General features: G+C 43.1%; 1 protein-coding gene across 1 annotated transcript; it reads right to left on the bottom strand.

The window, feature by feature from the left end:
• Positions 1–23,723: 23,723 nt before the first annotated feature.
• Positions 23,724–25,689, bottom strand: LOC141155339 (uncharacterized). The gene is made up of 3 exons (XM_073642221.1): positions 25,489–25,689; positions 24,214–24,695; positions 23,724–24,088 (listed from the first exon to the last, which is right to left on the bottom strand). Exons 1-3 carry the CDS (start codon positions 25,674–25,676, stop codon positions 23,724–23,726), a joined length of 1,035 nt encoding a protein of 344 aa, XP_073498322.1. The 5' UTR covers positions 25,677–25,689.
• Positions 25,690–72,089: the final 46,400 nt, after the last annotated feature.

The following is a 72,089-nucleotide window of genomic DNA, read 5'->3' as shown; positions in this document are numbered from 1 at the left end:
CTGACTTTCAAATATTATGGCCTTTATCAATTACCTCCTAAAATTGTTGGAATGTGCTAGAAAGAGCATAAGCATTATACATTGCCATCTGTACGATGTGCACGGTAAGGCTGAAGGACTTGATCGGTTAGATCGGCTCCCCCTAGTCTGGTTTAGGGATCTGTGTAGCGGTACGAGGTAGAGGTGCCGCCATTTACATGTTTTGTGGTCAAGATAAGGACTTAAAAAGCAACAGTTTGTCTATACATTGAACTCTGCAGTTGCCCAGTTAAAGACCTTGAGGGACCTCTCTAGTTCCTGCGCACAGTATCGCGCATGCTGCGTGGGCTCTGGCAGAGAGGAATTTGAAGAATGGGTCGCTGGTGTAGAAGTTATCCGCGTAGAGGTGATAGCCCTGATCCAGCAGTGGCTGCACAAATTCCCTAACAAATTTTCTCACTCCAAGGACAGAGGAGCATCAGGGGGTGATTCAATCTGTGTCCCTCTTTTCGTAAACCCTAAATCTGTGAAGTGCTCTCATAAAGTTTGTTCTTTATAATTTTGTACCTTGGCCAGTATTGCCTCAAGTTAAGCCTCCTGAAGTGGGTTCAGGTCTGAACTACTGGTATGTCTTTTGGGACAATGTACAACTCAGCAAGTTTGTTGCTGAAGTGATCAATGACCGGCCTAACTATGAAAAGCTAATGCGTTAAGGTTTTAACACAGCAATTGTTAGATTAACGATGGCGACACCTAATGAAATTGTCAGGTGTGAATATTCCCCTGACCTCTCCTCATACAGCAGTGATCCTGGCATTAGCTGCCCCTACACTACTTACATTAATATATTAAAACTCCCTCCTACATTAACAGCAATGTCATTCGCCCGTCCTGGAGAATATATTAATTTCTACTTTTGTGCGGCAGCAACTGAAGTGTTCTGCAGAGCCTAAAATCAGACTTGGTCCGTTAACGACGGTTGACACAGAAATGTGCGGCAAAAAGTCCAAAGCACAAATGCATTGCAAAGCAATCAGCTGCAGGCACAGCATTGTTGGTGGCAGCTGAGATGGTTGTGATGGTGTTGATGTCTACTGTTCTTTCATCACTATGGGGTCGTTTCTGTTCTGGGAGGAAAGCTGCCACTTCTCCAAACACTTGAACACTGCCATTAGGTTGTTGGGTGGTGTGGAGGCATTCATAATTTAAATTGTGTCCCTGCTCTGCAGCTTTATGGATAACTGGATCACCAACCTCCGAACTAAAATACATTTCCCGCTGTCTTATGTTGGATTCCAAAGTGCAATTATTCGTATTACCAAAAAATGAAATACAATACATTCCTCCATAAAGTATTCACTTTTGTACGCCGATCCAGAAAGGGAGCTAATTATCTAATTACAACAAAACCTAAATGTGCCATTGAAATATGACAGGTTGGGAGACTTTTCAGATGTTATAAATAACACAATTTTACCCACTTATATATTAGATGTTTTTTAATCTATAAGCTTCTGTATGTTAGAATTAGATTAAAGACGTACTCTGAATGCCCTGTTTTTGATTCTAGGTAGAAATTCCCCCCCCCCCCCCCACCGATAGTTGTCTTGTGATTAAGTATAAACTGTGAACAATTAATAATTCTTTTATGACTTGAAAATCATTTCGTGGTGCAATTTTGAGTGGCTCGTAGGTGGGATTTTTTTCCACTTGCTGCTGCACGAGACTTGCCCTTTTAGAGAACTGTAAAAGCTTTCTTTTCTCTTTGTTCTTAGTTCTCTCCTCATCTGTTACGAGTCTGAGACAATAACGCCACAGCTCGGGATCTGGAATCTTCCCTTCCGTGTCCAGTTCAGGAGCTTGTTGCTGCATGTGGTCACTGATCTATGAAGATAATGTAACAACTGATGACCTCTTTATGGGATTATGCAGATACAAGATGTAGTAGACACCGTGGCTTCTCTGGACTGAAGTAATGAGATACTTGTAACTCGGTGGTAATGTTACTTGTTACTGTATTATACTGTGAAGATAGATAAGTTACTAGTAATCAAATTGATACCTGAAACAATGTGTCTCTCAGGCTGGAATCTCAGGTTTCATCCAATTCTTGATTTTTAGTGCATAGAGCGACTCTTCACTAATCAGTCCCTGAGGCTCCACCTTATTCCTAATGATATCTGGGGTTACAGTTGGTAAAAGATCAGACAATTCACACAGGAGAGAAGTCATTGTCCTGTTTGGAATTTTTTTAATTCAGATACAAGATCTTCTATGGAGATACAGATTTATTTTCAGCCCCAAATCAGGTGCTAGTAATGCTTTCCACACAAGTTTTATTTCACTATAGTTATGTTTAATCAAATTTTCAATTTTTTTTGCAAATCTTGTTGCTTAAATAATTCTGCAAAATCGTTCATCTGGTGAACGAGCACGGATGAAACATTTGGTGGCAGCAGCAGCAGCTCCAGCCTCCCTCACATCTCTCCTGCACAGACAAATATACAGGAATTTTAGTCTTCAAATTAATTGGTCCAATATATAGAATGGAGATTATAACCCAATTCACTTCATCAACAGTTGTACTTTCCAGCTACATACTTAAAGCTACCTAGAGATGTCAGGTTTTATCCCAATACTTTATGGGATGATTATGCAGATAGAAGATGTAGTAGACACTGTGGGTTTTCCTGACTGAAGTAATGACATACTTGTTTCTGTAGTTTACTGTGTAGAAAGATAGTTACTAGTAATTGAATTGATACCTGAAATAATGACTCTTCCAGGCCGCTCGATAAGAGATTTCCTGTGTAGTTGTATACCTTGTAATCTCAGGATTTTAGTGTATAGAGCGATTCTTCACTAATCAGTCCCGGAGGCTCCACCTTATTCTTAATCATGTCTGTGGTTACAGTTGGCAAAATATCATAGAATTCGCACAGGAGAGAAGCCATTGTCCTGTTTAGACAATTTTGAATCCAGATACAAGATCTAACATGAAGTTACAGATATATTTTCAAACCCAAATCTGGTGCTAGTAAAGCTTACCACTCAAGTTTTATTTCACAAAAATTAAAAAAAAAATAAAAATTTCTTTTGCAAGTTTTGCTACTTAAATCTTTCTGCAGAATCATTGTTCATCTGGTAGCCGACTTGGTTGTTCTAGAATTCATCCATATTCTGCAAATCAGGGTCCAAGGAGCAATTGATTCTTTGATTTAAATGAAATTGTGGAGGGTGACGGAATCTTTAATCATCGCTCCATCACCTGCTTCAGGTTTTAGCTGATTGGGGGCTACTGGATATACTGAATTTTGCAGTCAAAATGCAAATCTGCACTCTGGAGTCAGATATTTGATCGTCTGTGGTTAAATTGTCCACTGATATATGATTGTAACTATTTTCTATCCACATTAATAAGATTTTATCACCAACTACAATAAATATCATATGAAGCGCATCGGTCTGAGAAAATTCCTTTGGTACAGGCACTAAACACTCCGAACTACAATACTTCTATGTCCAAACCATCAGCTGGAGAACCTGATTAATCTGTAAACTTGTTTTTTAATATATATATATAACTTATGAATAAATTGTGCGGTTTCAAAGATCAATTTCCATTAATACCACATTGCTCCCTTATCAGAAAGTTTGATGACTTATTTCTTACCTTTCTGGAGTAAATCAAGCGACTTCTGTGGTTTTCAGGTCCTCTGATGGTTCCCTTCATTATTTAAAGCTAGAACTGCTGTGTATAATTAATGTTAATTGTTGGAGCTTCATCGGTGGGGGTGCTTCCATTTACACGTATTGTGGTCAAGATAATGACTTAAATAGCAACAGTTTGTCGGTACATCGGACTCTGCAGTTGCCCAGTTAAAAACCTTGGCGGGGTTCTCTGGTTCCTGCGCACAGTATCACATGCTGCTTTAGCTCTGGCAGGGGGATTTAAAGAATAGGACGTTGGTGTAGAAGTTACCACGTAGAGGTGATAGCCCTGATCCAGCAGTGGGTGCACAAATTAACTAATTTTCTCACTCCAAGGACAGAGGAGCATCAGGGGGTGATTCATTCTGTGTCCCTCTTTTAACCCTAAGTCTGTGGGTGTACCCTGATGTGCTCTCTCACAGTTAGTTCTTTTTAATTGTGTATCTTTCCCTCTTACTTGGCCAGTATTGCCTCAAGTTAAGCCTCTCCATGAAGTGGGTTCGGGTCTGATCTACTCAGATGTCCCTTTGGGGAATGTACACCTCAACAAATTTGTCTCAACAATTTTTTTGCTGAATTGATCAATGACCGGCTTAACTATGAAAAGTTAGTGAAAGTTGGAGTCATCTCGGGGTGGACACTGCATTGTCGTTATAATGCAAAAACATAAGAATGGCTTCAAAGTGTATCCGGATCATCACCATGCCGAAAACTGGAAGGTTCATATCAAACACACTCCAATCCTGCAAAAGTTCTGTCTTATCCACTCTCCCCATGTGAAGCAAAAAGCCCCTAATTTCTTCATATGTACATCATCTACGGGGGTCCAATTAGTAGCTGAGGGAGTGGAGCTTTTGGAAAACAATTGTTGGGCTTATAAATTAGTCTGGGTCACCGCGTGGTTTACGCAATTCTCAAGAAAAAAAGACTTGGACATAGATGAATTCTCAGAGAAAAAGACTTGGAAATAGATGATTTCTGTGAGGCCGACAGTAACTAATTGTATCACTGATCAGGCCACAAAATCCGGAATCTGTGGCTCAATGTTCAGGGGTTGGGGTCTATAAGGGGTCACTAACTGTGGGAGCCACGTCATTTTATAGTCTTGAACGTCTACTTGGGGTTTCATTCTCACTAGAGGAAATGGCTAAAAAAGAAAGAGTTAAAATACAAAAATGTGGCATCTAGTGTCGGAGTAGGAGGCAAGGAAGGTGTACATCGCCTCTGCTGAATACTCTGGGAAGAGCAGGCAGCATATGTTTTACGGCGCCATTCTCAATATTCTGGATATAATAGAATTCAGTATACAAAATGTTTTGGTCCTGACAGAGATCTGCTCAGAATGTGGATTAAAATGGATAGAAATGCAGCGCAGAGAAGATCAGCAGAAGTTTGCCTATTGCATTTGCTTAACAGAATGTCCGGGTCACCAGATCAAGAGATCACAATGATATAATTGCAAAAGAAAGCAATTCTTATAGCTTGTCCTTTTAAGAATGATCTTTTTTTTCCAAAAAAAATTTATTAACACAATTGCTTTTATTTTTAAAAAAGATAACTCACAACAGAACATGAACCTAGTTACTGTATAGAGTATTGTATGTAGACTGCAGGGAATTCTTAATTCAGTAAGGATCATCTTCATGTCTGGTTCCTATTCTTTATGAATACATCATTGGGCGTTCATACTGTATATTAATGAGCCATTGAGATATTCATAATTTTATTTTTGGAGTATATATTTTAAGTACAATATTCTGACTATGGGGTCGGTTGCTGGATCCACTGAAATTCAGAGCCAATTAAGATTTTATTTGATTATTAGTTGTATCCATTTATCAATTATAAATGAGTCATTGTATCATCCATGGGGATATCCACTATTTCAGGCTGGATATACAGTATCTATAATATATATTTATCCTATTTACCCACTTACAGTATTGCAGTCTGATGACCGCCTGTTATCAAATTTTGGTAATTCATTAAAGAAATATAAGTTAATCAACTTTTTACAATGTATGGCCTTGTCACACCTCTTATAAATATTGTTGAGTGAGCACTAAGATGCTCGGGTGCTCGACCCGAGCAACGAGCCCAATGTTAGTCTATGGGAGACCCGAGCATTTTTGTGGCGGCACCCCCGGCAGTCTGTAGAAAGCCTAAAGTGCCCAAAACGGTAGTGACAGTGCTCAAATGACATGGGGACAGCATGGGGATCGCCCAAGGAAGCATTTCTGACCCCCAGGTCACTGCTGTCAACAACGTGGTCAGAGGTGTTAAGCCACTTCTACGGGCTCACAATAAAACGTTCAAAAACTAAACAAACGGTTTTCCTGTGAAATATGCTAAGGAACATCATTTCCAGGGTAAAGACTTGTGTATAAGGTAAAATAAATAACCAAAAACAAAAATACTCCTTGGGCTATGTTCACAAGTAGCATTTTTTATGCGTTTTTGCACCTTTGTATTGCTTTCAACCGTGACAAATACATTCACCGGGAAATGTCATTTTAACATTTTACAACCTTATCTGGCCATGTGCTGTGTGACACATGCATACAGTGCTAAAAAGACATGGGAACAGCATGGGGAAGACCCCTGGAAGCATCTCTGACACCCAGGTCACTGCCTAAAAGTGTGCCCATCAGAAGTGATCCTTGCCGCATCAGAAGATGCAGACTTGCAACTATCCCCGTGCAAGTCCTTGTCCCAGGACAGTGTTCAATTGTGCCTCCCCCATTCCTTGCAATGCAAGCGCAAATATGCAGGCAACCACCCACCCACCCGCAGGCTGCAATACTATACTGCTAGCTTACACTTGAAATGGGGCCTTTCAGTTTGGAGGAGGCCGAAGCTGGCCACTACCTCATGGCTGCTTCGGCAGCGAGGTCCCCATACTCAGTCCCCAGCCGCCACTATTTGTCCCGGTAACCTTCCCAACACTTTTCTTAGCCTGGCCTGCTTTAGGGCAGCATTGGATGAGCCCACCAGACAACCAGACTCCTCCGGTAGGCCCTGGCTAATCCATCAGGGGAGTTGAGAGTGCCAACATGAGGAGCAGGGGGCGGCCGGGTGTCCGCGCTCTGTCCCCAGCCGCCAGGGGGCGGCCGGGTGTCCGCGCTCTGTCCCCAGCCGCCAGGGGGCGGCCGGGTGTCCGCGCTCTGTCCCCAGCCGCCAGGGGGCGGCCGGGTGTCCGCGCTCTGTCCCCAGCCGCCAGGGGGCGGCCGGGTGTCCGCGCTCTGTCCCCAGCCGCCAGGGGGCGGCCGAGTGTCCGCGCTCTGTCCCCAGCCGCCAGGGGGCGGCCGGGTGTCCGCGCTCTGTCCCCAGCCGCCAGGGGGCGGCCGGGTGTCCGCGCTCTGTCCCCAGCCGCCAGGCGGCCGGGTGTCCGCGCTCTGTCCCCAGCCGCCAGGGGGCGGCCGGGTGTCCGCGCTCTGTCCCCAGCCGCCAGGGGGCGGCCGGGTGTCCGCGCTCTGTCCCCAGCCGCCAGGGGGCGGCCGGGTGTCCGCGCTCTGTCCCCAGCCGCCAGGGGGCGGCCGGGTGTCCGCGCTCTGTCCCCAGCCGCCAGGGGGCGGCCGGGTGTCCGCGCTCTGTCCCCAGCCGCCGGGTGTCCGCGCTGTCCCCAGCCGCCAGGGGGCGGCCGGGTGCCCGCGCTCTGTCCCCAGCCGCCAGGGGGCGGCCGGGTGCCCGCGCTCGGTCCCCAGCCGCCAGGGGGCGGCCGGGTGCCCGCGCTCGGTCCCCAGCCGCCAGGGGGCGGCCGGGTGCCCGCGCTCGGTCCCCAGCCGCCAGGGGGCGGCCGGGTGCCCGCACTCGGTCCCCAGCCGTCCCTATTTGTACTGGTGCACCTTATGCACAAACGTGCATACCAAAACATTACCTGTGCCCTCCCCCAGTGCATTTAGTGGGAAGGACAGCCTAACCACAAACATGTTGTTAGGAGGGCGGTTGCAGACAACTTTATTAAAATGGAACGCAACCGACCCCGGGGTTCGCGATGCGGCCTGGAGGACTGCTGCCGAACACTTTCCGGGTGGAAAGTAAAGTAAAGTAACCAACTTAAATCTTAAACCCTTACGTGTTTCTCCACACAGGAACGGGTATAGCGGTACGCTCTATCACCGTTAGCTGCACGAGAGATAGGCCGAGAAAAATTATCTGTAGTTCTGTTACAGTACAGGGACTACAGTGGCGGCGCTTGGATGCGTGTGTGACTACGCCAACGGGTACACGTGCCCCCAGCCGACGTGCTACCGGACTGAAGGGTTCAACTCCACATGACGGACAGGCGTTAGCCATGCACAGGACGTCTGCAGGCTGCTCGGGGTGATAGGCGACCCCTTTGGCTGAGCCAGGCTGCTAGACTAAGCTACCTGCCTCTATGGAGCTAACCTGCCTAAGCGACCTGTGCTAATTAGCCGAGTGAACTCTGGCATCGGCAGGTCACGGAGTGAACAGCTAGGGAGCACGTGGAACAGAGTTGTCCACACAACGGCATCACTTGCTCAAATGATCAGAGCTTGTCGCCATGTTTGTGAGCGGGCCTTTTAAAGACTAAGCCCTGCCCACCGACGCGCCATTGGTGACGTTACCCGTGGACCAATCAGGCGGTGCCAGGTCACCGGGTCAGGTGGGTGCCAACCCACCAATCATGATCCACCAGGTCACGGACATGCTCAGTACGGCAAATTCTGGACTTAGATTCCTCAAGCCCTGTCTCCCTCTGCAACCCAAGCTTAATAATACTAGGCACAACTACCTGGGAGATAAACAGTGCTCGCGGAACAGCTAGGCGTTGAGGCTGATGGCGATGCTGAGCAGCATCAGCCCCGGCTGGACCGAAAGGGGAGACCACAGAAGGTCCTGGACCCATTTCGAATCCAGCTCCAGACCGACGCCTAACACATGTGGACAAGTGAATGTGGCCAGGGATGGTCCATCTCACTGACTCCTTCACACTGGGCTAATATTGTGGAAGCCAGGACACAGTTGGAAACTGGGATGCAACACGTCCTCCAGACATAGAGGATTGCGGGTCCTGGGTCAATCAGGCTTCAACACAAAGTTCAGAAGGTAGACAGCAGCAGTGGTCGGCCTCCTACACAACGAGTAAATTATTCATGATCATGAGGCCATCCATCTCCTTAGCTTTCTGTTCCTTGGAATGCAAGCACATGTATGTATTAGCGGCTAGGCCTGAGGTGGTCAGCGTTTTGGCGCATATCCTACCTCCTCCGAGGATTGCTGGATGTTTTCCTGCTACTATCCCAGTTCTATGACTCTCGTTAACCCTCCGTCACATACAATATCGGTTCTAACGAGTTCACATACAATGTGACTGTCAGGCGCAGGCTAGAAAAATACCTATAATATCTAATGTTTGCAATTTCAGTGCTCTGAAAGTGATCAGTGACCTTCATAGGGATGTAATAAAAGAGACTACACATAATCAGGTGCAAAAAAAAACCCATTTACTTAACATAAAACTAATAACTCTGAAATACAAACATTTCAAAACTCCCGCCAAATAGTCCCCAGTTCGACTCTGTCAAAAAACTCTACAAAGTAAATTTATGGAAACAAACTTAATTTTAAGGTACCTTAAGTACTATTAAACACATATTCAATCAGAATTAAATCCTGAAGTTTCCCCAGAAAAATTACACTTGCAGAGCAAAGAGCAAGAATTACACATCATTTTTGCATGTGTCAGGCAGATTGCATTATGACATTTGTGACATTCATAATTAGAAAGCCTTCTGATTCCGCTTTCCGTGGTGCAGGTGGTGCATCTCCTTCTTTTGGGAGGTGGTGCAGGTGGTGAATTTTCACTGTCATCTTCTGGGCGGAATCTTTTGAGCTGAACTTGAAGGCGAGATTGTTTTCATACTTCTCCTGCGTAGCTCTCCAAGCACTAGTTCATGGGCCAATTTTTTCAGATAGAATCGTCTATTGAGTGGTTCAAGCTTGTTTTCAAGGTAAATGACTTGTGAATTTATACCACCCAAATTCAACATAGCAAAAAATATGACCATTGGCCAGCGTTTGGTGTTTCTTCTGACGTTGAAAGTTGAGCACATCTGATCAGCTGTATCAACACCCCCTTTGGTTGCATTTTAAAATGTAATTATCTCCGGGGTTTTTTGTGCCTCAGTCCCAGGATCGATGGCATCATCATCATGAAGTGTTGATAGAAGAAGTACAATTTTTTTTGCTTGTGGTACATAGGAAACCAAAACCTTACCATTATGGAATGCAAACATACTGTTGTCTCCCTTTCACACTTACAAACTGTGTAGGCAATTCTTTTTTATTTTTTCTTACAGATCCGACATATGAAAGCTTCTGCATTTTCAGATAATCAATCAGATCACAATTTGAAAACCAATTGTCAGCTGTTATATTGCGACCCGATCCAAATAATGGCTCAGCCAGTCTTTTTACAACATCACTGGGTTTGTTGCTGACACAGTAAGGACCTTCTGGTTGTTTTCCTGCATAAACTTCCAGGTTGTAAGTGTAGGTCTTACTGGCATCAACAAGGGCATACATTTTTATTCCATATTTGTTAGGCTTTGATGGAATATATTGACGAAAGGCACATCTACCACGAAAACCAGGGAGCATTTAATCAATAGTGAGATTCTCCCCAGGGCAATAGCTTTTTTTACAGTTTTCAACAAATTTTTGGAATATATCACGAATTGGAGCAAGTCGGTCATGTGTTTTACGTTCGGTTCGGGTAGTTCTGTCGTCAAACCGAAGGCAACGAATTAGAAGCTTGAATCTGTTTATGGACATAACAAGGCCAAATTTTTCAACTCCATCCCCATCTTTACTCCAAAGTTCCTCCAAACTTTGTCTATTTGCCCTATAAGCTCCTGCAAGGTATAATAATCCAAAAAAAGCACGCAGTTCTATTTCATCTGTGGCCTTGATGGTTCTGTTGCAGATGAACTTGTCCTTTATAATGTCTATATATTGGTTGGTATATGTGACAATAGAGTCCAGAATGTCATCTGTGAATAAACTATTCCAGCATTCAACTGCAGTTTTTGCATTACCTGCAGTTCCTATAACTGCAGGAAGGTGAGTAATAATGTTTTGAGGTTCCCTACGTTTTTTCTGGAATGGCTTCTTGTTCCATTGTTTTTTTTTTATCTTTTCCCATATAATAAGATTCTACATCTTCATCCTCATCACTGTCACCATCTTGCTCTGTTTCAGAATCCACTTCACATACTTCCACCTCATCATGAGAATCAATCTCACTTTCCTCTCCTAAATCCTCATTCAGTGTGGGGTCTGCATCATCTAACAGCATGTTTGTTACTTCCTCAACATCAAGGTTTTTTGATAAATTGTACATTTTCCTCTCCATTTCAGCAGATAATCTGAAGCAAGAGAAGGAATATGTGTTAGGGAACTACTGTATATGCCTGAGCAGCACACTTTCTTTTTTAATCTGCCTTATTTCTATGAAATATCCTCACACTTTGTGCTATACATTCATAAAACAAGCTAAATAAACAATTGTGATGAATAAAAACATAAAATACCAACCTTATTGAGTGTGACGTGTTCACATACAATGAGCCTGAGAGATTAGCGCAGTTATATCTGTCCTCCTGAAGCTTGAGCGGGACCACGGGGTTCATCCTCTGACGAGAAGTGCTGGGTCCTTCAGTGCTTTAAAGGAAAACAAATACTGAGTGTTAGAATGCATTACATTCTTTTTATGTCTTTATTTTAACATGAGGGTGCCCTTACACGCAGCAACCGTTGGCAGATATGTGATACCTGTCGGCGGTGAATCAGTGTCAGGCCGTTTGAGTGGCCCAACGGACCGGGCACTGAGCGAGCACTTGGTCTGTCAGGCAGATGCTGCCGGAGCGTGACTCAGGTGTGCACGGACACTGATGGGGCCAGGACATGTTTGTTTCTGAAAACTGTAAAGCATTAAGACACTTCCCATCATTTAGAGCAGGGATCTGAAACCCCAGGCCTCGAGGGCCGCAAACAGTGCAGGTTTTCAGGATTTCCTTAGCATTGCACAGGTGACGATTAAGGAAATCCTGAAAACCTGCATTGTTTGCTCGCCCTCGAGGCCTGGGGTTAGGGATCCCTGCTCTAAATGATGGGAAGTGTCTTAATGCTTTACAGCTTTCAGAAACAAACATGCCCTGGCTATCACATTAAATGGCTGTACTTTAACACCAGTTCTCTCAATGTACATAAGCATGTTCCAGAATTACCTGGAGGAACTCCTTTTTAGTGACTGGCCGGCCCTTGACATTGTTTCAGTGCTGGGTGAAGAGCCTAAACCTGCCCTGAAATAAAACCATGAGTATTAGAGCTCTTACGGAGCGCACCCATTAGATTGGGTTCACAGTATTGAACTCATTTTAAGCCAGCTCCCCACTCATCGCTATTCTCCAATCCATATGGAGCCTGCACATCGGCCCTGCCTCCACCAGAAACACAGTTCAACAAAATAGATGACAATCTGCATCAAAACAAATGGATTTTTTTTTTCTGTTTCTTTAAAGGTGCATAACAAAGATCAATGTGACATATCAGTGTGACCCTAGTCAATGCATTTCACGTGCATGATGCCTGCTTATTCATAATCTAGACAATGTCTCATGAATAAGCATGCATGTTACATGTGAGAAGTGCTAACTGGGGGTCATGCTGATCATGGCTTAGATCTTTCTTATGCACCTTTTTAAAAAAAAATTTTTTTTTTGCCAGATTGTCATCAATTTTGTTGAATCATAGTATTGAATTAGTATACATTTAACTGTCTAATCAAAGGTTCTCTGGTGCCCTCTTCTGCAGCTCTTTAGAAGTCTAAAGGCCATGTCTCACATAGCGTCACCGTTTTGGTGACGCTAGCGATGTCGCTGTGTGTGACACAAAGCAGCGATCAGGCCCCTGTTGGGAGATTGCTGCTCGTTCAGGAGTGGCCTGGCCATTCCTGAACAAAGGCGATCTCCCGCTGGGCGGTCTGATCGCTGCGTGCGACACCTTCCAGCGACTCTGACAAAGTGGAACCCTATGGAGGTCCGCCTTGTGAGAGTCGCTGGTAAGATCGTGCTCGTTGGTGAGATAGTTATGTTTGACATCTCGCCAGCGATGCCGCTGCGGTCCAGCCTCCGTCACGTCACAGCGATCCCGCCTCCGTCACGTCACAGCGATCCCGCCTCCGTCACGTCACAGCGATCCCGTTAGCGAGATCGCTGTGTGACGGCACCTTTAGAAAACAAATCACATTCTGTTACAAAGCAGGTTTCAGTTTGCATTTTACAGTTAAATACCTTGTTGTGCTGGCTTGTTCATTCATTTCTTCATCCCACGATCGAAGCACAAGAGTGTGGCCATGACTAACGCTTTCTAGGGTGTTTTCCCTGTAGTTCCTCTCTGCTGTCTCGTTGTAGTGGCCAAGATATCTTGCAAATAGATGTTTTTCTGAGTCTTTTAATCTGGAGATGGTCCAGGATTCGATGACTTTCCGAATCATTTGGCTGGTTACAGAGGGAAGCTCAAAGCTAGAATGAAATGTAGAGAATCAAACACATAGCTCTGTACATAGGTTTTCAGAAAGATTTTCTAAATTTTACCTTGTATGATAGCGCTTTATGTCATTGGACACATTATATATGGCTCCCCCTGTGGTCGATAGGAAGAAATTATTTGGCGAGTTTTCATTGACCAGAACGGGTCGTATTTTGTCAAAATACACCTCTAGCCACTGTAAAAGCAAAAACAAATGCAAACATGGTAAGATAGAGAGGGACTCTGGGATTTTCCATGAGGAAAGGATACTTTGAGAAATCTTACTTCTTGTTCAGTTGGAGAAAGTGCAAAGCACGCCACTTGTTGGGCGGATGTCTTGTGTGCCTTCACACCGACTACTACGAAGTCTCCCCCCTGAAATGAGTAAGGCTATGTGCCCACGTTGCGGACCTGAAGCATATTTTTTACGCTTCTCCCTGTCGGGAAAATCGCATGCGGATATTACATGCGGTTTTCCCGCCAGGTAGAAGCGTTTGTGAGGCGTCTTTGCATGCATTTCCGCATGCGGGTTATCAAGCACTTCTCCAAGCATCACTTGGAAAAGTGCTTGACAACTTGTTCAGAATGGTAAAAAATAAACTTTATACTCACCTTCTGATGCATTCTCTGCCCCGTCCGGAGGCTTGAGCGGCTCACGCTGTTGTGTGCAGGACCTGCGGTGACGTCATTGAGTCATGTGGTGGGTCACATGACTCAATGACGTGGCAGGTCCTTCAGACAACAGCGCGACGGAGGGAAAACATCAGAAGATAAGTATAAACTTTATTTTATTCTTTTTTTTACAGGTTCTTTGGTACCCAGGTCTGGATGAGAGTCTCCTCTCATCCAGACTTGGGTACCATCCGCACATTGATTCCGCTGCGCTTCCGCAAAATTAATGAACATGCTGCGGATTTTTGACCGCAGCATATACGCTGCGGAAAAATCCGCAGCATGGGCATTGACATTGCGGAATGCCATTGGGGACCATGGGGTGCGGATATACATGCGTTTTTCAAGCGTTTACGCTGCAGAAATTCCGCAGCATATACGCTTGAAAAACGCTACGTGGGCACACAGCCTAAGGCAACCTTCTGTCCCACTCTGAAATCTGTGAGGGAAGACAGATGTGAAAGTTTAAGTGACAGGTGTCATTTAAGGTGATGAGGCAGAGGAGGTGGTTGCGTATTGTAAGATTTTGAATTACGCCCGGGCGCTGTCCATGTTTTAAGACCAGAAGGGTCTCCAAATAGTACAGGGCGTTGAGCTGATGACACATTTTTTTGCTACCACCTTTTATATATTGGAGTGATTTCAAAAAGGAGTTCTCGGCTACATTTAAGATCTTTAGATATTCCGCTGGCTTCAAATGCGTTGTGGTTAATGCATTAAACCTAAGATGGAGAAAACATATGGTTACATACGGCCTTGTGAAAACCCTGGGGACAAAGAGCGATCAACAAAATATACACCTTTTGAGCTTGGAAAAATTGCAAATAGATTTTTTTCTTTTCTGGTTATCCAATAAAAGGATCACTGCTAGAACACTTTTCTCATTATTATTTTTTTTGGGGGGTGGGGGGACAAAAGACTGGTTGAAACAAAATATACGCATATTCATATAAGCTTATAACTCGCCTGTTGCTGACCACCTCCTTTGAGACTCCTTTTGCCAGCGACGTTTGGATTTCCTTGGTCACGGTATCAAAAATTTTGTAGGCTTTATACAGCACTTTGTCTTCATGAGCCAGATTGGTTGCTCTTTGCTGATAACGCAGGATTCTTTTCAAGTTTTTTAAATAATTGGATGATGTCTGGCTCGAGAGCCCGACTTCCTGCAGCTTACCAAAGAACGACCGTGCCTTCTGAATGTCCAGTACAAAATCTAAATGCAAGCAGTCCTTATTCATATAGTAAAGAAACCTCGACACATTTGCCACCTCTTGCTTGATCTTCTTCATTGACGCCACGTATGTCTTTAAATATTGCGCAAAACCCATCAGAACTGGATGACTATCTGGAATACGCTTATATAAACCGGCTTTTTTCATGTGTAATTTTAGCCCAGTCCATTTTCTTTTTAGTACTCTATAATGTAGGATGCAAGAACAATAGTTCAGACTTTGTTACATAAAAAAAAAATTAACAGATGAGAAAAGAGACGGTGCAGATTTCCTCACCTGTTCAGCACCTCAGCTCCTCATCAGAACCGTCATTGGATTCCTGCTCAGAGGAGACGGCGGATTCCTGCTCACAGACATCGGATTCCTGCTCACAGACATCGTATTCCAGCTCATCAGAGGAGAGGGTGTATTCTTCACCGGACGACGCTTCGTCCTCTTCATCACTCTGGCATTCACTAGAATCCTTCTCCACTGGTAAGTCTCCTACTTCTTCATCATCCATTACCTGAGGATCCGTGCGGACTGGACTTCCCACAATCACCATTTCCCATTCCTCGTCTGTAATAACTGGTGAGTCTTTTGGTTTGGGTGTGGCTGGACCCGCTTGCTCAGTCCTAAAAAGTTAGTATGACAATCAGCAAATGCTGGAGACTGGGTGTAAATGACCAGTTATGATGTTACAGCCAGGCTCTAAAACAAATATGCCTCTATACGGGGTCCTCCACACTCGCTGAATTGTGATATCTGGGTAACCATCCAAAATACTAACAGGGTGTAACTTACAAACTGTCAGCATTTTGTAGCCTAGATACATGCACAGATTTTAGGAAAAGCCCGGACAACCCCTTTAACTGTGAATGCTGAGTGTATCCTAATGAAAAGACTAAGCAATATACTCACTGTACAGGCGATCTCTGGTAGTCTTCTTCTCTTGAAGGAGATACTTGAGTTGACTGAGCAGAGGGATGCACGGCACTGGCACTGCGAGGAGAGGAAGCATTATGTGTGAGTTAGACAGAGTGACACAGACAGACAGACTGACTGACACAGACAGACTGACACAGACAGACTGACTGACTGACACAGACAGACTGACTGACTGACAGAGACTGACTGACACAGACAGACTGACTGACTGACACAGACTGACTGACACTTACACACTATCGGACATCTCGCTCTCTTGGACCACTTCAAATTCCACCGCAGGGGCAGTGCTGCTGGCACCTGCAGTCTGCTCCTCAAGTTGGACAGTACTGTAAATTTATAAAAAGCCACCTGATTAACTGACATGCATATCAAATGGCGATGAGCCATCCTGGGTTAGATGGGGTCAAAAAGCATCGACCCAATCTGACCGACAATCGGCCCTAACCTTAAACCCATTCTGCCAAAAAAGCGCCTGATCCATCCTGAACTTGGGCCGATCAGATCGTTCAACACTAATATTTTAAACATACAAAGTCATGTGATATAGCCAAAACATTGATACGAAAAAGTGGAGCCTACCTGGCTGCAGTTGGCTTCCGGACTATGAGGAACCCTCTATCCTTAAGGAAAGGGATTACGTTGGCCAATGTTTGAAGAGACATAATGTCCTCCTCGTCTATGCTTGTCCCTTTGGATGTGATTTTTCTAACTCTGGCCCTTGCATCAGCAGTAGCGGCTTTCCTCTCCTCGGCAGAATTCTGGGTCATGCTCACTCCGTGTAGATGTTTGTCCAGTCGCTCTGATAGTTTAGAGCAAACTGGGCAGGTCAGGTATGTCCTCGTGGTATATGTTCTAAAAAAAGCAGTATAAGACTGGTGATGCACCGTGCAACTATTGTCAAAGGGAATACGGCCTTACACATTCATAAAGTGCTCAAAAAGTTACAGACATGACAAAATGGTAGACTTCACACCGTTACATGTGGTATCACTGTCACAGTGTGACTGCGTATTTGCATCAAGTAAGGTCATTTACCCATAGACACCCAGAAGGGAATAAAAAATGCTATACATATTGGCAGATGTAAGACACTGGTAGGTAATGTACATACTTGCGCCCAGCAGCCGGCGGATCCACAACACCATGGGATCTGTATTAAAAAACACACCATGTAAAAATAAAACCTAGCCTGTAAAAAAAAAAATCTCACAGCCTATTTCCCTGCAATAAAATAACAAATACTCGCTGGATGTTTTCTTCAATCTTTCTTGGGGCAGCAGTGCCTCTGTACATTGGGTGGATTTCATTCTCTAGTGGATCGTCGTTGATCAGATTGCCTTGCTGTGCACTATGCCAGCAGTTACCTGGATTCACCTGAGCCTTCTGACAATGCTCTGTGTTCAGACCACTGAATTTATACATCAATCAGATGCAGAGGGCATGCCATGAATTCACATTTAAACATAAACATTGCACTTACTCCCTCCATGGACCACAGGTGGGAATATTTTCAGTACATTTTTGCATTGTGTTTTTATTGTGTTTTTCTGTCTATGGGGGAAGTACATTGAAGCTTGATGTTATCAAAAGTCAAATGTGCATTTTTGCTCCATCTCATTGATTTCAATGAGTTCTAAAATCTGCTTTCTGCAGCAAAAATGCAAGTAAGAATTGACAGGACATTTCTTTGAAAAGCACAGTAAAAACCTGAGGTTTTGACACATTTTGTGAAGAAACAAAAATGAATGCATGTGCACAGCTTGTTCCTGAATCTTATAGGTTTTGCTCTAAACCAAAACTGCAGGTAGGGATTAGCATATATTTGTGAGGACTGGAGTTAGGGACCTCTGCACTAGAGAATGCAATTCATCCATAGCAAGGCGTCCTACAACTGCCCACTGTCTAAATCCAGCATATTGAAGAGATAGTAGCAGTTCTCCTCACCCATCCACATCAATAGCAGCAGGCTCCATTCCAAGCAGGATAGCTATACAAAACGTTTCATCACACACCTCACCTTGTGATAATGCTCTGGGTTCAGGCCACTGAATTTATACTTCATCAGTTACAGGGGGTGTGCTATCAATTTTAAACATTGTAAGCCCTCCCTCTACGGACCAAACGGGGAGAAGCATCACATTTTTTTTCTTTCAAACTAGAAACATTGTAAACTCTCCCTCTAGGAACTAAAACATTGTAAGCCCTCCCTCTAGGAACCAAAACATTGTAAGCCCTCCCGCTAGGAACCAAAACATTGTAAGCCCCCCTCTAGGGACCAAAACATTGTAAGCCCTCCCTCTAGGAACCAAAATATTGTAAGCCCCCCCTCTAGGGACCAAAACATTGTAAGCCCCCCCCCCCTCTAGGGACCAAAATATTGTAAGCCCTCTCTCTAGGGACCAAAACATTGTAAGCCCTCCCTCTAGGAACCAAAATATTGTAAGCCCCCCCTCTAGGGACCAAAACATTGTAAGCCCCCCCTTCTAGGGACCAAAATATTGTAAGCCCTCTCTCTAGGGACCAAAACATTGTAAGCCCTCCCTCTAGGGACCAAAACATTGTAAACCCCCCCCTCTAGGGACCAAAACACTGTAAGCCCTCCCTCTAGGGACCAAAACGCTGTAATCCCTCCCTCTAGGAATCAAAACATTGTAAGCCCCCCCTCTAGGGACCAAAACATTGTAAGCCCCCCCTCTAGGGACCAAAACACTGTAAGCCCTCCCTCTAGGAACCAAAACATTGCAAGCCCTCCCTCTAGGAACCAAAACATTGTAAGCCCCCCCTCTAGGGACCAAAACATTGTAAGCCCCCCCTCTAGGGACCAAAACATTGTAACCCCCCCCTCTAGGGACCAAAACACTGTAAGCCCTCCCTCTAGGAACCAAAACATTGTAAGCCCCCCTCTAGGGACCAAGACATTGTAAGCCCCCCCCCTCTAGGGACCAAAATATTGTAAGCCCTCTCTCTAGGGACCAAAACATTGTAAGCCCTCCCTCTAGGAACCAAAACATTGTAAGCCCTCCCTCTAGGAACCAAAACATTGTAAGCCCCCCCTCTAGGGACCAAAACATTGTAAGCCCCCCCCTCTAGGGACCAAAACATTGTAAACCCCCCCTCTAGGGACCAAAACACTGTAAGCCCTCCCTCTAGGAACCAAAACATTGTAAGCCCTCCCTCTAGGAACCAAAACATTGTAAGCCCCCCCTCTAGGGACCAAAACATTGTAAGCCCCCCCCTCTAGGGACAAAAATATTGTAAGCCCTCTCTCTAGGGACCAAAACATTGTAAGCCCCCCCCTCTAGGGACTAAAACACTGTAAGCCCTCCCTCTAGGGACCAAAACGCTGTAAGCCCTCCCTCTAGGGACCAAAACACTGTAAGCCCTCCCTCTAGGGACCAAAACATTGTAAGCCCCCCCTCTAGGGACTAAAACACTGTAAGCCCTCCCTCTAGGAACCAAAACATTGTAAGCCCCCCCTCTAGGAACCAAAACATTGTAAGCCCTCCCTCTAGGAACCAAAACATTGCAAGCCCCCCTCTCTAGGGACCAAAACACTGTAAGCCCTCCCTCTAGGAACCAAAACATTGTAAGCCCCCACTCTAGGGACTAAAACACTGTAAGCCCTCCCTCTAGGAACCAAAACACTGTAAGCCCTCCCTCTAGGAACCAAAACATTGCAAGCCCCCCCTCTAGGGACCAAAACACTGTAAGCCCTCCCTCTAGGAACCAAAACATTGTAAGCCCCCCCTCTAGGAACCAAAACATTGTAAGCCCCCCCTCTAGGGACCAAAACATTGTAAACCCCCCCCTCTAGGGACCAAAACACTGTAAGCCCTCCCTCTAGGAACCAAAACATTGTAAGCCCTCCCTCTAGGAACCAAAACATTGTAAGCCCCCCCCTCTAGGGACCAAAACATTGTAAGCCCCCCCCTCTATGGACCAAAATATTGTAAGCCCTCTCTCTAGGGACCAAAACATTGTAAGCCCCCCCTCTAGGGACTAAAACACTGTAAGCCCTCCCTCTAGGGACCAAAACGCTGTAAGCCCTCCCTCTAGGGACCAAAACACTGTAAGCCCTCCCTCTAGGAACCAAAACATTGTAAGCCCTCCCTCTAGGAACCAAAACATTGCAAGCCCCCCCTCTAGGGACCAAAACACTGTAAGCCCTCCCTCTAGGAACCAAAACATTGTAAGCCCCCCCTCTAGGGACTAAAACACTGTAAGCCCCCCCTCTAGGGACTAAAACACTGTAAGCCCTCCCTCTAGGAACCAAAACATTGTAAGCCCTCCCTCTAGGAACCAAAACATTGCAAGCCCCCCCTCTAGGGACCAAAACACTGTAAGCCCTCCCTCTAGGAACCAAAACACTGTAAGCCCCCCCTCTAGGAACCAAAACATTGTAAGCCCTCCCTCTAGGAACCAAAACATTGTAAGCCCTCCCTCTAGGAACCAAAACATTGTAAGCCCCCCCTCTAGGGACCAAAACATTGTAAGCCCTCCCTCTAGGAACCAAAACATTGTAAGCTCTCCCTCTAGGAACCAAAACATTGCAAGCCCCCCCTCTAGGGACCAAAACATTGTAAGCCCCCCCTCTAGGGACCAAAACATTGTAAGCCCTCCCTCTAGGAACCAAAACATTGCAAGCCCCCCCTCTAGGGACCAAAACACTGTAAGCCCTCCCTCTAGGAACCAAAACATTGCAAGCCCTCCCTCTAGGAACCAAAACATTGCAAGCCCTCCCTCTAGGAACCAAAACATTGTAAGCCCTCCCTCTAGGGACCAAAACATTGCAAGCCCTCCCTCTAGGAACCAAAACATTGTAAGCCCTCCCTCTAGGGACCAAAACATTGTAAGCCCCCCCTCTAGGGACCAAAACATTGTAAGCCCTCCCTCTAGGAACCAAAGGTGGGAAATGCTTCATATTTCTTTTTTTTTTTTTCACTGTGATTTCAGATGCAAAAATGCTCTTATACTCGCCCTCCCTGCAGGTTCTGCTGATGCCTGAATGGAAGCCATGAATGCTGCTCACTGTGCGATCATCGCCAGGGAGGGGGAAGGGGAGAGGCTGTCGCCTTATCTCATTTTTTTTTTGTTTTTTTAACACAGCTGTAATGTACACAGGGACATGTTAGTGTATAATCCTACAATAAGGTAATATATTATCTCTGCTCTTGGCTATGGTGAAGGCAGCAGAAATCTGTAAAACCAGGGTCCCCTGTGGAGTATAATGCAGATAAGGGATACAGTCCTTAATCACCCTGACTGGAGAGATCCTAGCTGAATATAACACCTTATCTCAGACGGAGCCCCCCAACAACAGGCTGTGTGGGAACAATAAGATCTCAAAGTTGGGTAGTTCTGTCACTGTATGTGAAATGTGTGTTTATATATATATATATATATATATATATATATATATATATATATATATATATATACATACACTATATACTATATAATTGCCTTGTGGTTCCACTTCCGTAACCGAAATCCCGCGTAGCTGAAACAATCCCGGCCGGCCAGAACCAATCAGGGACAGGCGCAGTCCAGCCGGAAGTTGAACCACGCTCACCGGAAGTTGAACCCAGGAGCCGCCTGGACCCGCCGTCGCTGGCACCCCCCCCCCCGTCGCTGGCACCCCCCCCCGTCGCTGGCACACCCCCCCCTTCCCCCATTCCCCTTCGCCCGACATCGCCACTGCGCTGCCTGCAGCCACCTTCGTGCATAGGCCGCAAGCCGCGGTCTTTCCTAGAGGCTGTGGCTGCACGGAGGTGGGTGCAGGCGGCGATGTCAGGCGAGGGGACGCATATACACAAACCGCATGTATATATATACACACACACACACACACTCACTCAGAGATCACATGACTGTGACATCACCAAAGGCTCTTGAGCAGGTATAGACAGCAGCTCCCCTGCTCTGTCCCTCTCTTCCCCCGCTTTATCCCCTCTCTGCCCTGATGTCCCCTCCTGTGCTCCGCTGACTCCTTCTCTGCTGGCCCCCCGTTGTGCTCCACTCACCCCCTCTCTACTTGCTCTGCTTCACTGACCTCTTCTCTGCTCCGCTGCCCCTGCTGTGCTCTGCTCACCCCCGCTCTGCTTGCTCTGCTCCGCTGACCCCTTCTCTGCTCTGCTCCGCTGACCCCTTCTCTGCTCTGCTGACCTTCTCTGTTTCACTGTTCCTACTGTGCTCCACTGACCCTTCTCTGCTTCGCTATCCCCCACTGTGCTCCGCTGTCCCCAGCTATGATCCGCTGACCCCTTTTCTGCTCCGCTGTCCCCAGCTATGCTCCGCTGACCCCTTTTCTGCTCCACTGTCCCACTCTGTGGTCTGCTAACCCCTCCTCTGGTGTCCCCCGCTGTGCTCCACTGATCCTTCTCTGCTCCGCTCTTCCCCCGCTGTGCTCCACTGACCCCTTCTGCTCTGCTGTCCCCCACTGTGCTCTGCTGTCTCCCATTATGCTCTGATTACCCCTTCTCTGCTCTGCAGTCCCCCGGTGTGCTCCACTGACCCTTATCTGCTAACCTCCGCTGTGCTCCACTGACCCTTATCTGCTAACCCCCGCTGTGCTCTGCTGAACCCTTCTCTGCTTTGCTGTCCCCCACTCTGCACTGTTGACCCCTTCTCTGCTTTAATGTCCCCTACTGTTCTCCACTGTACCCTGCTTTGCTTGCTATGCTCCACTGACCCCTTCTCTGCTCTTCTGTTCCCCGCTGTGTGCTCCACTGACCCGTTCTCTGCTGTCCCCCATTGTGCTCCGCTGTCCCCACTGTGCTCTACTGTCTCCCGTTGTGTTCTCCTGTCTCCCACTGTCCCCCCGCTGTCCCGCTCTCTGCTACTACCCTCACTCTGCTCTACCCGCTCACGCCTACTCTGCCCGTTCTCACCCGCGGCTTGAGAGCGAGCATGTGGGATGGAGGGTAGAAAGCGAACACTGCGGGGCAGATCCAGCATGGGGGGGCAGTGACCCAGGGTCTAAAAAACGACAAAGTCCCTTCATTTTGAGTAAATCCGGTTAAATAGTATCATATAGTGCAGTTGTTCACCGGATTAGGGAAAAATGGACTTCGGTTACCCACTACGCTATATGCTACAAATTAACTGGATTTAACCAGTTTAGGGAAAATGGACTTTGGGTAAATCTGGTTAACTTTGGCCTGTGATTGGCTGAGGCAGTCACATTTTCTGGTCAGAAGCAACCAGGATGGACAGAGTAGCTGAGAAGCAATTATAAGTGATAGTACAAACACTTCAACAGTAAAATACCAACTTATATTATTGTAATACGTTTTTTCAATAATAAACAGTCAACTGTCCCTTTGTCCACCCATAAACCTAATATATAAAGTACACAGATACAAAGAACGGATAGAACCCATGTAAAATATTAATCGTCTATCCAGTCTAATTCCGCCCCTTCTCCAAAATCATTTTTTCGACACCGTAATCAAAGAAGATTTCTGTTCCTGGCTTCAGATCTTGATTTGCATAAAATAGAATTGTTGGTGACCCATCTCCATATGACCCAACCTTTGTGTTAAAATTGAAATTCGTGGGCTTATGATTGATCAGCCTTCCAAAAGTGGACTCTATATCTGGATGGCAATCGCAAGGCGCTTTGGAGCCATCAATTCATAATTTTCAGCCTTTGTGTTGAAAAAAGTACATATATGATGTTCCGGTCAGCATTATCTGCAGCTTTTCCGCACTTTGATGGTCCATAAGTTCCCCGTGATAGTCACATATCACTTGACCCTTTTTAAAAGCACTGATGGTCTTTATGGTACGTCCACCTTTGCCAATGTCTTCTGTTATAATTAGTCCCTTCCATTTCTGTGTTAACACAAGCTCTTTGATCTCCTCATCTTGAAAATTGGGCTTGTTCCTTCGCCCATGGGGTTTCCAAGCGCTTTTCACTTGTTTTATGTCTGGAACATTTGTGTCCCATCCCTGTTCTTTTGCATACTTCGACAAATCTTTTTTGTTGGGGACTCTCTTGAAATATTCTAAATACGAAAAAAAAATTTTTAGAATAATCAGCACACATATTTTCTATATAAGCATAGGCCTGGAACAGTGCCATCTACTGTAGATAGACTGGAATGGGGGTATGTAAACTTTAAAAACTTACCAGCAGCATCTGTTGATCTTAATTTTTTCTGATTGAAGAGCCATTTCTTTGGCAGAAATTTTGCATGCTCCCAGTTTACATTTCTACATTCTCTTATTGTAGGTGGAGAACGGTTTATTGCTACTGGGTGCATATATGTCAGCTTCTGAAACAACAAACTGCCTGGACACACAGTTTCCTCATCACTGTGGCCCTGTGTGCTCGACCCTTCACTGTGGCCCTGTGTGCTCGACCCTTCACTGTGGCCCTCTGTGCTCGACCCTTCACTGTGGCCCTCTGTGCTCGACCCTTCACTGTGGCCCTCTGTGCTCGACCCTTCACTGTGGCCCTCTGTGCTCGACCCTTCACTGTGGCCCTCTGTGCTCGACCCTTCACTGTGGCCCTCTGTGCTCGACCCTTCACTGTGGCCCTCTGTGCTCGACCATTCACTGCTGTCTGATCCCTGGGCAGCGCTGCTCCTTGGCCTCTTGGAGACACTTTCTCTGTGAAGTCAAAATCAGAGAAGGTATGTTAAAAGGTTTTTCAAGGACTTTTATGATTTGAGCTTTGTAAATGCCTCTATTGTTTCTCTTGACATTGTCATATAGTGGATTTTCAAAATTAGCTCAGGAAACATCAGGGAAATCACTAGAATGAATAAGACCATTGAACTGAAATAGTCATTGCTCCAATCTGATGCTGCGGAAGGTGGTTGGTGGGGCTGATTGTGTATTCAGGGGGCTTTCACACTGGCGTTTCATCCTGATCAGGATTTGTGCAGAGGCATCTGCATCAGGATATTCTCCGCATCCTGATGCAAACGCATGTCATACAATCCTGATCAGGATGTGGTTGGAATGTGAGGGAGGGAGAATAAAGGATAGATGGGAGAAAGAAGACATACTGGCAAATGTAACAAAATAAAATACGAGGGAAAAAGAAAGAAAGAGAGAGAACCTTTTCTCTTTCTATCTCCGGGCATGCTTAGTGTCAAATCCGCCTGCGCTGTGAACGCAGGCATCCTGATGACAGTGCGTCTACATTGACTTCCATATGTTGCTGTGACGCACTGCTCCGCATCAGGATGGCTGCAGATATTTCAAGCACTCCAAAATCGCAACAAATTGCGTTTTGGGAGGTCATGAAAACAATGCACCCATCTGCATCCTGATCAGGATGCCTTCCTATGTTAAGTATAGGCAGAAGATCTGCATCAGGATGCATCAGGATTGCTACGCATACAAACGCACACCACTCAAACGCAGATGTGAAACCAGCCTCGGTTAGGACTCTTACCCAGATGTTTCTCCTTCTTTGTTTTCCTCCATTTTCACCAATTGTTTCATTCCTTCAACTAAATCCGTCAAGACAATCTGGTGCTTGAGGGTCTCATAGTATAGATAATCAGCTGTGAGGGAACGAGTGTCCTTTGGCATCTCATCTGCCCAATACTTATATGCAGAAATCGCCTTTTGGTACGTCATAACGGGCAGCTTGAACCTGAGAAGAAAGGAATTGTTAGTATGGGCAAAGGCCCCTTTACATGCAGAGATATGTGTTCAAAGATTGGTCGGCAGATCTCTGATGGCTGTGAAATCATGGATGTATTGGTTCATTTGTACCCAGCCACAAACCTGGCACTGTATGTCCATGATTTCACTGCAGACAAACACTTTAAACAAGGCGGGGTGGCTGTGGTTAGCACTGCAGCCTTGCATCCTTGCAGATGTTGTCCTTGGTGTGTTCAAATCCCAACATCTGCAAGGAGTTTGTATGTTTTCCCCATGTTTGCCTGGGTTTCCTCCCAGACTCCAAACACATACTGATAGGATGTTTACATTGTGAGCCCCAATGGGGACAGGGTTGCAAATCTATTTAAAGTGATTTGGAATTAATAGTGCTATATAAATGAATATCATTATTAGTGGGTAAAGGGCCACTAAGACTATATTGAAAATGTATTCATACAATCTAAAGTAAAAATTATTAGTTGCCTAGAGCAACTAAGCACAGATCAACTTTCATTTTACCTAAGCAATTTAGGACATGGAAACAGTTCAGATTGGTTTCTATGGGCAGCAGACAATTTGTGTATAATATTTATTATTAATATTATAAGTAATAATATAATATTAATAAATATTATTTAATTTTATTTATTTTCACTTTGCCTTATTTTAAAAAATAAGGACCTGTGTTTCTCCCCCTTTGCACTTACTTGTTATGGAATCACATCAGGTATGCCAATGGATTTTTCGAACCTTGGCCAGATTGAGAAAGAAAAAATTGCTCGACGGTGGTTGATTGCACTTTATCCAGTGTCGGCCGTATTTTTTCAAAATATGTTCTAAAAAGCTGTTAGAGTAAAACAATAAATTATGGATTTGATCTATGTAGAACACTGAAATATATACTCTTCATGTTTCTCCAAGGATTTCTAACACGTACCTTCTCCTCCTCATTGTCCAGTATAACTATATCGTGTCCTGTGTAAACAGCTACAAATTTTCTTTCTTCAGTCTTTTACCTCTTTCTTTTGCAGCCAATGTTTTACCTATTGGATAACAAACATAGAAAATACATTGCATATGACACACCATCATATCTACAGAAAAATTGTTGGTGATCAATAGCACCCAGCAATCTGAAGTCCTCATATACCTCAAGGGTCGTGGCGCAAGTCTCAACCGGGGAGTCCACCCAGTCACAGGTACATAGTAGAAGAACGGAAGACAGCGTCTCACAGATTGGTGCAGTATCAAAAAGCGCGCTGTGAGCGGAATAAAGTGCTTTTTGATACTGCACCCATCTGTGAGACGCTGTCTTCCATTCTTCTACAACATCACATCTGTCAATAGTATGATAATAAGTTGCTTACCGTTAGGTTTTTGGGTACTGATGGCTTGCGTTTGTGTCTCAATATGAGGAGTGCAATGAGGTATGATCCAGCTAGAAGCTTTTCATTGTTGGATACTATTTGATCCAATCTTGCCTTCTTAAATATGGTGTTGATATGTTTTTTAGACACTTCTAGGATTTTGCCGCATTCTAGATTAGTGATTGGCTGGGGAGCCAACCTGTATGTGATTAAAAAAAAAAAAAGTTACTTTCACACTTATTCATTCTTATGAATACTTTGTAATTTGCGGAAATTATCCAAGCAATGACTCCTATACTTACCCCCTTTTCATGCCTTTACGTCTCTTATGGAGTCCCTGTTGAATCTTGTTTAATTCCTCTAAAAAATGTTTTGCGTTTGTTTTTGTTTCCTCCTCATCCACGGTATCAGGACAGTTGTCTCTCACACAAATTACAAATTGGCGCACATTTCGTAGGTATTTTTGCATAATATTCCCAGGATTTTGCTTTGTCAGTTCATCAAAATATGCCTTTGTCTTATCAAATTCGTTTATAAAGTCCAGGGTGATTTCCTCCAGACTGACGAAATAAAGAAATTTGGCAACATTGTCTTCCTGAAATTAAACACACATACATTAGGATTTGTCTCTTTAAGGAGTATTCATCAACTACATGCAACCTGACAGCGTATCAAGCTTACCATTGCCTCAACAGAAATCTCTTTATCGGTCTCCTGTAAATATGTTTTAAACCTTGTCAGCATAGGGGACTTTATATCATGTTTGTTGTACATCCCAGCCTCCGACAGTTGTTTTCACGGGTGAGACCTGAAACAGATATAGACACACATATTGGGACACATAGTAGAGAACTCTTTGCTCATAATTAGAGATGAGCGTTGTTCTACTCGAACTGTTCGCCAATCTCAAATTCGAGCTGTTTTGGGCGGTGTTCGAGCCGGTCGGCGAACACGAACAATTTGAGAAAAATTCGGCTGTTCGAGGTTATGTTCGATAACTGTTCGTGCACCAAAATCATAACTGGATTTTTTCTCAGTAATGATGAAAATTAATGTTAATCCGCAGTTTGAGTGTACAGCGGGGCGGGGGGAGGGGCAGGGGATGGATCTCTGCAGGAACAATGAAGATCTCCATTTTTTTTTCTTTTTCCCGCATTTACAGTGGGGAGGTGCAGTCTGTCAGCCTATCAGCAGCGCACACACGGAGCGAAGTGCTTTTTTTCACACAAGCAAGGGCATGTGTGATTGGCAGTGTATGTCACATGTCCTTGCCCTATAAGACCTAGCCATTTTCCCCGTCGCCACCATTTTCTCACTGCTGCAGCTGCGTGTTAGACGGCACCGCTGTTGCTGTGTGCGCTATACCTTGTTAATTTCAAGCCAATTTTCGCACAAATATACAGATAGCTTGGGAGTAGGGAATAGTTGTGATTGCAGTCCTTTTCAGGACTAGGTTACAGCATTTCCTACGACTTTTATCAGGCAGGTCTGTGCTCTTAAATAGATAGGTTGTGGGAGTAAAGACTAATTGTAATTGGAGTCCTTTTCAGGACTAGGTTACATCAGTTCCTATCAGTTTTTGCCAGGCAGGTCTGTGCCAGTGCTGTGCAAGTTTTTTTCACAGCATTTGGCTGAATCTAGCAAAGCTAATCCTTTTTGGCCTATTGCAGAGTGTGTTAGTCAGTGGAGTAGCCTATCTGTGTTGCAAGATATACCACCTGTGTATAGAATACCAATTTTTTTACTGCACCTAGTGAAGTAAAATCTTTTGGGCATAGCATCATTCTATTAGTCCATCTATACTGACCTCCATCAGGTTGCAAACTGAATATAATTTTTTTCTGCATCTAGCTCTGAAAAAATATTTGGGCTTCTAGCAGTGTGTGGGACTTGGTCTATTAGTCCATCTATACTGACCTCCATCAGGTTGCAAATTAAAAATAATTTTTTTCTTCATTTAGCTCTGAAAAAATATTTGGGCTTCTAGCAGTGTGTGGGACTTGTTCTATTAGTCCTTCTATACTGACCTCCAGCAGGTTGCAAATTGAATATAATTTTTTTCTGCATCTAGCTCTGAAAAAATATTTGGGCTTCTAGCGGTGTGTGGGACTTGGTCTATTAGTCCATCTATACTGACCTCCATCAGGTTGCAAATTAAAAATAATTTTTTTCTGCATCTAGCTCTGAAAAAATATTTGGGCTTCTAGCAGTGTGTGGGACTTGTTCTATTAGTCCATCTATACTGACCTCCATCAGGTTGCAAATTAAAAATAATTTTTTTCTTCATTTATCTCTGAAAAAATATTTGGGCTTCTAGCAGCGTGTGGGACTTGTTCTATTAGTCCATCTATACTGACCTCCATCAGGTTGCAAATTAAAAATAATTTTTTTCTGCATCTAGCTCTGAAAAAATATTTGGGCTTCTAGCAGTGTGTGGGACTTGGTCTATTAGTCCATCTATACTGACCTCCATCAGGTTGCAAATTAAAAATAATTTTTTTCTGCATCTAGCTCTGAAAAAATATTTGGGCTTCTAGCAGTGTGTGGGACTTGGTCTATTAGTCCATCTATACTGACCTCCATCAGGTTGCAAATTGAATAAAAAAAATTTCTGCATCTAGCTCTGAAAAAATATTTGGGCTTCTAGCGGTGTGTGGGACTTGGTCTATTAGTCCATCTATACTGACCTCCATCAGGTTGCAAATTAAAAATAATTTTTTTCTGCATCTAGCTCTGAAAAAATATTTGGGCTTCTAGCAGTGTGTGGGACTTGGTCTATTAGTCCATCTATACTGACCTCCATCAGGTTGCAAATTGAATAAAAAAATTTTCTGCATCTAGCTCTGAAAAAATATTTGGGCTTCTAGCGGTGTGTGGGACTTGGTCTATTAGTCCATCTATACTGACCTCCATCAGGTTGCAAATTAAAAATAATTTTTTTCTGCATCTAACCCAGCCAATAGTTTTGGCCTAATACCACAGTTTGGCCACTCAGCTCTCCTCGGTTACCATCCATTGTTTTTTTGTGCAAACAACTCCAGAGTTGTGAATTAGTTAACCACCAAAATGAGTGGAAAAAGGCCTGCTGCTGGTGGAAAGGGGAATAGGCGTGTTGGGAAGGGGAAAAAAGGTTGTGTCCGTGGGGTAGGTGCAGAAGAAAGACCATCTTCCAGCCAAACTAAAATGTCTACTTCTTTTAGCGGACAATGTGATAAGATCCCTTTCTTACGGCCACGCCAATCGCTACAAATTCCAGATGAGGCACAAAAACAGCAGGTGCTTCAACGGATATCAAGTGCTCCTTTAAGTGGGCTCTCCTCCACATCAACTTCAACATCCCAAATACTCCAGTCCTCAAAGGTGTCACCCCAATCGCACTTGCTTCCTCACAGCTCCCAAATCTCCAGCTGCCCGTCTGAGTATGAGGTAGAACAGATGGTTGAGTCTGCAGAGCGGTTTACTCATACTATAGCCTGGGAATCAGAGGTCGACTCCAGCGCTTCTGTGAATGCAGACGAGGAAATGATCTGCACTGATGCCCAGAATCTTTGAGTCGGATCCAGGACCAGACGCAGAAGGTTCTGACCATAATGTAGACCCTCATTCCCAAACTGTAACTCCTGTTGGTGGAGACAATGAGGAAGACGATGATAAGACTCAAATACCTGATTGGAGCGACAACTTTAGTTTTTTGTCAGGGCAGGAACAGGTTGGCTCTGAGGACGACGGGTGTGATAACGCACAGGGTGATGATGATGAGGTCGGAGATCCCACTTACTGTCAACCCACAGTCAGCCAAGAGATGAGGTCAGCAGAGGAGGTGGAGGAAGATGCTAGTGACGACGAGGTCAGGTTGCGCCTTCCTGGACAGAGACGTAGTACTGGAAGCACGTCAACAACTGCATCCTCAAACACAACTCTGCCTCTCACCACAAGTCGTGGTGGCTCTTCAGGTCGCATGGGTGCTAAGCCTTGCATAGCCTGGGCATTTTTTCAGATCGATAAAGATGACCCAACTCGTGTTATCTGTAACATTTGTTAGCAAAAGCTAAGTAGAGGCCAAAAAATACATAGTTTGAGTACTTCATGCATGAACCGGCACATGGACATGAAGCATAAGTTGCAGTGGGAAGCTCAGTGTGCTACAATGCGGCCTAGCCGGCCGGGCCAACCACCGTCTGCCATATCTTGTGCATCCGCGGCCTCTTCATCCTCTGTGACTGGGGGGACAGCAGTCACACCTGTTTTGGGGCGCAGACCTGCCACCTCTTTACCCGCAACAGCCAGCGTGATTGGCAGGTCATCATTTTCTTTGGAGGTGGTAACACCAGCTGGTCTTGAGCGCTGTCCGACATCGATAGCACCACCTTTGGATCAAGGCAACCTAACATGTCCGCCTGCATCTTCCTCACAAACCGGCAGTTTGCCGGGGACACCCTTATCAACCCCGTCTAAGCACAATAGCCAGCCCTCGGTCCCTCAGATGTGGACAAGTAAAAGACCATTTCCTCCTAGCCATGAGAAAGCTAAGAGGTTGAATTTCACCATCTGCAAGCTCTTGGCTACAGAAATGCTGCCTTTCCGCCTGGTGGACACAGAGGATTTTCGAGACCTTATGTCCGTCGCAGTGCCCCAGTACCAGATGCCCAGTCGGCACTACTTCTCAAAGAAAGGTGTGCCTGCGCTCCACCAGCATGTCGCACACAACATCACCGCTTCTTTGAGAAACTCTGTGTGTGACAGGGTGCATTTCACCACAGACACTTGGACGAGTAGGCATGGACAGGGGCGTTACATGTCGCTGACTGGGCACTGGGTAACTATGGTGACAGCAGGACAAGGGGCTGCTGTCCAAGTCTTGCCGTCCCCACGAGTTGTGCGTCAATCCTCTTTATGTCAAAGTTCCTCCACTGCTTCTGCCTCCTCAACCTCCTCTCGGTCTTCCACCTGCACCCAAAGCCTGTCTGGTCATGCCACAAGCTTTCTAACTGCGCAGAAGGGATCCTGCACACCTCCTTACTATGCTGGCAGTAGGGCTCAACGTCATCAGGCGGTTTTTACATTGAAATGTCTGGGAAATGTGAGTCACACAGCTGAGGAGTTGTGGTCAGCTCTGGAGAACCAATTTCATGAATGGTTGTCTCCACTGGACCTGAAACCAGGGAAGGCCGTGTGCGACAATGCTGCAAACCTGGGTGCGGCCCTTCGCCGGGGCAATGTCACACACGTGCCTTGTATGGCTCACGTGTTGAACCTGGTTGTCCAGCAATTTTTAGCCCACTATCCCAGACTAGATGGCCTTCTGCAGAGGGCACGGTCGCTGTGTGCTCACTTCCGCCGTTCGCATCCCGCAGCTCAGCGACTTACATCTCTACAGAAGTCGTTGGGCCTGCCACTTCACCGGCTAAAATGCGATGTGCCTACCCGGTGGAATTCAACTCTGCACATGTTGCAGCGACTGTGGCAGCACCGACAAGCCCTGGTGCAATACGTTCTGACATATAGCCTGGGCCAACGAGATTCAGAGGTGGGGCAAATCACGCTGGAGGAGTGGTCTCAGATCAGGGACCTATGCACCCTTCTGCACAGTTTTGAAATGGCGACGAAGATGTTTAGTGCTGACGATGCCATTATCAGCATGACTATTCCGGTGATTTACATGCTGGAGCACATGTTAAACAGAATTCGGAGTCAGGTGGTGGCACAAGAGGAGGTGGAGGAAGTAGAGGAGGAGGAGTTGTATGCGGAAGGGCTAACATCTGCAAGGTCCAGACGGTCGGCAGCACCAAGGCGGCAGGCATGTGAGGGTGGGGGAGATGATTTTACCAGGGCGCATGGTAGCAGCCAAACTAGTGAGGAAGGTGCAGGAGCCCAGGAAGAAGTGGAGGACGAACTGATGGAAGACTCATCAGATGAGGGAGACCTTGATCACATTTCTGTTGTGCGAGGTTGGGGGGAGAGGACAGAGGAAGGAAGCATGATTGTTACCTCGCCACCAACACAACAGGGACTTGGTGCTCCCGGATGCGCAACACACATGAGTGCCTTCTTGCTGCACTACCTGCAACATGACCCTCGAATTGTGAGAATTAGAAATAATCCTGACTACTGGGTTGCCACACTGTTAGATCCCCGGTACAAAAGTAAATTTGCAGAAATTATTCCTGCCATAGAAAGGGATGCACGCATGCAGGAGTATCAGCAGAGACTGTTGCAGAATCTTACATGTGCTTTTCCACAAAACACCAGTGGTGCACGTAGTGAATCTCACAGTTCCAACTTGCCAACCGTGGGACCGTCAAGTGTTCAGCACTCAAACCGTAACAGAACCACAGTATCTGCTGGTAACATCAATTTTGCGGAATCATTTCACCACTTTTTTAGCCCATCCTTTGCAAGGCCACAGGAGACAAGAAGTCTGACACATAGTCAACGCCTAGAGACGATGGTACAGGAGTATCTCCAAGTAAACATTGAAGCCACGACTGTGTCACTGGACCCTTGCTCTTTTTGGGCTTCCAATCTGGATAAATGGCCGGAGCTAGCCACTTACGCCTTGGAGATCTTGTCATGCCCCGCAGCCAGCGTTCTGTCTGAACGTGTGTTCAGCGCTGCTGGTGGTGTGCTGACAGATAAGCGCACGCGGCTCTCCACTGATAATGTAGACAGACTCACGTTCATAAAGATGAACAAATCATGGATCCGAAACGACTTTTCTACCCCTGTGTCATCCTGGGGAGAGTAAAAGCTTGATGATTGGTTAAAATCACCCTACCAACCGTTTTAAGCTTTCAAATTACTAATCATGTTTATCTGTATCTTGACTGGAAAATAATTTGGGCTTTGTAGCAGTGTGCAGCACTGATCCTATTAGGCCATCTATAATAAGCTTCACCAGATTTAAAATTAAAAATAATTTTTAGCTGCATCTAGCCCGGAAAATAATTTTGGGGCTCCGAGATGCGCAAGACACATAAGTGCCTTCTTGCTGCACTACCTGCAGCATGACCCTCATATTGTCAGAATTCGAAGTAATCATGACTACTGGGTTGCCACACTCTTAGATCCCCCAAACTTTTCGATCAACCTTTTCATTTTAATATTGACCAAAAAAATGGTCATTTTTGAAATTATAAGCATTAGCAGGTTGTTAGAAACTGAAATCAAACAGTTTTCAACTCAAAACTTTATTCTAGGTGATGTTACATTTTCACATAGGACCCCTTGTTCGAAAGGAGCTTCTGAACTCTCTCGTCCATTGAATTTGTCAGGTTTTGGATGGTTTCTGCTTCAATTGTTTTGCATGAGGACAGAATACCCTCCCAGAGCTGTTGCTTAGATGTGAACTGCCTCCCGCCATCATAGACACTCCTTTTAATGATGCTCCAAAGGTTCTGAATGGGGTAGAGGTCAGGGGAGCATGGGGGTCACACCATAAGTTTGTCCCCTTTTATGCCCATATCAGCCAGAGATGCAGATGTTTTATGTGCAGCATGAGATGGTGCATTATCATGCAGAAAAATGATCTTGCTGTGAAATACACGGTTCTTCTTCTTGAACCATGGCAGGAAGTGCTGTTTGAGAAAATCCACATACATTATGGAGTTCATCTTTAGCGCCTTCAGGGATCCTAAAGGGGCCGACAATCTCTCTCCCCATGATTCCAGCCCAAAACATTACTCCACCTCCTCCTTGTTGGCGCTGTAGCCGTGTTTGCGTGGGGTGTCCATCAACCAGCCATCCTCCACTCCATTCATCTGGACCATCGAGCGCTGCACGGCACTCATCCGTGAACAAAACAGTTTTGAAATCAGTCTTCATGTAATGTTTGGCCCACTGGAGCCGTTTCTGCTTGTGTGAAGTGGATAGAGGAGGTCGACAGGATGGCGTATGCACAGCTGCAAACCTCTGAAGGACCCTGCATCTTGTTGTTCGGGGGACGTTGGAGGCACAAGCAGCTTCAAAAACTTGTCTGCTGCTATGACAAGGCTTTTTTGCCGCTGCTCTTTCAACCTGACGTAATTGCCTGTAGGAAAGAGTCCTCAATTTGCCCTTATCAGCACGCACACGTGTGTACTGTGATTCAGCTACATACTTCTTTATTGCCAAGACACTTCATCCTGATCATCGCACAATGTTGATTGTAGTCATGCCTTGACCTAAACACTCCACAATTTGTTGCTTCTCAGCAGCCGACACATCCTTTTTCTTTCCCATTTTGGCAGAAAATGTAGGCTGCTTAATAATGTGAGAGAGCCTTCTTAAGTAGTCTTGCCTTTCATTGGACACACCTGCCAAACTAATTAGCACAGGTGTCTGCAATTGCTTACAGTGATATAAAGAGCCCTGACACACATCACCATCAATGAGTTTAACTGACAAACAAACAAATTCTTCCCTTATCACTCCTAAACACTTTTTGCATAATAATTTGGAACGCGGTGTACATGTGCTTTTCCACAAAACACCAGTGGTTCACGTAGTGAATCTTACAGTTCTAACTTGCCAACCGTGGTCTGTATGGAATTGTTCAATAAAGGGCCCAAAATTAAGATAACATAGATGGGAGAGGTCTCTATGAATAGGAATTCCTAAGTATTTGATACCCTGTGAGGGCCAGGCAAAGGGAAAGTTGGACTGGATGGAATCCTATATGGATTTAGGGAGGGAGACATCGAGGGCCTCAGACTTCGCTGCATTGATTTTAAAATTTTACCATGTAACAAAGTGATCTATTTCAGCCATAACAGCAGGGATGGATATATGTGATTGAGTGATATATACTAGGACATCATCAGCAAATAGAGAGCACTTGTACTCGGTGCCTCCCACCTCAATCCACCTAATATTGGGGTTATGGCGAATTGATGAGAGCAGGTGCTCCGTCACTAGGATGTATAAGAGAGGGGACAGAGGACATCCCTGCCTTGTCCCATTGGTGATTGTGAAAGGTGATGAAAATGTTCTGACGCACCCCCTGGGCCTTGGGACACCCGGAGCCGGACCCTTTTTGGTGGATGCTGGTGGTTGTAGTCTTCGTGGCGGCGATCCGGTTCCGTGGCTCAGGGCGGTCAAACCAGTGGCGGAACTATTTATGTGGTTTTGATGTTTAAATGTCCGACTACGCCACCCGTGGATTGCGGTCAGAGTGAACCGCCGCTACAGGGCAGACCGCTAAGGCTGGTGTTGTGGGTGCAGCAGAGCGTAGCATAACTCCCCACGGGAGGAGTATAGCCTCAGGGCAGTGTATGCGGAGGATGGGGGTGATGGTGCAGGGCAGCAGCAGTAACGACACGGAGTCAGTGATGCAGTTCAGCGCCTTTACTCACAGTTCTTATTATCCAGACCACGTCTGCAGGTAACGGCTGCCCACGTCGTACTGTGCTCACCAGGTGAGGGGCTCAGACAACTCCCAGATAACTTTGGAGCGCTTCACAGGACCCCCTTTGTGTGTCCTTTGTCTGGCCTTTCTTACCAACACTTCTGTCCGGCTGCCTCGGGCCTCCTCTTGGTAAACTTGGCGCCAGTTTCCCTGACCCTATGTGGTGCCTTCCTAGCGGGTGGAGCAAGGGGCTGCGCCACATAAAATGTCAGAGCCTCCGGTTTCTAGCTAAGGGTCGTTTCCTGCCTCCACTAGTTCGGGGACCGGTCTCCCCCTTTGGCCTGACCCCTCCACGCAGGTGGATTCGGGCATGCGGTGGCGACTCGCCCATCCGCACCCCTGGGATCCCTTCATTCCTCGTTCCTGGAGCCTTCTCCGCTCCTCTTCCTTCCTTCTCCCTCTTCCAGGCCTGGGCCTCTGTTACTAAGCCCGCCTCCGGAGCAGAGCTCATGCAGAGCCCCTGCTCCCTGCCACTTCTGCTCAGACTTCTCTGCACTGAACTAAGATGGTGCCCACCTTTTATACTCCCTTCTCAATACACCCAGGAACTGCTTCCTCCCTGCTCCTGCACTGCAGGGTTCCCCTTCCTCAGTGTTCCCTCCCCCCACTCCAGCCAGGGACAGGGACTGTCGTGCCCATCTCAGGGGCATATTGGTCGCCCTGCCCCACGGCAATGTGGTGTAATGCATGCAGGTGTCGGGTCCTGATCCACACTCCATCCTTATCTGAGAGTGAGATATCAAACCTCTGGGTGAGGTGCAATACGTCTGTAGCAACCGAGCCCTCGGTGCTACAGTTCCATTTATCTTCAGCCTAGGTGACGTATTGTGATACAGGGCCGTGATTTTGGCTATAAAAGGGTCCCCTAGACCCCTACCCCAAGCTTTTTAAGAGAATCATATATGGCGTGCCAGGAGACTCTATGGAATGCTTTCTCAGCATCCAACGAGAGTATCTACTTACAAATTTTTAACTGCATCTAGCCCAGGAAATACTTTGTGCCTAGTAGCAGTGTCTGCTAGTCAGCGGATTATCCCGGCTGTTAAGCAAGCTACACCACCTGTAGTTTGGACACTTAATTTTTTCAAAGGAAATGCTTCGGGACCACGGGATACTCAGTGAAGAGCATCAGGAGGCACCCCAAGGCATAGGGGCTGGGACTGGCACTAGGATGCCTTGCGGTGGACAGCCGAGCTCGATCCTTATAAAAGCTTTTTAACTGCAGCAGCTTTAGTGGACGCTACTGGAGCTGGAATTACGCGGCTGCTGGCATGAGACTTGCCCTCCAATAGATCCTTGTAAATGGATTTAAAGTGTATTCATTCAAATTAGAGGGACAATTTAAATTAAAAAGCTTAGAGCTGCCTCCACCACAGGGGGGCTCTCTCGACCCACCAGCGGACAGGCACCAGTATTGGGAGAGGGGGGCTGGCCGTCAGGGTTCACCGCGGCTCTGGCACAAACCCGGCGACACGGAGGTGGCACGGGCAGGAGCGGACTGGCCGTCTCGGCTTCTCACTTTTTGGATTTTAGAAGGGCATGACATGCCTATATCTGTGTCTCCCCCTCTTTTTACTCCTCCACCTCTTTTCTTTTCGCATGACTATATGTACTTGTCACTTTTCCATGTGTTACTTGTGTCTTCTGAGCAGTTTGTCAGCTTTTGGACACCTTTGAAGGTGTTTTCTATGTGTTTCTATGTGTTTTTGTTTGCCTGCCATTGGTTTTAACGGTGTTCGAAGGTGTTCGACGAACCGAACCGAACTCGAACACTACGGGGGTGGCTCAACACTACTCATAATTAGTGTCAGATACCTGTATATCCAGTATCCTCTCTACATAATTTTCTATTGTATGAAGATGAGGGCCGTAACTACAATAGGTGCAGTGGTTACAATCGCACGTGGGCCCTGGTGGCTAGGGGGCCCCAAAAGTCCCTTTTGGCCTACAGAAAGACTAATGCTATTACAGATTTGCAACAATTGAGGGCTCCGTTGGAGCCTTTGCATTGGGGCCCATGAGCTTCCAGTTACGCCATTGATCAAGATCCTAACTAGAGTTGAGCGAACATGCTCGACACTGCTCGGTACTCGCCCGAGCATCACGCTACTCAGGATGTTCGGCAAGCACCGAGCATTTCTGGGTTACTCAGGCGGGAGCTCGGGTCTCCGCCCTTCATGTTTGGCGCTGCAGGGATTGCCAGCCAGTCACTGTAATGCCGCAGCCATGTTGGTTGTGGGCATTACATTGATTGGCCGGCCACACAGCGTCACCATGAGTATTTAAAACCTGGCGCCGCCATCTTGGACACAGACGGCTGGGATCAGACAGTGTAGGGACAGCGCTGCTGATTTAGGGAGAGATATATACTGCGAAATAGTTAGTGTAGGGTCTGTAAAGGCTGCCAGATCAAACAAACAGTCCTTCTCAGGACTAATATCCATCCCATATATCAGGCAGGCAGGCTGTATAGGAGACGCAGTGGTTATAAAAGCAAACGCTGCATTACAGTCCTGTGTGCTCCAGTTGCTGAAATTGCTGGACTTAGCTCCAGGTCTCGGGGGCCAGGAAAAATCCTTTTTTTTCATCTAAATTCTCTTTTTTTTCCCTCCTTCACACTGTACAAATACCCATCTTATTAAACTTTTGGTGTCCCCCCCCTCCCAAAAAAAAAGTGTATCTGTGACAGTTCAGACACAAATATATTTTTTAAAAGAGTCTGGTGTAGGCCAGAGAAATAGAGGTGTGATTTTGCAGTTCCACGGTTCAAACCTCTGTATTATCCACTTTTGGGCAATTTTTACCTAAAAAAAAACTGTTTGAGTGTGTGGCTCACTGTTAAGCCACACATATATATATTTAAAAAATCTGGCATACACCAGTAAATTATAACTGTGGTTTTGCCGTTCCACGGTAAAAAATCTCTATCATCCTGCTTTTGGCATTTTTTGCCGTAAAGAAAAACATTAATAGTGTCTCCTGATTGTTCAGACACCAATATATCTGTTTAAAATAGTCTGGTGTAGGCCCGAGAAATAGAACTGTGGTTTTGCAGTTCCACGGGTCAAAGCTTTGTATTATCCTGCTTTTGGCATTTTTTGCCGTAAAGAAAAACAGTAATAGTGTCTCCTGATTGTTCAGACACAAATATATCTGTTGAATATAGTCTGGTATACACCAGTAAATTATAACTGTGGTTTTGCCGTCCCACTGTAAAAAATCTCTATTATCCTGCTTTTTGTATTTTTTCCGTAAAGAAAAACAGTAATAGTGTCTCCTGATTGTTCAGACACGAATATATCTGTTTAAAAGAGTCTGGTATACACCAGTAAATTAGAAATGTAGTTTTGCCGTTCCACGGTGAAACATCTCTATTATCCTGCTTCTGGCATTTTTTGCCGTAAAGAAAAACAGTGATAGTGTCTCCTGATTGTTCAGACACAAATATATCTGTTTAAAATAGTCTGGTGTAGGCCTGAGAAGTAGAACCTTGGTTCTGCAGTTCCACGGGTCAAATCTCTGTATTATCCTGCTTTTGGCATTTTTTGCCGTAAAAAAAAACAGTAATAGTGTCTCCTGATTGTTCAGACACAAATATATCTTGAAAATAGTCTGGTATACACCAGTAAATTATAACTGTGGTTTTGCTGTCCCACGGTAAAAAATCTCTATTATCCAGCATTTTGTATTTTTTCTATAAAGAAAAACAGTAATAGTGTCTCCTGATTGTTCAGACACCAATATATCTGTTTAAAAGAGTTTGATATACACCAGTAAATTATAACTAGTTTTGCCGTTCCACGGTGAAAAATCTCTATTATCCTGCTTTTGGCATTTTTTTGCCATAAAGAAAAACAGGAATAGTGTCTCCTGATTGTTGAGACAGCAATATATCTGTTGAAAATAGTCTGGTATACACCAGTAAATTATAACTGTGGTTTTGCCGTTCCACTGTGAAAAATCTCTATTATCCTGCTTTTGGCATTTTTTGCCGTAAAGAAAAACAGTAATAGTGTCTCCTGATTGTTCAGACACAAATATATCTGTTGAAAATAGTCTGGTGTAGGCCCGAGAAATAGAACTGTGGTTTTGCAGTTCCACGGGTCAAATCTCTGTATTATCCTGCTTTTGTCATTTTTTGCCGTAAAGAAAAACACTAATAGTGTCTACTGTTTCTTCAGACACACATATATCTGTTGAAAATAGTCTGCTATACACCAGTAAATTATAACTGTGGGTTTGCCGTCCCACAGTAAAAAAAATCTCTATTATCCTACTTTTGGCATTTTTTGCCGTAAAGAAAAGCAGTAATAGTGTCTCCTGATTGTTCAGACACAAATATGTCTGGTGAAAATATTCTGGTGTAGGCCCAAGAAATAGTGCAGTTCCACGTGTCAAGTCTCTGTATTATCCTGCTTTTGGCATTTTTGGCCGTAAAGAAAGACAGTATTAGTGTCTCCTGATTGTTCAGACACAAATATATCTGTTGAAAAGAGTCTGGTATACAGCAGTAAATTATAACTGTGGTTTTGCCGTTCCACGGTTAACAATCTCTATTATCCTACTTTTGGCATTTTTTGCCGTAAAGAAAAGCGGTAATAGTGTCTCCTGATTGTTCAGACACAAATATATCTGTTGAAAATAGTCTGGTGTAGGCCCAAGAAATAGAACTGTGGTTTTGCAGTTCCAAGTGTAAAATCTCTATTATCCAGCTTTTGGTATTTTTTTCTGAAAAGAAAAACAGTAATAGTGTCTCCTGATTGTTCAGACACAAATATATCTGTTGAAAATAATCTGGTGTAGGACCAAGAAATAGAACTGTGGTTTTGCTACTCCACAGGTCAAATCTCTGTATTATCCTGCTTTTGCCATTTTTTGCCATAAAGAAAAACAGTAATAGTGTCTCCTGACTGCTCAGACACAAATATGTCTGTTGAAAATAGTCTGGTGTAGGCCCGAGAAATAGAACTGTGGTTTTGCAGTTTTAAGGGTCAAATCTCTGTATTATCCTGCTTTTGCCATTTTTTGCCGTAAAGAAAAATATTAATAGTGTCTCCTGATTGTTCAGACACAAATATATCTGTTTAAAAGAGTCTGGTATACACCAATAATTTATAACTGTGGTTTTGCTGTCCCACGTTAAAAAAATCTTTTATCCTTCATTTGGCATTTTTTGCCGTAAAGAAAAACAGTAATAGTGTCTCCTGATTGTTCAGACACAAATATATCTGTTTAAAAAAGTCTGGTATACACCAGTAAATTATAACTGTGGTTTTGCCGTCTTACGGTAAAAATTCTCTATTATCCAGCTTTTGGTATTTTTCTGAAAAGAAAAACAGTAATAGTGTCTCCTGATTGTTCAGACACAAATATATCTGTTGAAAATAATCTGGTGTAGGACCAAGAAATAGAACTGTGGTTTTGTAGTTCCACGGGTCAAATCTCTGTTTTAGCCTGCTTTTAGCATTTTTTGGTGTAAATTAAAACAGTAATAGTGTCTCCTGATTGTTCAGAAAAAAATATATCTGTTTAAAGGTGTCTGGTATACACTAATAAATTATAACTGTGGTTTTGACGTTCCATGGTGAAAAATCTCTATTATCCTGCTTTTGGCATTTTTCCGTAAAGAAAACAGATATAGTGTCTCCTGATTGTTCAGACACAAATATATTTGTTTAAAAGAGTCTGGTATACACCAGTAAATTATAGCTGTGGTTTTGCTGTCCCACGGTAAAAAATCTCTATTATCCTGCTTTTTGCATTTTTTCCGTAAAGAAAACAGTAATAGTGTCTCCTGATTGTTCAGACACAAATATATCTGTTTAAAAGAGTCTGGTGTAGGCCTGAGAAATAGATCGGTGGTCTTGCAGTTCCATTGATCATATCTCTGTATTATCCTGCTTTTGATATTTTTTGCCGCAAAGAAAAACAGTAATAGTGTTTTCTGATTGTTCAGACACAAATATATCTGTTTAAAAGAGTCTGGTGTACACCAGTTAATTATAACTGTGGTTTTGCCGTCCCACGGTAAAAAAAACCTCTATTATCCAGTTTTTGGTATTTTTTCCATAAAGAGTAACAGTAATAGTGTCTCCTGATTGTTCAGACACAAATGTATCTGTTGAAAATAGTGTGGTGTAGGCCCGAGAAATAGAACTGTGGTTTTGCAGTTCCACGGGTCAAATCTCTGTATTATCCTGCTTTTGCCATTTTTTGCCATAAAGAAAAACAGTAATAGTGTCTCCTGATTGTTCAGACACAAATATATCTGTTTAAAATAGTCTGGTATACACCAGTAAATTATAACTGTGGTTTTGCCTTTCCACGGTGAAAAATCTCTTATTATCCTGCTTTTGGCATTTTTTACCATAAAGAAAAACATTAATAGTGTCTTCTGATTGCTCAGACACAAATATATCTGTTGAAAATAGTCTGGTGTAGGCCCTAGAAATAGAACTGTGGTTTTGCAGTTTTAAGGGTCAAATCTCTACTATCTTGCTTTTGGCAATTTTTGCCGTAAAGAAAAACAGTAATAGTGTCTCCTGATTGTTCACACACAAATATATCTATTTAAAAGTGTCTGGTGTAAACCAATAAATTATAACTGTGGTTTTGCCGTCCCACGTTAAAAAAAATCTCTATTATCCTGCTTTTGGCATTTTTTGCCGTAAAGAAAAACAGTAATAGTGTCTCCTGATTGTTCAGACACAAATATATCTGTGTAAGAGAGTCTAGTGTAGGCCCGAAAAATAGAACTGTGGTTTTGCAGTGCCACGGTAAAAAATCTCTATTATCCAGCTTTTGGTATTTTTTCCGTAAAGAAAAGTAGTAATAGTGTCTCCTGATTGTTCAGACACAAATATATCTGTTGAAAATAGTCTGGTGTAGGCCCGAGAAATAGAACTGTGGTTTTGCAGTTCCACGGGTCAAATCTCTGTATTTTCCTCCTTTTGGCATTTTTTGCCGTAAAGAAAAACAGTAATAGTGTCTCCTGATTGTTCAGACACAAATATATCTGTTGAAAATAGTCTGGTATACACCAGTAAATTATAACTGTGGTTTTGCCGTTCCACGATGAAAAATCTCTATTATCCTGCTTTTGTTATTTTTTCCGTAAAGGAAAACAGTAATAGCGGCTCCTGATTGTTCAGACACAAATATATCTGTTTAAAAGAGTCTGGTGTACACCAGTAAATTATTACTGTAGTTTTCCCGTTCCACGGTGAAAAATCTCTTATCCTGCTTGGATTTTTTGCCGTAAAGAAAAACAGTAATAGTGTCTCCTGATTGTTCATACACAAATATATCTGTTTAAAAGAGTCTGATATACACCAGTAAATTATAACTGTGGTTTTGCCGTCCCACGGTAAAAATTCTCTATTATCCAGCTTTTGGTATTTCTTCCATAAAGTAAAACAGTAATAGTGTCTCCTGATTGTTCAGACACAAATATATCTGTTTAAAAGAGTCTGGTATACACCAATAATTTATAACTGTGGTTTTGCTGTCCCACGTTAAAAAAATCTTTTATCCTTCATTTGGCATTTTTTGTCGTAAAGAAAAACAGTAATAGTGTCTCCTGATTGTTCAGACACAAATATATCTGTTTAAAAAAGTCTGGTATACACCAGTAAATTATAACTGTGGTTTTGCCGTCTTACGGTAAAAATTCTCTATTATCCAGCTTTTGGTATTTTTTCTGAAAAGAAAAACAGTAATAGTGTCTCCTGATTGTTCAGACACAAATATATCTGTTGAAAATAGTGTGGTGTAGGCCCAAGAAATAGAACTGTGGTTTTGCAGTTCCACGGGTCAAATCTCTGTATTATCCTGCTTTTGCCATTTTTTGCCATAAAGAAAAACAGTAATAGTGTCTCCTGATTGTTCAGACACAAATATATCTGTTTAAAATAGTCTGGTATACACCAGTAAATTATAACTGTGGTTTTGCCTTTCCACGGTGAAAAATCTCTTATTATCCTGCTTTTGGCATTTTTTACCATAAAGAAAAACAGTAATAGTGTCTCCTGATTGCTCAGACACAAATATATCTGTTGAAAATAGTCTGGTATACACCAGTAAATTATAACTGTGGTTTTGCCGTTCCACGATGAAAAATCTCTATTATCCCGCTTTTGTCATTTTTTCCGTAAAGGAAAACAGTAATAGCGGCTCCTGATTGTTCAGACACAAATGTATCTGTTGAAAATAGTCTGGTGTTGGACCGAGAAATAAAACTGTGGTTTTGCAGTTCCAAGGGAGAAATCTCTATTATCCTGCTTTTGACATTTTTTGCCATAAAGAAAAACAGTAATAGTGTCTCCTGATTGTTCAGACATAAATACATCTGTTTAAAAGAATCTTGTATACACCAGTAAATTATAACTGTGTTCTTGCCGTTCCACGGTGAAAAATCTCTATTGTCCTGCTTTTGGCATTTTTGTACCGTAGAGAAAAACAGTAATAGTGTCTCCTGATTGTTCAGACACAAATATATCTGTTGAAAATAGTCTGGTGTAGGCCCGAGAAATAGAACTGTGGTTTTGCAGTTCCACGGGTCAAATCTCTGTATTATCCTGCTTTTGGCATTTTTTGCCGTAAAGAAAAACAGTAATAGTGTCTCCTGATTTTTCAGACACAAATATATCTGTTGGAAATAGTCTAGTGTACGCCCGAGAAATAGAACTGTGGTTTTGCAGTTCCAAGGGTCAAATCTCTGTATTATCCTGCTTTTGGCATTTTTTGCCGTAAATAAAAACAGTAATAGTGTCTCCTGATTGTTCAGACACAAATATATCTGAAAATAGTCTGGTTTAGGCCTGAGAAATAGAACTGTGGTTTTGCAGTTCCACGGGTCAAACCTCTGTATTGTCCTGCTTTTGGTATTTTTTCCGTAAAGAATAACAGTAATAAAGTCTCCTGAATATTCAGACACCAATATATCTGTTTAAAATAGTCTGGTGTAGGCCCGAGAAATAGAACTGTGGTTTGGCAGTTCCATGAGTCAAATCTCTGTTTTTTCCTGCTTTTGGCATATTTTTCGGTAAAGAAAAACAGTAATAGTGTCTCCTGATTTTTCAGACGCAAATATATCTGTTGAAAATAGTCTGGTATAGGCCCAAGAAATAGAACTGTGGTTTTGCCGTTCCACGGTGAGAAATCTGTATTATCCTGCTTTTGGCATTTTTTGCCTTAAAGAAAAACAGTAATAGTGTCTCCTTATTATTCAGACACAAATATATCTGTTTAAAAGGGTCTGGTATACACCAGTAAATTATAACTGTGGTTTTGCCGTTCCACAGTGAAAAATCTCTATTATCCTGCTTTTGGCATTTTTTGCTGTAAAAAAAAACCGTAACAGTGTCTCCTGATTGTTCAGACACAAATATATCCGTTGAAAACATTCTGGTGTAGACCCGAGAAATAGAACTGTGGTTTTGCAGTTCCACGGGTCATATCTCTATTATCCTTTTTTCATTTTTTTCCGTAAAGGAAAACCGTAATAGTGTCTCCTGATTGTTCAGACACAAATATATCTGTTTAAAAGAGTCTGGTATACACCAGTAAATTATACCTGTGGTTTTGCCGTTCCACGGTGAAAAATCTATTATCCTGCTTTTGACATTTTTGTGCCATAGAGAAAAACAGTAATAGTGTCTCCTGATTGTTCAGACACAAATATATCTGTTGAAAATAGTCTGGTGTTGGACCGAGAAATAAAACTGTGGTTTTGCAGTTCCAAGGGAGAAATCTCTATTATCCTGCTTTTGGCATTTTTTGCCATAAAGAAAAACAGTAATAGTGTCTCCTGATTGTTCAGACATAAATACATCTGTTTAAAAGAATCTTGTATACACCAGTAAATTATAACTGTGTTTTTGCCGTTCCACGGTGAAAAATCTCTATTGTCCTGCTTTTGGCATTTTTGTACCGTAGAGAAAAACAGTAATAGTGTCTCCTGATTGTTCAGACACAAATATATCTGTTGAAAATAGTCTGGTATACACCAGTAAATTATAACTGTGGTTTTGCCGTTCCACGATGAAAAATCTCTATTATTCTGCTTTTGTCATTTTTTCCGTAAAGGAAAACAGTAATAGTGGCTCCTGATTGTTCAGACACAAATATATCTGTTTAAAAGAGTCTGGTATACACCAGTAAATTATTACTGTAGTTTTCCCGTTCCACGGTGAAAAATCTCTTAACCTGCTTTGGATTTTTTGCCGTAAAGAAAAACAGTAATAGTGTCTCCTGATTGTTCATACACAAATATATCTGTTTAAAAGAGTCTGATAAACACCAGTAAATTATAACTGTGGTTTTGCCGTCCCACGGTAAAACTTCTCTATTATCCAGCTTTTGGTATTTCTTCCATAAAGTAAAACAGTAATAGTGTCTCCTGATTGTTCAGACACAAATATATCTGTTGAGAATAGTCTGGTGTAGGGCCAAGAAATAGAACTGTGGTTTTGCAGTTCCAAGTGTAAAATCTCTATTATCCTGCTTTTGGCATTTTTTGCCATAAATTAAAACAGTAATAGTGTCTCCTGACTGTTCAGACAGAATTATATCTGTTTAAAATAGTCTGGTGTAGGCCCGAGAAATAGAACTGTTGTTTTGCAGTTCCACGGTAAAAAATCTCTATTATACAGCTTTTGGTATTTTTTCCGTAAAGAATAACAGTAATAGTGTCTCCTGATTGTTCAGACACAAATATATCTGTTTAAAAGAGGCTAGTGTAGGCCCGAAAAATAGAACTGTTATTTTGCAGTTCCACGGTAAAAAATCTCTATTATACAGCTTTTGGTATTTTTTTCCGTAAAGAAAAAGAGTAATAGTGTATCCTGATTGTTCAGACATAAATATATCTGTTTAATAGAGTCTGGCATACACCAGTAAATTATAACTGTGCTTTTGCCTTTCCAAGGGTCAAATCTCTGTATTATCCTGCTTTTGGCATTTTTTGCCGTAAAGAAAAACAGTAATAGTGTCTCCTGATTTTTCAGACGCAAATATATCTGTTGAAAAGAGTCTGGTATGCACCAGTACATTATAACTGTGGTACGCCGTCCCACGGTAAAAAATCTCTATTATCCTGCTTTTGGTATATTTTCCATAAAGAAAAACAGTAATAGTGTCTCCTGATTGTTCAGACACAAATATATCTGTTGAAAATAGTCTGGTGTAGGACCCAGAAAAAGAACTGTGGTTTTCCAGTCCCAAGGGTCAAATCTCTATTATCCTGCTTTTCGCATTTTTTGCCGTAAATTAAAAAAAGTAAGAGTGTCTCCTGATTTTTCAGACACCATAGTCTGGTGTAGGCAAGAGAAATAGAACTGTGGTTTTGCCGTCCCAAGGTAAAAAACTCTATTATCCAGCTTTTGGTATTTTTTCCGTATAGAAAAACAGTAATAGTGTCTCCTGATTGTTTAGACACCAATATATCTGTTTAAAAAGAGTCTGGTGTACACCAGTAAATTATAACTGTGGTTTTGCCTTTCCACGTTGAAAATCTCTATTATCCTGCTTTTGGCATTTTTTGCCATAAAGAAAAACAGTAATACTGTCTCCTGATTGCTCAGACTCATATATATCTGAAGATAGTCTGGTTTAGGCCTGAGAAATAGAACTGTGGTTCTGCAGTTCCATGGGTCAAGTCTCTGTATTATCCTGCTTTTGACAGTAATAGTGTCTCCTGATTGTTCAGACAGAAATATATCTGTTTAAAAGAGTCTGGTATACACCAGTAAATTATAACTGTGGTTTTGCCGTCCCAAGGTAAAAAACTCTATTATCCAGCATTTGGTATTTTTTTCCGTAAAGAATAACAGTAATAAAGTCTCCTGAATATTCAGACACAAATATATCTATTGAAAATAGTCTGGTGTAGGCCACAGAAATAGAACTGTGATTTTGCATTTCCACGGGTCAAATCTCTGTATTATCCTGCTTTTGGCATTTTTTGCCGTAAAGAAAAACAGTAATAGTGTCTCCTGATTGTTCAGACACAAATATATTTGTTGAAAATAGTCTGGTGTAGTTCTGAGAAACAGAACTGTGATTTTGCACTTCCACGGGTAAAATCTCTGTATGATCCGGCTTTTGGCATTTTTTCCCGTAAAGAAAAACAGTAATAGTGTCTCCTGATTGTTCAGACACAAATATATCTGTTTAAAAGAATCTTGTATACACCAGTAAATTATAACTGTGGTTTTGCCATTCCACGGTGAAAAATCTCTATTATCCTGCTTTTGGCATTTTTGTGCCGTAGACTAAAACAGTAATAGTGTCTCCTGATTGTTCAGACACAAATATATCTGTTGAAAATAGTCTGGTGTAGGACCGAGAAATAGAACTGTGGTTTTGCAGTTCCTAGGGTCAAATCTCTATTATCCTGCTTTTTGCATTTTTTGTCATAAAGAAAAACAGTAATCGTGTGTCCTGATTGTTCAGACACCAATATATCTGTTTAAAAAGAGTCTGGTATACACCAGTAAATTATATTTGTGGTTTCGCCGTTCCACGGTGAAAATCTCTATTATCCTGCTTTTGGCATTTTTTGCCGTAAAGAAAAACAGTAATAGTGTCTCCTGATTGTTCAGACACAAATATATCTGAAAATAGTCTGGTTTAGGCCTGAGAAATAGAACTGTGGTTTTGCAGTTCCACGGGTCAAACCTCTGTATTGTCCTGCTTTTGGTATTTTTTCCGTAAAGAATAACAGTAATAAAGTCTCCTGAATATTCAGACACCAATATATCTGTTTAAATTAGTCTGGTGTAGGCCCGAGAAATAGAACTGTGGTTTGGCAGTTCCATGAGTCAAATCTCTGTTTTTTCCTGCTTTTGGCATATTTTTCGGTAAAGAAAAACAGTAATAGTGTCTCCTGATTGTTCAGACGCAAATATATCTGTTGAAAATAGTCTGGTATAGGCCCAAGAAATAGAACTGTGGTTTTGCTGTTCCACGGTGAAAAATCTGTATTATCCTGCTTTTGGCATTTTTTGCCTTAAAGAAAAACAGTAATAGTGTCTCCTTATTATTCAGACACAAATATATCTGTTTAAAAGAGTCTGGTATACACCAGTAAATTATAACTGTGGTTTTGCTGTTCCACAGTGAAAAATCTCTATTATCCTGCTTTTGGCATTTTTTGCTGTAAAAAAAAAACAGTAACAGTGTCTCCTGATTGTTCAGACACAAATATATCCGTTGAAAACATTCTGGTGTAGATCCGAGAAATAGAACTGTGGTTTTGCAGTTCCACGGGTCATATCTCTATTATCCTGCTTTTGGCATTTTTTTCCGTAAAGAAAAACAGTAATAGTGTCTCCTGATTGTTCAGACACAAATATATCTGTTTAAAAGAGTCTGGTATACACCAGTAAATTATACCTGTGGTTTTGCCGTTCCACGGTGAAAAATCTCTATTATCCTGCTTTTGCCATTTTTGTGCCATAGAGAAAAACAGTAATAGTGTCTCCTGATTGTTCAGACAAAAATATATCTGTTGAAAATAGTCTGGTGTTGGACCGAGAAATAAAACTGTGGTTTTGCAGTTCCAAGGGAGAAATCTCTATTATCCTGCTTTTGGCATTTTTTGCCATAAAGGAAAACAGTAATAGTGTCTCCTGATTGTTCAGACATAAATACATCTGTTTAAAAGAATCTTGTATACACCAGTAAATTATAACTGTGTTTTTGCCGTTCCACGGTGAAAAATCTCTATTGTCCTGCTTTTGACAATTTTTGTACCGTAGAGAAAAACAGTAATAGTGTCTCCTGATTGTTCAGACACAAATATATCTGTTGAAAATAGTATGGTGTAGGCCCGAGAAATAGAACTGTGGTTTTGCAGTTCCACGGGTCAAATCTCTGTATTATCCTGCTTTTGGCATTTTTTGCCTTAAAGAAAAACAGTAATAGTGTCTCCTGATTGCTCAGACACAAATATATCTCAAAATAGTCTAGTGTAGGCCAAAGAAATAGAACTGTGGTTTTGCAGTTCCACAGGTCAAATCTCTGTATTATCCTGCTTTTGGCATTTTTTGCCATAAATGAAAACAGTAATAGTGTTACCTGATTGTTCAGACACAAATATATCCGTTGAAAACAGTCTGCTCTAGGCCCGAGAAATAGAACTGTGGTTTTGCAGTTCCACCGTGACAAATCTCTATTATCCTACTTTTGGCATTTTTTTGCCTTAAAGGAAAACAGTAATAGCGTCTCCTGATTGTTCAGACACAAATATATCTGTTTAAAAGAGTCTGGTATACTCCAGTAAATTATAACTGTGGTTTTGCCTTTCCACGGTGAAAAATCTCTATTTTCCTGCTTTTGGAATTTTTTGCCATAAAGAAATACAGTAACAGTTTCTCCTGATTGTTCAGACACAAATACATCCGTTGAAAACAGTCTGGTGTAGGCCCGAGAAATAGAACTGTGGTTTTGCAGTTCCACAGGTCAAATCTCTGTATTATCCTGCTTTTGGCATTCTTTGCCGTAAAGAAAAACAGTAATAGTGTCTCCTGATTGTTCAGACAAAAATTTATCTGTTGAAAAGAGTCTGGTGTAGGCCCGAGAAATAAAAATGTGGTTTTGCCGTTCCACGGTGAAAAATCTCTATTATCCTGCTTTTGGCATTTTTTGCCTTAAAGAAAAACAGTAATAGTGTCTCCTGATTGTTCAGACACAAATATATCTGTTGAAAATAGTCTGGTGTAGGAACGAGAAATAGAACTGTGGTTTTGCAGTTCCCAGGGTCAAATCTCTATTATCCTGCTTTTGGCATTTTTTGTCATAAAGAAAAACAGTAATCGTGTGTTCTGATTGTTCAGACACCAATATATCTGTTTAAAAAGAGTCTGGTATACACCAGTAAATTATATCTGTGGTTTCGCCGTTCCACGGTGAAAATCTCTATTATCCTGCTTTTGGCATTTTTTGCCGTAAAGAAAAACAGTAATAGTGTCTCCTGATTGTTCAGACACAAATATATCTGAAAATAGTCTGGTTTAGGCCTGAGAAATAGAACTGTGGTTTTGCAGTTCCACGGGTCAAACCTCTGTATTGTCCTGCTTTTGGTATTTTTTCCGTAAAGAATAACAGTAATAAAGTCTCCTGAATATTCAGACACCAATATATCTGTTTAAAATAGTCTGGTGTAGGCCCGAGAAATAGAACTGTGGTTTGGCAGTACCATGAGTCAAATCTCTGTTTTTTCCTGCTTCTGGCATATTTTTCGGTAAAGAAAAACAGTAATAGTGTCTCCTGATTGTTCAGACGCAAATATATCTGTTGAAAATAGTCTGGTATAGGCCCAAGAAATAGAACTGTGGTTTTGCTGTTCCACGGTGAAAAATCTGTATTATCCTGCTTTTGGCATTTTTTGCCTTAAAGAAAAACAGTAATAGTGTCTCCTTATTATTCAGACACAAATATATCTGTTTAAAAGAGTCTGGTATACACCAGTAAATTATACCTGTGGTTTTGCCGTTCCACAGTGAAAAATCTCTATTATCCTGCTTTTGCCATTTTTGTGCCATAGAGAAAAACAGTAATAGTGTCTCCTGATTGCTCAGACACAAATATATCTCAAAATAGTCTAGTGTAGGCCAAAGAAATAGAACTGTGGTTTTGCAGTTCCACAGGTCAAATCTCTGTATTATCCTGCTTTTGGCATTTTTTGCTATAAATAAAAACAGTAATAGTGTTACCTGATTGTTCAGACACAAATATATCCGTTGAAAACAGTCTGGTGTAGGCCCGAGAAATAGAACTGTGGTTTTGCAGTTCCACAGGTCAAATCTCTGTATTATCCTGCTTTTGGCATTCTTTGCTGTAAAGAAAAACAGTAATAGTGTCTCCTGATTGTTCAGACACAAATATATCTGTTTAAAAGAGTCTGGTATACACCAGTAAATTATAACTGTAGTTTTGCAGTTCCACGGTAAAAAGCTCTATTATCCAGCTTTTGTTTTTTTTTCCGTAAAGAGTAACAATAATAAAGTCTCCTGAATGTTCAGACACCAATATATCTGTTTAAAATAGTCTGGTGTAGGCCAGAGAAATAGAACTGTGGTTTTGCAGTTTAACGGGTCAAATCTCTGTATTTTCCTGCTTTTGGCATTTTTTTCCATAAAGAAAAAGAGTAATAGTGTCTCCTGATTGTTCAGACACAAATATATCTGTTGAAAATAGTCTGGTGTAGGCCAGAGAAATAGAACTGTGGTTTTGTAGTTCCATTGGTTAAATCTCTATTATCCTAATTTTGGCATTTTTTCCCGTAAATAAAAACAGTAATAGTGTCTCCTGATTGTTCAGACACAAATTTATCTGTTGGAAATAGTCTGGTGTAGACCCGAGAAATAAAAATGTGGTTTTGCCGTTCCACGGTGAAAAATCTCTATTATCATGCTTTTGGAATTTTTTCCCATAAAGAAAAACAGAAATAGTGTCTCCTGATTGTTCAGACACAAATATATCTGTTTAGAAGAGTCTGGTATACACCAGTAAATTATAAATGTGGTTTTGCAGTCCCACGGTAAAAAGCTCTATTATCCAGCTTTTGTTTTTTTTTTCCGTAAAGAATAACAGCAAAGAAGTCTCCTGAATGTTCAGACACCAATATATCTGTTGAAAATAGTCTGGTGTAGGCCCGAGAAATAGAACTGTTTTTTTGCCGTTCCACGGTGAAAAATCTCTATTATCCTGCTTTTGGCATTTTTTGCCATAAAGAAAAACAGTAATAGTGTCTCCTGATTGTTCAGACACAAATATATCTGTTGAAAATAGTCTGGTGTTGGATCGAGAAATAAAACTGTGGTTTTGCAGTTCCAAGGGACCAATCTCTATTATCCTGCTTTTGACATTTTTTGCCTTAAAGAAAAACAGTAATAGTGTCTCCTGATTGCTCAGACACAAATATATTTGAAAATAGTCTGGTGTATTCCCAAGAAATATAACTGTGGTTTTGCAGTTCCAGAGGTCAAATCTCTGTATTATCCTGCTTTTGGCATTTTTTGCCATAAAGAAAAACAGTAATAGTGTCTCCTGATTGTTCAGACACAAATATATCTGTTGAAAATAGTCTGGTGTAGGCCCGAGAAATAGAACTGTGGTTTTGCCGTTTCACGGTAAAAAATCTCTATTATCCTGCTTTTTGCATTTTTTGCCTTAAAGAAAAACACTAATAGTGTCTCCTGATTGTTCAGACACCAATATATCTGTTGAAAACAGTCTGGTGTAGGCCCGAGAAATAGAACTGTGGTTCTGCAGTTCCACGTGTCAAATCTCTGTATTATCCTGCTTTTGGCATTTTTTGCCATAATGAAAAACAATAATAGTGTCTCCTGATTTTACAGACACATATATCTATTGAAAATAGTCTGGTGTAGGTTTGAGAAATAGAACTGTGGTTTTGCAGTTCCACGGGTCAAATCTCTGTATTATCCTGCTTTTGCCATTTTATCCCGTAAAGAAAAACAGTAATAGTGTCTCCTGATTGCTCAGACACAAATATATCTGTTGAAAAGAGTCTGGTATTCACCAGTAAATTATAACCGTGGTTTTGCCATTCCACGGTGAAAAATCTATTTTATCCTGCTTTTGTCATTTTTTGCCTTAAAGAAAAACAGGAATAGTGTCTCCTGATTGTTCAGACACAAATATATCTGTTTAGAAGAGTCTGGTACACACCAGTAAATTCTAACTGTGGTTTTGCCGTTCCACTGTGAAAAATCTCTATTATCCTGCTTTTGGCATTTTTTGCCATAAAGAAAAACAGTAATATTGTCTCCTGATTGTTCAGACACAAATATATCTGTTGAAAATAGTCTGGTGGAGACCCGAGAAATAGAACTGTGGTTTTGCAGTTCCACGGGTCAAATCTCTGTATTATCCTGCTTTTGCCATTTTATCCCATAAAGAAAAACACTAATAGTGTCTCCTGATTGTTCAGACACAAATATATCTGTTTAACGGAGTCTTGTGTACACCAGTAAATTATAACTGGTTTTGCCGTCGCACGGTAAAAAACTCTATTATCCAGCCTTTGGTATTTTTTCCGTAAAGAATAACAGTAACGAAGTCTCCTGAATGTTCAGATACCAATATATCTGTTGAAAATAGTCTGGTGTAGGCCCCAGAAATAGAACTGTGGTTTTGCAGTTCCATGGGTCAAATCTCTGTATTTTGCTGCTTTTGGCATTTTTTTCCGTAAGGAAAAATAGTACTAGTGTCTCCTGATTGTTCAGACACAAATATATCTGTTGAAAATAGTCTGGTGTAGGCCCGAGAAATAGAACTGTGGTTTTGCAGTTCCACGCTTTATCCTGCTTTTGGCATTTTTTGCTGTAAAGAAAAACAGTAATAGTGTCTCCTGATTTTTCAGACACAGATATATCTGTTGAAAATAGTCTGGTGTAGGCCTGAGAAATAGAACTGTGGTTTTACAGTTCCATGGGTCAAATCTCTGTATTATCCTGCTTTTGGCATTTTTTCCCATAAAGAAAAACAGTAATAGTGTCTCCTGGTTGTTCAGACGCAAATATATCTGTTGAAAATAGTCTGGTGTAGGCCCGAGAAATAGAGCTGTGGATTTGCCGTTCCACGGTGAAAAATCCTGCTTTTGGCATTTTTTGCCATAAAGAAAAACAGCAATATTGCTATTGCTATTCTCCTTATTACCACTATACACTTGTTATCTTCCGGTCATTTTTGACCGGACTTAATAAAGTCTTGATTTTTAGCTAATTTAAGTGTTTTAATTGAATTATTTTTGCAGTATTATATTGTATGTGAACCTGGTTGTTTATAAACAAATGAAAAATGGAAAGAAAACTTACTTTTTATTTTTTTTTGTGTCAAAACATTTAACATGGCTTTATTGGAATATTTATGCATATTGCATATTTGCACGTACAAAAATAATTATTCATCCAACTGTAAACTATAACTAATAACAATAAACTAAATGTAATTATATTATTTTCCAAAAAAAAAAAAAAAAAATTAACAGTTCAGTTTTTTATATGTAAAATTATAAATAAGTCACACGGTGTAAAATTTACTGTTTGCAATTGTCACAGGTATAATTGCCATGTCTTTTGCATAAATATTTTCCACATCTGTAACATATCACATTTGGTTTGTGATTGCTTGATGTTGGACAGAAGTCGCATTGTTTCCGTTTTAGGCTGGTTGCGTTGCTGGTGGCGTCCATGGGTATTGTAGCAGTGCTGGTGTAAGCTGTTGGTTCACTTTCTTTATCTTGCTGTTGGATCCTGTGGACAATGGCTGCCGCTCCATCAGCTCTGGGTGTTACCTTTCGTTCTTCGATATATGGGCTAACCAGTGATTTTCCCAACTCCTCTATAAAAAGTCTTCTCTTATATAGTTTATTTTTGTTCCAATTTGGGTCTATTTCCTTCCATAGCACGAATGCATTGTATGCTGACACATCAAGCATATTGTAAAAAATCACCATTGGCCACCGATTTGTTTTGCGCTTACAGGTGTAAGTGCCTATCAGTTGATCTAGAGTATCAACAGCCCCTTTTGTAGCATTATATTCTAAAATGATGTCCGGTTTTCTGTCATCTCTCTTACTTATTTCACTATCATGATGCATTGTGCTCATCAGAATTACCTGCTTGTGTTTTTTTGGGACGTAAGATACTACTGTGGTTTCCTTAGTAAAATAAAACATAGAACTATAAATGTCTCTCTTACTGAGAATACCTTGCTGCAGTTCTGGCTTATTTTTTCTAATAGTACCCAACATGGTCATTTTTCTTTTCATCAACATCTGCCCTAATTGATATGATGTAAAAAAAATTGTCGCATGTGACATTTTGTCCTTTGAGTCCCTGGGTCAAATCCAAGACTACTCGCATGCCTTGATTTTTTTCGGCTCTTTCTCCAGCTTGTTTTCCTATGTATACCTGTGCATTTAGAGCATACGCACTTTTTCTGTCGCACAGAGTCCATATTTTGATGCCGTACTTTGCAGGCTTACATGGAATATACTGCCTGAACGGACACCTACCTCTGAACGAGACTAATTGCTCATCTACAGTCACATTGTCACCAGGATTATAAAATATTGGCAGATTTTCTACCCATTTCTTCCCACAAATCTCTAATAGGGGCAAGTTTGTCTGTGGCTCTTCTTTCAATTCGATTGCTTTTATTATCAAAACGAAGGACTCTTGAAATTTGATGAAATCTTTTCACAGACATTGTGGCCCTAAATATGTGGCAACCAGTTTCTGAATCCCATAAACTACTGGTTGACTCACCGTATGACCTGTAGACTCCTGCTAACAGTAGTAATCCTATGAAAGCATTTAGAGCTGTCAAATCTAAAGTATTCCATTTCTCGCCATAAACTTGTTGTCCCTCAATGTTGGACATTTGGATTATGATGTTTTGTATGGTAATATTTATAAACAATTTGAATGCAGATTGTATGTCATCAATTCTTGATATAGCATACCTGGTAGGACCAGGTGTACCTTTTATGACATCTTTAGAAGACATTCTACCAGACTGAGTAAAAGGCTGCAGGTTCCAAATGACATCTTTGTTCTTTGAAAGGATTTCTTGGATCCCACTAGTTGTCTGGGTTTCCTCATCAGATTCCACTTCAGAATCAGATTGCTCTGCATTGAATTCCCCATCACTTATGTGGTCCTCCTCTTCTGACACATTCTCAGGCGGGGCATCATCATCAGAATTAGAGGCGTTTACAAAGTCCTCCAAATCTCTTTCAGTCATTATATGTTTTCTCATTAGGCAAAGAGGCAACACTCTGGAATGAAAACATAAAATATACATAAAAAATAATAATACAATGAGAGAACAAACTATTACCAGTTTTACAACAATAAACACAATTAGGGCCCCATCACACATTGAGAAATCCCCTGCGATTGTGATGCTGGCATCGCAAACAAGACCATCCATATAAGCATGCACTCATTCTATCAATCGCTGCTTTACACTATAACATCTAATCAAAAGAATTGAATACTTTGACAATAAAAAATAGTTTATCTGCTACATACCTGTAAAGACGATCCTTTAGAACTCTGTTGTCTGTATATGTCCTTTCTGCTCTCTCTCCAGCTGGACTGAAAATGAAACTGGATAGACTACTATGGCAATTGTCTACTAATAGGATAAAATAAACCCCACCCCCACCCTTTAGGATAAGAGCTCAGAGTAAAGCAAACACACTTTTCAGACAGAATTTATTAGTACTCTTTCAGGTCAGTATTTCACAGAAATTAGATCAGGGATCACAAGTGAAAAAAGAGAATATGTTCATTTACAATATGAAATGTTGAGAACTGAATTGAACTATTTTACAGGAACAGCAGGGTAAAAATATTTGGCACATAACTATACTGGAAGGTAATCCATCAGCAGTATTGTAATGAGAAAATGTATGTATGTGTAAATCTACATGGACCAAAAGGACCTAAATAAATTGATAAATAGTAGTGCATGTAATATATAGTCCAAAATGAGATTATAGCTCCTTTATTTTACTCATAAAATGGCTGGAGATCACTATAAAAGGCTATCGGTCATTTTTGACCGAAGAGTACAAGTGTATAAAAAATTGTGGAGCAAAAAGTAAACATAAAAAAATATATATAACAATACACATAGTAAGAACCCCTCAAATGAGGAATAGTCAATCAACCACAAGTTTCAGAACCGCATATTGCATATTTTAAAAAAATATTAAAGTTCAAAATCAGTCGTTTTTGACCGAAGACAACAGCAGGGTTAAAGAAAAACAGTAATAGTGTCTCCTGATTGTTCAGACACCAATATATCTGTTTAAAAGAGTCTGGTATACATCAGTAAATTATAACTGTGGTTTTGCCGTTCCACGGTGAAAAATCTCTATTATCCTGCTTTTGGCATTTTTTGCCGTAAAGAAAAACAGTAATATTGTCTCCTGATTGTTCAGACACAAATATATCTGTTGAAAATAGTCTGGTGTAGGCCCGAGAAATAGAACTGTGGTTTTGCAGTTCCACGGCTCAAATCTCTCTATTATCCTGCTTTTGGCATTTTTTGCCGTAAAGAAAAACAGTAATAGTGTCTCCTGATTGTTCAGACGTAAATATATCTATTGAAAATAGTCTGGTGTAGGCCCGAGAAATAGAATTGTGCTTTTGCCGTTCCACAGTGAAAAATCTCTATTATCCTGCTTTTGGCATTTTTGGCCTTAAAGAAAAACAGTAATAGTGTCTCCTGATTGTTCAGACACAAATATATCTGTTGAAAATAGTCTGGTGTAGGTGTTAGAACTCTCCTGTTAAGTTTTGCTATCTTGCTGGTCACATGACCTTTTTTTGCCTATTTAGTCCTGCTCCGCCCTCCTGGCCTTGCTGAACTTCATTGTAATTTCTACTCTTAAGCTAGCCTGTTGCTAAGTACCTTTCTCTGTCAGTTTAGTTAGGTCTTCGGACCTTTATCTTCTATGCTGTGTGTTTGTCTTTTACTGCTACAATTTCTGCTAGGAGGTGTCCAACTTTATCCCAGTCCCTAGTTCTTGTAGGGATCCCTCCCTTGCATCTATATGTCTTCGTACAGACTAGCCGAGGACTTTAGCGGGTCTGATCGCAGGATCAGGTTCCCCGTTACACCGTAGGGATCTAGCTTAGTTCTATTGTAGGGACAGATCTCCTTTCTTTCCTTAGTGTTTGTAGCAGATCATAACAGTAGGCCCGAGAAGTAGAACTGTGGTTTTGCAGTTCCATGGGTCAAATCTCTGTATTTTCCTGCTTTTGGCATTTTTTTCCATAAAGAAAAACAGTAATTGTGTCTCCTGATTGTTCAGACGCAAATATATCTGTTGAAAATAGTCTGGTGTAGGCCCGAGAAATAGAACTGTGGTTTTGCCATTCCACGGTGAAAAATCTCTATTATCCTGCTTTTGGCATTTTTTGCCTTAAAGAAAAACAGTAATAGTGTCTCCTGATTGTTCAGACACCAATATATCTGTTTAAAAGAGTCTGGTATACACCAGTAAATTATAACTGTGGTTTTGCCGTTCTACGGTGAAAAATCTCTATTATCCTGCTTTTGGCATTTTTTGCCGTAAAGAAAAACAGTAATAGTGTCTCCTGATTGTTCAGACACAAATATATCTGTTGAAAATAGTCTGGTGTAGGCCCGAGAAATAGAACTGTGGTTTTGCAGTTCCAGGGGTCAAATCTCTGTATTTTCCTGCTTTTGGCATTTTTTTCCATAAAGAAAAACAGTAATAGTGTCTCCTGATTGTTCAGACGCAATTATATCTGTTTATAATAGTCTGGTGTAGGCCCGAGAAATACAACTGTAGTTTTGCCGTTCCACGGTGAAAAATCTCTATTATCCTGCTTTTGACATTTTTTGCCTTAAAGAAAAACAGTAATAGTGTCTCCTGAATAGTGTTGAGCCACCCCCGTATTGTTCGAGTTCGGTTCGTCGAACTGTTCGTCGAACACCTTCGAACACCGTTAAAACCAATGGCAGGCAAATAGAAACACATAGAAAACAACTTCAAAGGTGTCCAAAAGCTGACAAACTGCTCAGAAGACATAACTAACACATGGAAAAGTGACAAGTACATATAGTCATGCGAAAAGAAAAGAGGTGGAGAAGTAAAAGGAGGGGGAGACACAGATTTAGGCATGTCATGCCCTTCTAAAATCCAAAAAGTGAGAAGCCGACACGGCCAGTGTCGCCGGGTTTGTGCCAGAGCCGCGGTGGACCCTTACGGCCAGCCCCCCTCTCCCAATACTGGTGCCTGTCCGCTGGTGGGTCGAGCGAGCCCCCCTGTGGTGGAGGCAGCTCTAAGCTTTTTAATTTAAATTGTCTCTCTAATTTGAATGAATACACTTTAAATCATTTTACAAGGATCTATTGGAGGGCAAGTCTCATGCCAGCAGCCACTTAATTCCAGCTCCAGTAGCGTCCACTAAAGCTGCTGCAGTTAAAAAGCTTTTATAAGGATCGAGCTCAGCTGTCCACCGCAAGGCGTCCTACCCCCAGTCCCAGCCCCTATGCCTTGGGGTGCCTCCTGATGTTCTTCACTGAGTATCCCGTGGTCCCGAAGCATTTCCTTTGAAAAAATTAAGTGTCCAAACTGTTATGTTCTGCTACCAAAGCTAAGGAAAGAGAGGAGATCTGTCCCTACTATAGGACTCAGCTGAATCCCTACGATGTAACAGGGAACCTGATCCTGCGATCAGACCTGCTAAAGTCCTAATCTAGTCTGTACGGAGACCTATAGATGTGGGGAGGGAATCCCTACAAGTACTAAGGACTGGGAGGAATATGGGACACCTCCTAACAGAAATAGTAGCAGACAGACGAACAAACAAAATAGATAGAACATAGAGGTCCGTAGACCAAGCAAACTAACAGAGTTAGATACAGAGCACAGGCTAGCTAGAAAGTAGATATACAATGAAGTCCAGCAAAGCCAGAAGGGCGGAGCAGGATTAAATAGGCCAACAAGGTCATGTGACCAGCAAAGGAAAAAAAACCTAACAGCAAGGTTCTAACAGTACCCCCCCTTCTAAGAGGATCCTCCAGATCCCCTAGGACCAGGCTTATCAGGAAATCTCCTGTGAAACGCTCTGATAAGTCTGGACGCGGAAACATCATCTGACCTCACCCAAGAGTTATCCTTGGGTCCGAAACCTTTCCAGGCCACAAGATACTGCAAACTACCTCTATACCGTCTAGAGTCAAGGATGCGAGAAATTTCATATTCCCCGTCCTCCACCACCGGAGGAACAGAGGCAGAGGCGTCACCATCCGACACAACAGCTTTTTTTAACAGAGAGACATGAAAGACCGGATTAATTCTCCAGGAGGTAGGAACCTCCAACCTAACAGCAGATTGGTTGACAACCTGAAGCACCTTAAAGGGCCCTACAAACTTGGGACCCAATTTCTTAGAAGGAATCCTCAACCGCAGATTCCTAGAGGACAACCAAACCATGTCACCAACAGCGAACAAAACCTCCTGTCGTTTCCTATCAAAGTAGTCTTTAGATTTTCTGTTGGCCTCCTGAAGATTACCACGCACATCCGTCCAAACTCTTTCCAAATCACCGGAAAAATTCTCCTCCTCAGGCACGGCAGATCCCAACTTGGAGAACGACCCAAACGACGGATGTCTCCCAGAACAACAAAAAAAAGGCGAACAACCAGCAGAAGAAGATGTATGATTGTTCAGAGCAAATTCGGCAAGTGGCAGAAACTCAGACCACCCCTCTTGATTGTCTGCCACAAAACAACGCAAGAACTGCTCAACATCCTGGTTTTTCCTTTCTGTCTGGCCATTAGATTCAGGATGATATCCGGACGAAAACGACAAATGAATTCCCAACCTGTCACAAAAGGCACGCCAAAAACGAGCCACGAACTGAGGACCCCTATCAGAAACAATGTCAGTAGGTACGCCATGAAGTCTGACAATTTCCTTGACAAAGGCCTTAGCGAGAGTTTTAGCGCAGGGCAGTTTGACGAAGGGAACCAAGTGACACATCTTGCTAAAACGGTCCACGACCACCCAGATGACAGTAAAACCCTCAGAGGGGGGAAGGTCAGTTATAAAGTCCATAGCCAAATGTGTCCAAGGAGCACTGGGGACCTCCAAAGGACAAAGCAACCCCGCAGCAGGAGTATGTGAGGACTTAGATCTAGCACATATAGTACATTGGCGCACCCACTTAATGACTTCCTTCTGCCATCCAGGCCACCAAAAACTGCGACCCACCAGTCTCTTGGTCTCAGAGATTCCGGGATGACCTGCCAACCGAGATTCGTGACACTCAACAAACAAATCTCTCCTAAAGGTCCCAGGCACAAACAACCTCCCATGAGGAGTGTTAGATGGGGCATTCTCCTGAGCTTTAAGAATCTCATCTTCCAAAACGGAGTCTAAAGCAGCTATCACAACACCTTCTTGTAAAATGTTTTCCTCTTTCTCAGCACCGACTATGGGAGAAAAACTGCGAGACAAGGCATCCGCCTTAACATTCTTAGTACCAGGGATGTAAGTAACGGAGAAATTAAACCGCGAGAAAAACAGTGCCCACCTAGCCTGACGGGCATTCAGGCGCTTGGCAGCATCAAGATATATCAGATTTTTATGATCCGTAAGAACCTGAACGGGAAATTCCGCACCTTCCAAGAAGTGGCGCCAGTGTTCAAATGCGAGTTTAATAGCCAATAATTCCCGATTACCAATATCGTAATTCAGTTCAGTCTCCGAAAATTTTTTTGAAAAAAAGGCACAGGGATGTAATCCATCCCCGTTATCCTGAGACAATACTGCGCCAACCCCCACAGAGGAAGCATCAACCTCAACCAAAAACGGCCTAGTAACATCAGGCTGCATAAGGATGGGAGCAGAGGTGAACCTCTCCTTGAGATACACAAAAGCTTCAATGGCCTCAGAAGACCACTGAACCGCATCAGCACCTTTCCTGGTGAGATCAGTCAGAGGTTTGACAATACTAGAAAAATTTTTTATGAATTTTCTGTAGTAATTGGCGAAACCCAAAAACCTCTGTATCGATTTCAAACCAATAGGCCTAGGCCATTCCTGCACAGCCTGAACCTTAACCGGATCCATCTCAAAACCTTTGCTGGAGATAATGTAGCCCAAAAAACTAATTCTCTGTACAGCGAACTCACATTTCTCCAGCTTAGCAAAAAGCGAATTGTCCATTAATAACTGTAATACCTCACGCACGCTCCGCCATTGAGACTCCAGATCTGGCGAATAAATCAAAATGTCATCCAAATACACAACCACATTTTTACCGATCAAAGGTCTAAGGATGTCATTAATCAGATTCTGAAAAAATGCAGGAGCATTAGTAAGACCAAAAGGCATAACCAGATTCTCAAAATGACCCACAGGAGTGTTAAAAGCAGTCTTCCATTCATCACCCTCCTTCATGCGCAACAGATTGTATGCCCCCTTAAGGTCAATTTTAGAGAACCACTTGGCCCCCAATAACTGGTTAAACAGATCAGGAATCAATGGCAGTGGGTAAGGATTGCGTACCGTAATTTTGTTAATCTCACGAAAATCCAGACAAGGACGTAAACCGCCGTCCTTTTTTTTTACAAAAAAAAATCCAACCGCCACAGGAGACTTAGAGGGCCTAATGTGACCGGCGGCCAAACTTGTCTGTATGTATTCCTCCAAAGCCTTCCTCTCAGGAATAGTAAGGTTAAATAAACGACTTTTAGGAAGAGTCGCTCCAGGGACAAATTCAATAGAACAATCATAGTCTCTATGGGGAGGCAAAACCTGCGATTCCTTCTCAGAAAAAACTCTCCAAAAATCCTGAATAGGAACAGGCAATTCTCCCCTATCCAAAGCTGCAATACGCCCGTTACAACACTTGTCATAACATTTATGGCTCCAGGATTTAATTTCACTGGTAGACCAATCCAGTACAGGATTGTGAAATTTTAACCAGGGCAAACCCAATATTACTGGAGAAGGCAAGTTATTCAACACTACCAAATCCAATTTCTCATGGTGAACACCATTAATAGTGAGAGGAAATTCACTGACCTTGAGAGTAATATTCTTCAAAGGGGAGCCATCCACAGAAACCACAGCAATGGGGGATGATAAAGGTTCAGGTTTTAAATTGAGTTTTTCCACGAATCCCCCATCAATTACATTCAGTGTAGACCCGCAATCAACAAACACCCGAAATTCCATTAATTTTTCCTGAGCAATCGTGGAAGCAGCTAAAAATATACCCTTGGAATTTAAACAGGCAATACGGGCGTGACTGACCATTTTTTTTTCTTTCTTCATACGAAGCTCACAGCCTTTAATCAAATGACCAGATTTTCCGCAATAGAAACACAAGCCTTCCGAAAAACGACGGTCTTTTTCTTGAGAGCGAGGTGCCACCGATCCAATCTCCATCGGTTCACCACTGTTAGTACACACATTATCATAACCAGAAACTGACATAGCAGAGGATTTGCTCTCATTAACCCTAGCACGCAGTCTTCTATCCACCCGTATAGCTAATTGCATAGCCTGTTGCAAATCCTCAGGTGTAGGATAAGCAATTAGCAGGTCTTTAACCCTTTCACTGAGCCCAGCAAGAAATAGACTTTTCAGAGCAGAATCGTTCCACCCTGTTTGAGTGGACCAACGACGAAAATGAGTACAATATTTTTCGACATTACCTGATCCTTGTTTTAAACGTCTCAACTCAGTCTCAGCTGAAGCCACACCGTCAGGATCATCATATAATAGTCCTAAAGCAGAAAAAAAACTATCCACTGATCTGAAGCATGTATCACTAGGTTGCAAAGAAAAGGCCCACTCCTGAGGCTCTTTGCGCAAAAGTGACATTATGAACCCTACGCGCTGGGATTCATCCCCAGAGGACTTGGGTCTCAAACGAAAATACAATAAGCAAGCATTTTTAAATGAAAAAAATTCTCGATGTTCACCAAAAAATAAATCCGGCAAACATACCTTAGGCTCCAAGAAATATGCTCCAGGACAGTTACTCACGTGCTGACGGAGCTCGGCCACTTCCAGAGAGAGTCCCTGCAGGTGTTTAGCCAAATCCTGAACCGACACCATGATGGAACAAAAAAAAAAAATCTTTCCTTAGAGAATTTGCAGGCTGGACTTACTGTTATGTTCTGCTACCAAAGCTAAGGAAAGAGAGGAGATCTGTCCCTACTATAGGACTCAGCTGAATCCCTACGATGTAACAGGGAACCTGATCCTGCGATCAGACCTGCTAAAGTCCTAATCTAGTCTGTACGGAGACCTATAGATGTGGGGAGGGAATCCCTACAAGTAGTAAGGACTGGGAGGAATATGGGACACCTCCTAACAGAAATAGTAGCAGACAGACGAACAAACAAAATAGATAGAACATAGAGGTCCGTAGACCAAGCAAACTAACAGAGTTAGATACAGAGCACAGGCTAGCTAGAAAGTAGATATACAATGAAGTCCAGCAAAGCCAGAAGGGCGGAGCAGGATTAAATAGGCCAACAAGGTCATGTGACCAGCAAAGGAAAAAAAACCTAACAGCAAGGTTCTAACACAAACTACAGGTGGTGTAGCTTGCTTAACAGCTGGGATAATCCGCTGACTAGCAGACACTGCTACTAGGCACAAAGTATTTCCTGGGATAGATGCAATTAAAAACTTGTAATTAGATACTCTCGTTGGATGCTGATAAAGCATTCCATAGAGTCTCCTGGCACACCATATATTATTCTCTTAAAAAGCTTGGGGTAGGGGTCTAGGGGACCCTTTTATAGCCAAAATCACGGCCCTGTATCGCAATACGTCACCTAGGCTGAAGATAAATGGAACTGTAGCACCCTGAGGGCTCGGTTGCTACAGACGTATTGCATCTCACTCTCAGGTAAGGATGGAGTGTGGATCAGGACCCGACACCTGCATGCATTACACCACATTGCCGTGGGGCAGGGCGACCAATATGCCCCTGTGATGGGCACGACAGTCCCTGTCCCTGGCTGGAGTGGGGGGAGGGAACACCGAGGAAGGGGAACCCTGTAGTGCAGGAGCAGGGAGGAAGCAGTTCCTGGGTGCATTGAGAAGTGAGTATAAAAGGTGGGCACCATCTTAGTTCAGTGCAGAGAAGTCTGAGCAGAAGTGACAGGGAGCAGGGGCTCTGCATGAGCTCTGCTCCCGAGGCGGGCCTAGTAACAGAGGCCCAGGCCTGGAAGAGGGAGAAGGAAGGAAGAGAAGCGGAGAAGGCTCCAGGAACGAGGAATGAAGGGATCCCAGGGGTGCGGACCGGCGAGTCGTCACCGCACGCCCGAATCCACCTGCGTGGAGGGGTCAGGCCAAAGGGGGAGACCGGTCCCCGAAACTAGTGGAGGCGGGAAACGACCCTCCACTAGAAACCGGAGGCTGTCACATTTTATGTGGCGCAGCCCCTCGCTACACCCGCTAGGAAGGCACCACATAGGGTCAGGGAAACTGGCGCCAAGTTTACCAAGAGGAGGCCCGAGGCAGCCGGACAGAAGGGTTGGTAAGAAAGGCCAGACAAAGGACACACAAAGGGGGTCCTGTGAAGCGCTCCAAAGTTATCTGGGAGTAGTCTGAGCCCCTCACCTGGTGAGCACAGTACGACGTGGGCAGCCGTTACCTGCAGAAGTGATCTGGATAATAAGAACTGTGAGTAAAGGCCCTGGACTGCATCACTGACTCCGTGTCATTACTGCTGCTGCCCTGCACCATCACCCCTATCCTCCGCATACACTGCCCTGAGGATATACTCCTCCCGTGGGGAGTTATGCTACGCTCTGCTGCACCCACAACACCAGCCTCAGCGGTCTGCTCTGCAGCGGCGGTTCACTCTGACCACAATCCACGGTTGGCGTAGTCGGACATTTAAACATCAAAACCACATAAATAGTTCCTCCACTGGTTTGACCGCCCTGAGCCATGGAACCGGGTCGCTGCCACGGAGACTACAACCACCAGCATCCACCAAAAACGGTACGGCTCCGGGTGTCTCAAGGCCCAGGGGGCGCGTCAGAACATTTTCATCACCTTTCATAATCACCAATGGGACAAGGCAGGGATGTCCTCTGTCCCCTCTCTTATACATCCTAGTGACGGAGCACCTGCTCTCATCAATTCGCCATAACCCCAATATTAGGTGGATTGAGGTGGGAGGCACCGAGTACAAGTGCTCTCTATTTGCTGATGATGTCCTAGTATATATCACTCAATCACATATATCCATCCCTGCTGTTATGGTTGAAATAGATCACTTTGTTACATGGTCAAATTTTAAAATCAATGCAGCGAAGTCTGAGGCCCTCGATGTCTCCCTCCCCAAATCCATACAGGATTCCATCCAGTCCAACTTTCCCTTTGCCTGGCCCTCACAGGGTATCAAATACTTAGGAATTCCTATTCATAGAGACCTCTCCCGTCTATGTTATCTTAATTTTGGGCCCTTTATTGAACAACTCCATACAGACCACGGTTGGCAAGTTAGAACTGTAAGATTCACTATGTGAACCACTGGTGTTTTGTGGAAAAGCACATGTACACTGTGTTCCAAATTATTATGCAAAAAGTGTTTAGGAGTGATAAGGGAAGAATTTGTTTGTTTGTCAGTTAAACTCATTGATGGTGATGTGTGTCAGGGCTCTTTATATCATTGTAAGCAATTGCAGACACCTGTGCTAATTAGTTTGGCAGGTGTGTCCAATGAAAGGCAAGACTACTTAAGAAGGCTGTCCCACATTATTAAGCAGCCTACATTTTCTGCCAAAATGGGAAAGAAAAAGGATGTGTCGGCTGCTGAGAAGTAACAAATTGTGGAGTGTTTAGGTCAAGGCATGACTACAATCAACATTGTGCGATGATCAGGATGAAGTGTCTTGGCAATCAAGAAGTATGTAGCTGATTCACAGTACACACGTGTGCGTGCTGATAAGGGCAAATTGAGGACTCTTTCCTACAGGCAATTACGTCAGGTTAAAAGAGCAGCGGCAAAAAAGCCTTGTCATAGCAGCAGACAAGTTTTTGAAGCTGCTGGTGCCTCCAACGTCCCCTGAACAACAAGGTGCAGGGTCCTTCAGAGGTTTGCAGCTGTGCGTACGCCATCCTGTCGACCTCCTCTATCCACTGCACGCAAGCAGAAACGGCTCCAGTGGGCCAAACAATACATGAAGACTGACTTCAAAACTGTTTTGTTCACAGATGAGTGCGTGCAACGCTCGATGGTCCAGATGGATGGAGTGGAGGATGGCTGGTTGATGGACACCCCACGCAAACACGACTACAGCGCCAACAAGGAGGAGGTGGAGTAATGTTTTGGGCTGGAATCATGGGGAGAGAGATTGTCGGCCCCTTTAGGATACCTGAAGGGGTAAAGATGAACTCCATAATGTATGTGGAGTTTCTCAAACAGCACTTCCTGCCATGGTTCAAGAAGAGGAACCGTGTATTCCACAGCAACATCATTTTCATGCATGATAATGCACCGTCTCATGCTGCACATAACACATCTGCATCTCTGGCTGATATGGGCATAAAAGGGGACAAACTTATGGTGTGACCCCCTTGCTCCCCTGACCTCTACCCCATTCAGAACCTCTGGAGCATCATCAAAAGGAGTGTCTATGATGGCGGGAGGCAGTTCACATCTAAGCAACAGCTCTGGGAGGGTATTCTGTCCTCATGCAAAACAATTGAAGCAGAAACCATCCAAAACCTGACAAATTCAATGGACGAGAGAGTTCAGAAGCTCCTTTCGAACAAGGGGTCCTATGTGCAAATGTAACAACCTAGAATAAAGTTTTGAGTTGAAAACTGTTTGATTTCAGTTTCTAATAACCTGCTAATGCTTATAATTTCAAAAATGACCATTTTTTTGGTCTTTATTAAAATGAAAAGGTTGATCGAAGAGTGTGGGGGATCTAAGAGTGTGGCAACCCAGTAGTCAGGATTACTTCGAATTCTGATAATCTGAGGGTCATGTTGCAGGTAGTGCAGCAAGAAGGCACTTATGTGTCTTGCGCATCTCGGAGCCCCAAAATTATTTTCCGGGCTAGATGCAGCTAAAAATTATTATTAATTTTAAATCTGGTGGAGCTTAGTATAGATGGCCTAATAGAATCAGTACTGCACACTGCTACAAAGCCCAAATTATTTTCCAGCCAAGATACAGATAAACATGATTAGTAATTTGAAAGCTTAAAACGGTTGGTGAGGTGATTTTAACCAATCATCAAGCTTTTACTCTCCCCAGGATGACACAGGGGTAGAAAAGTCGTTTCGGATCCATGATTTGTTCATCTTTATGAACGTGAGTCTGTCTACATTATCAGTGGAGAGCCGCGTTCGCTTATCTGTCAGAACACCACCAGCAGCGCTGAACACATGTTCAGACAGAACGCTGGCTGCGGGGCATGACAAGATCTCCAAGGCGTAAGTGACGAGCTCCGGCCATTTATCCAGATTGGAAGCCCAAAAAGAGCAAGGGTCCAGTGACACAGTCATGGCTTCAATGTTTACTTGAAGATACTCCTGTACCATCGTCTCTAGGCGTTGACTATGTGTCAGACTTCTTGTCTCCTGTGGCCTTGCAAAGGATGGGCTAAAAAAGTGGTGAAATGATTCCGCAAAATTGATGTTACCAGCAGATACTGTGTTTCTGTTACGGTTTGAGTGCTGAACACTCGACAGTCCCACGGTTGGCAAGTTGGAACTGTGAGATTCACTACGTGCACCACTGGTGTTTTGTGGAAAAGCACATGTAAGATTCTGCAACAGTCTCTGCTGATACTCCTGCATGCGTGCATCCCTTTCTATGGCAGGAATAATTTCTGCAAATTTACTTTTGAACCGGGGATCTAACAGTGTGGCAACCCAGTAGTCAGGATTATTTCTAATTCTCACAATTCGAGGGTCATGTTGCTGGTAGTGCAGCAAGAAGGCACTCATGTGTCTTGCGCATCCAGGAGTACCAAGTCCCTGTTGTGTTGGTGGTGAGGTAACAATCATGCTTCCTTCCTCTGTCCTCTCCCCCCAACCTCGCACAACAGAAATATGATCAAGGTCTCCCTCATCTGATGAGTCTTCCATCAGTTCGTCCTCCACTTCTTCCTGGGCTCCTGCACCTTCCTCACTAGTTTGGCTGCTACCATGCGCCCTGGTAAAACCATCTCCCCCACCCTCACATGCCTGCCGCCTTGGTGCTGCCGACCGTCTGGACCTTGCAGATGTTAGCCCTTCCGCATACAACTCCTCCTCCTCTACTTCCTCCACCTCCTCTTGTGCCACCACCTGACTCCGAATTCTGTTTAACATGTGCTCCAGCATGTAAATCACCGGAATAGTCATGCTGATAATGGCATCGTCAGCACTAAACATCTTCGTCGCCATTTCAAAACTGTGCAGAAGGGTGCATAGGTCCCTGATCTGAGACCACTCCTCCAGCGTGATTTGCCCCACCTCTGGATCTCATTGGCCCAGAACGTATTGCACCAGGGCTTGTCGGTGCTGCCACAGTCGCTGCAACATGTGCAGAGTTGAATTCCACCGGGTAGGCACATCGCATTTTAGCCGGTGAAGTGGCAGGCCCAACGACTTCTGTAGAGATGTAAGTCGTTGAGTTGCGGGATGCGAACGGCGGAAGTGAGCACACAGCGACCGTGCCCTCTGCAGAAGGCCATCTAGTCCGGGATAGTGTGCTAAAAATTGCTGGACAACCAGGTTCAACACGTGAGCCATACAAGGCACGTGTGTGACATTGTTCCGGCGAAGGGCCGCACCCAGGTTTGCAGCATTGTCGCACACGGCCTTCCCTGGTTTCAGGTCCAGTGGAGACAACCATTCATGAAATTGGTTCTCCAGATCTGACCACAACTCCTCAGCTGTGTGGTGTGACTCACATTTCCCAGACATTTCAAAGTAAAAACCGCCTGATGACGTTGAGCCCTACTGCCAGCATAGTAAGGAGGTGTGCAGGATCCCTTCTGCGCAGTTAGAAAGCTTGTGGCATGACCAGACTGGCTTTGGGTGCAGGTGGAGGACCGAGAGGTGGTTGAGGAGGCAGAAGCAGTGGAGGAACTTTGAGATAGAGGATTGACGCACAACTCGTGGGGACGGCAAGACTTGGACAGTAGCCCCTTGTCCTGCTGTCACCATAGTTACCCGGTGCCCAATCAGCGACATGCAACGCCCCTGTCCATGCCTACTCGTCCAAGTGTCTGTGGTGAAATGTACCCTGTCACACACAGAGTTTCTCAAAGAAGCAGTGATGTTGTGTGCGACATGCTGGTGGAGCGCAGGCACACCTTTCTTTGAGAAGTAGTGCCGACTGGGCATCTGGTACTGGGGCACTGCGATGGACATAAGGTCTCGAAAATCCTCTGTGTCCACCAGGCGGAAAGGTGTTATGTTCTGCTACCAGAGCTAAGGAAAGAGAGGAGATCTGTCCCTACGATAGAACTCAGCTGAATCCCTATGATGTAACAGGGAACCTGATCCTGCGATCAGACCTGTTAAAGTCCTAAGCTAGTCTGTACGGAGACCTATAGATGTGGGGAAGGCATCCCTACAAGTACTAAGGACTGGGAGGAAAATGGGACACCTCCTAACAGAAATAGTAGCAGACAGACGAACAAACAAAATAAATAGAACATAGAGGTCCGTAGACCAAGCAAACTAACAGAGTTAGATACAGAGCACAGGCTAGCTAGAAAGTAGTTATACAATGAAGTCCAGCAAAGCCAGAAGGGCAGAGCAGGATTAAATAGGCCAACAAGGTCATGTGACCAGCAAAGGAAAAAACCTAAGAGCAAGGTTCTAACAGTACCCCCCCTTCTAAGAGGATCCTCCGGATCCCCTAGGACCAGGCTTATCAGGAAATCTCCTGTGAAACGCTCTGATAAGTCTGGACGCGGAAACATCATCAGACCTCACCCAAGAGTTATCCTCGGGTCCGAAACCTTTCCAGGCCACAAGATACTGCAAACTACCTCTATACCGTCTAGAGTTAAGGATGCGAGAAATTTCATATTCCCCGTCCTCCACCACCGGAGGAACAGAGGCAG

This window comes from Phyllobates terribilis, unplaced genomic scaffold, assembly GCF_046119375.1.
Source record: "Phyllobates terribilis strain yellow unplaced genomic scaffold, ASM4611937v1 Scaffold_7__3_contigs__length_470593459, whole genome shotgun sequence".
Taxonomy (NCBI): Eukaryota; Metazoa; Chordata; class Amphibia; order Anura; family Dendrobatidae; genus Phyllobates; species Phyllobates terribilis.
This window is presented reverse-complemented; position numbering and strand designations above follow the sequence as displayed.

What these genes read in the sequence shown, in the direction of transcription:
- LOC141155339 (XM_073642221.1), bottom strand. Translation starts at nt 25,676, where the DNA reads ATGACGTACCAAAAGGCGATTTCTGCATATAAGTATTGGGCAGATGAG. An exon ending in AAAGAAGGAGAAACATCTGG is followed by an intron (nt 24,696 to 25,488) that starts GTAAGAGTCCTA and finishes TTGACTTCACAG; the next exon opens with AGAAAGTGTCTCCAAGAGGC. An exon ending in AAGATCAACAGATGCTGCTG is followed by an intron (nt 24,089 to 24,213) that starts GTAAGTTTTTAA and finishes TTTCGTATTTAG; the next exon opens with AATATTTCAAGAGAGTCCCC.